We start from the raw sequence: 72,089 nt of genomic DNA, 5'->3' as shown, positions 1-72,089 counted from the left end.
GTACTAACAGTAGTCTAGGCCAACCGTTAACACCAAGATGGAATGCATTTGAAGTGATGGTGCGCCGCCAAGAACAGCTAGCATGTCCTGCAAAGTACATTACCATTGGCACGCGCACACTAATTTGTGCAGATCTGCAGCTCCACAATGACGTGATCGACTATCTACAAGGTGGGGGCTTCTTGTGGTAGCCAGACGAGACAATCGAAGGAGGATGCGATGAGCAAAGTTACTGGGCTCAAATTTAGTCGAGCTTGCTCTATATAGATTGATGCTTCTAATTGTGCATGTCAAGAACAATTTTTTTTATTTTGATGATGATAGGCTATACTCTATGGCTGGATGTATGTATTTTTTCCAATTCCACATGAATTTGCCAGACCTAACTTGATTGATCTTTCTACCAGGCCTAGTCTGAGAGGCCTAGTCATATTTGTAGGCTATCGATATGCATTCAGGTAATGAACTCAATATACAGTGCCTTGCGAAAGTATTCGGCCCCCTTGAACTTTGCGACCTTTTGCCACATTTCAGGCTTCAAACATAAAGATATAAAACTGTATTTTTTTGTGAAGAATCAACAACAAGTGGGACACAATCATGAAGTGGAACAACATTTATTGGATATTTCAAACCTTTTTAACAAATCAAAAACTGAAAAATTGGGCGTGCAAAATTATTCAGCCCCTTTACTTTCAGTGCAGCAAACTCTCTCCAGAAGTTCAGTGAGGATCTCTGAATGATCCAATGTTGACCTAAACGACTAATCATGATAAATACAATCCACCTGTGTGTAATCAAGTCTCCGTATAAATGCACCTGCACTGTGATAGTCTCAGAGGTCCGTTAAAAGCGCAGAGAGCATCATGAAGAACAAGGAACACACCAGGCAGGTCCGAGATACTGTTGTGAAGAAGTTTAAAGCCGGATTTGGATACAAAAAGATTTCCTAAGCTTTAAACATCCCAAGGAGCACTGTGCAAGCGATAATATTGAAATGGAAGGAGTATCAGACCACTGCAAATCTACCAAGACCTGGCCGTCCCTCTAAACTTTCAGCTCATACAGGGAGAAGACTGATCAGAGATGCAGCCAAGAGGCCCATGATCACTCTGGATGAACTGCAGAGATCTACAGCTGAGGTGGGAGACTCTGTCCATAGGACAACAATCAGTCGTATATTGCACAAATCTGGCCTTTATGGAAGAGTGGCAAGAAGAAAGCCATTTCTTAAAGATATCCATAAAAAGTGTTGTTTAAAGTTTGCCACAAGCCACCTGGGAGACACACCAAACATGTGGAAGAAGGTGCTCTGGTCAGATGAAACCAAAATTGAACTTTTTGGCAACAATGCAAAACGTTATGTTTGGCGTAAAAGCAACACAGCTCATCACCCTGAACACACCATCCCCACTGTCAAACATGGTAGTGGCAGCATCATGGTTTGGGCCTGATTTTCTTCAGCAGGGACAGGGAAGATGGTTAAAATTGATGGGAAGATGGATGGAGCCAAATACAGGACCATTCTGGAAGAAAACCTGATGGAGTCTGCAAAAGACCTGAGACTGGGACGGAGATTTGTCTTCCAACAAGACAATGATCCAAAACATAATCTACAATGGAATGGTTCAAAAATAAACATATCCAGGTGTTAGAATGGCCAAGTCAAAGTCCAGACCTGAATCCAATCGAGAATCTGTGGAAAGAACTGAAAACTGCTGTTCACAAATGCTCTCCATCCAACCTCACTGAGCTCGAGCTGTTTTGCAAGGAGGAATGGGAAAAAAATGTCAGTCTCTCGATGTGCAAAACTGATAGAGACATACCCCAAGCGACTTACAGCTGTAATCGCAGCAAAAGGTGGCGCTACAAAGTATTAACTTAAGGGGGCTGAATAATTTTGCACGCCCAATTTTTCAGTTTTTGATTTGTTAAAAAAGTTTGAAATATCCAATAAATGTCATTCCACTTCATGATTGTGTCCCACTTGTTGTTGATTCTTCACAAAATAATACAGTTTTATATCTTTATGTTTGAAGCCTGAAATGTGGCAAAAGGTCGCAAAGTTCAAGGGGGCCGAATACTTTCGCAAGGCACTGTATATCAACATTTTAATTTAATTACAATTATTTATTGTCAATCATTCTAGGAAATATATATATATTTTAAATCGTCTACTCCATTACCCTATACATCACATTAGATGGCGTAGCAGTAAGTCGTCCTGTCCTGTCGTGTCCCTGTATTTATCGTTTCTTTTTCGTTTTTTTACATATTTTCTCCACATATCTCTTTGAAAACATTTTGCTAAACCCTAAGCCTCCAAATACTCTCCTGCAACCCGACTCACCCAATGTAGCTATTTTTCCTAAAGTATTTATATTTACTTCGGAACCCCTCAACTGAAGCTAGCCAGCTAACCAGCGGGTATGCTAGCGGTCTTCAGCTAACCGGTCATCAGCTAACCTGTAGTTCGGAAAGCTCTCGCCTGTTCGTACAACGCGACTCTAACCAGAGCATAACGGACCTATTTATTTTTCATCCCCGGATTCATCCCCGGATTCCCACCGCAAACGGAACATCTTTCAGCTGGATTTTTCAGCAACTAGCTATCTAGCTAAACCGCAACCCCGGATTACTCCTGGCTAGCGTTTCCACCCACTTAGCTTGAAGCTAGCCCGGCCGTAGCACCTGTGCTACCACCGTAGCATACTCCTGAGCTACAATACCCGGGCCCACGACCGGTCTATCGATGTCATCGCATGAAGAGGAATAAACAGACTCACCCCATCGCGACGTCCCCCAAAGGCTAACTCTCTAGCCCTCACTATCTCCCTGCTTGCTAATTCGGCCTGCTAACTGCTAGCTTGTCCAGCTCCGGTCCGCTAACTGCTACCTTGTCTAGCCCGGGCCTACAAACTGTTAGCTTGTTAGCACAGGCCTGCTAACCACCTGAATCGCCGCGTCCCAAACGCTCACCGGACCCATATTTACTTTCTATCTCTTTTGACTTTTAATTTGTTTATACCTTCCGGAAACCTGCCTCACCCAATGTGATACGGAATCGCTATTATTTTTTTATTTTTAGAACACACTCAAGGACCTCCAGAAGCTAACCAGCTAACTAGCTACAAGCTATTTAGTCATTGTTAGTTTTTTTTTTACCTGGATAACACTCGCCAGTCCAGCTTCCCTGCCCCATCCACCGCTGCCCCCTGGACACTGATCTCTTGGCTACATAGCTGATGCACGCTGGACTGTCCATTAATCACGGTACTCCATTCTGCTTGTTTGTTTTATCTGTTGGCCCCGTTGCCTAGTCTACGCCATTTTACCTGCTGTTGTTGTGCTAGCTGATTAGCTGTTGTCTCACCTACTGTTTTAGCTAGCTTTCCCAATTCAACACCTGTGATTACTGTATGCCTCGCTGCATGTCTCTCTCAAATGTCAATATGCCTTGTATACTGTTGTTCAGGTTAGTTATCATTGTTTTAGTTCACAATGGAGCCCCTAGTTCCACTCTTCATGCCCCTGATAACTCCTTTGTTCCACCTCCCACACATGCGGTGACCTCACCCATTACTACCAGCATGTCCAGAGATACAACCTCTCTCATCATCACCCAGTGCCTGGGCTTACCTCCGCTGTACCCGCACCCCACCATACCCCTGTCTGCGCATTATGCCCTGAATATATTCTACCATGCCCAGAAACCTGCTCCTCTTATTCTCTGTCCCCAACGCTCTAGGCGACCAGTTTTGATAGCCTTTAGCCGCACCCTCATACTACTCCTTCTCTGTTCCGCAGGTGATGTGGAGGTAAACCCAGGCCCTGCATGTCCCCAGGCACCCTCATTTGTTGACTTCTGTGATCGAAAAAGCCTTGGTTTCATGCATGTCAACATCAGAAGCCTCCTCCCTAAGTTTGTTTTACTCACTGCTTTAGCACACTCTGCTAACCCTGATGTCCTTGCTGTGTCTGAATCCTGGCTCAGGAAGGCCACCAAAAATTCAGAGATTTCCATACCCAACTATAACATCTTCCGTCAAGATAGAACTGCCAAAGGGGGAGGAGTTGCAGTTTACTGCAGAGATAGCCTGCAAAGTAATGTCATACTTTCCAGGTCCATACCCAAACAGTTCGAACTACTAATTTTGAAAATTACTCTCTCCAGAAATAAGTCTCTCACGGTTGCCGCCTGCTACCGACCCCCCTCAGCTCCCAGCTGTGCCCTGGACACCATTTGTGAATTGATCGCCCCCCATCTAGCTTCAGAGTTTGTTCTGTTAGGTGACCTAAACTGGGATATGCTTAACACCCCGCCAGTCCTACAATCTAAGCTAGATGCCCTCAATCTCACACAAATCATCAAGGAACCCACCAGGTACAACCCTAACTCTGTAAACAAGGGCACCCTCATAGACGTCATCCTGACCAACTGGCCCTCCAAATACACCTCCGCTGTCTTCAACCAGGATCTCAGCGATCACTGCCTCATTGCCTGTATCCGCTACGGAGCCGCAGTCAAACGACCACCCCTCATCACTGTCAAACACTCCCTAAAACACTTCTGTGAGCAGGCCTTTCTAATCGACCTGGCCCGGGTATCCTGGAAGGACATTGACCTCATCCCGTCAGTTGAGGATGCCTGGTCATTCTTTAAAAGTAACTTCCTCACCATTTTAGATAAGCATGCTCCGTTCAAAAAATGCAGAACTAAGAACAGATACAGCCCTTGGTTCACCCCAGACCTGACTGCCCTCGACCAGCACAAAAACATCCTGTGGCGGACTGCAATAGCATCGAATAGTCCCCGTGATATGCAACTGTTCAGGGAAGTCCGGAACCAATACACGCAGTCAGTCAGGAAAGCTAAGGCCAGCTTCTTCAGGCAGAAGTTTGCATCCTGTAGCTCCAACTCCAAAAAGTTCTGGGACACCGTGAAGTCCATGGAGAACAAGAGCACCTCCTCCCAGCTGCCCACTGCACTGAGGCTAGGTAACACGGTCACCACTGATAAATCCATGATTATCGAAAACTTCAATAAGCATTTCTCAACGGCTGGCCATGCCTTCCGCCTGGCTACTTCAACCTCGGCCAACAGCTCCGCCCCCCCCGCAGCTCCTCGCCCAAGCCTCTCCAGGTTCTCCTTTAACCAAATCCAGATAGCAGATGTTCTGAAAGAGCTGCAAAACCTGGACCCGTACAAATCAGCTGGGCTTGACAATCTGGACCCTCTATTTCTGAAACTATCTGCCACCATTGTCGCAACCCCTATTACCAGCCTGTTCAACCTCTCTTTCATATCATCTGAGATCCCCAAGGATTGGAAAGCTGCCACAGTCATCCCCCTCTTCAAAGGGGGAGACACCCTGGACCCAAACTGTTACAGACCTATATCCATCCTGCCCTGCCTATCTAAGGTCTTCGAAAGCCAAGTCAACAAACAGGTCACTGACCATCTCGAATCCCACCGTACCTTCTCCGCTGTGCAATCTGGTTTCCGAGCCGGTCATGGGTGCACCTCAGCCACACTCAAGGTACTCAACGATATCATAACCGCCATCGATAAAAGACAGTACTGTGCAGCCGTCTTCATCGACCTTGCCAAGGCTTTCGACTCTGTCAATCACCATATTCTTATCGGCAGACTCAGGAGCCTCGGTTTTTCGGATGACTGCCTTGCCTGGTTCACCAATTACTTTGCAGACAGAGTTCAGTGCGTCAAATCGGAGGGCATGCTGTCTGGTCCTCTGGCAGTCTCTATGGGGGTGCCACAGGGTTCAATTCTCGGGCCGACTCTTTTCTCTGTGTATATCAATAATGTTGCTCTTGCTGCGGGCGATTCCCTGATCCACCTCTACGCAGACGACACCATTCTATATACTTTCGGCCCGTCTTTGGACACTGTGCTATCTAACCTCCAAACAAGCTTCAATGCCATACAACACTCCTTCCGTGGCCTCCAACTGCTCTTAAACGCTAGTAAAACCAAATGCATGCTTTTCAACCGGTCGCTGCCTGCACCCGCATGCCCGACTAGCATCACCACCCTGGATGGTTCCGACCTAGAATATGTGGACGTCTATAAGTACCTAGGTGTCTGGCTAGACTGCAAACTCTCCTTCCAGACTCATATCAAACATCTCCAATCGAAAATCAAATCAAGAGTCGGCTTTCTATTCCGCAACAAAGCCTCCTTCACTCACGCCGCCAAGCTTACCCTAGTAAAACTGACTATCCTACCGATCCTCGACTTCGGCGATGTCATCTACAAAATGGCTTCCAACACTCTACTCAGCAAACTGGATGCAGTTTATCACAGTGCCATCCGTTTTGTCACTAAAGCACCTTATACCACCCACCACTGCGACTTGTATGCTCTAGTCGGCTGGCCCTCGCTACATATTCGTCGCCAGACCCACTGGCTCCAGGTCATCTACAAGTCCATGCTAGGTAAAGCTCCGCCTTATCTCAGCTCACTGGTCACGATGGCAACACCCATCCGTAGCACGCGCTCCAGCAGGTGTATCTCACTGATCATCCCTAAAGCCAACACCTCATTTGGCCGCCTTTCGTTCCAGTACTCTGCTGCCTGTAACTGGAACGAATTGCAAAAATCGCTGAAGTTGGAGACTTTTATCTCCCTCACCAACTTCAAACATCAGCTATCTGAGCAGCTAACCGATCGCTGCAGCTGTACATAGTCTATTGGTAAATAGCCCACCCTTTTTCACCTACCTCATCCCCATACTGTTTTTATTTATTTACTTTTCTGCTCTTTTGCACACCAATATCTCTACCTGTACATGACCATCTGATCATTCATCACTCCAGTGTTAATCTGCAAAATTGTAATTATTTGCCTACCTTTTGCACACATTGTATATAGACTCCCCCTTTGTTTTCTACTGTGTTATTGACTTGTTAATTGTTTACTCCATGTGTAACTCTTTGTTGTCTGCTCACACTGCTATGCTTTATCTTGGCCAGGTCGCAGTTGCAAATGAGAACTTGTTCTCAACTAGCCTACCTGGTTAAATAAAGGTGAAATTAAAAAATAAAAAAAATAAAATTAAAAATGATGAGATTGGATTGCACTTTTTCTTTTCCTTTGGGGGGGGGGGGGGGGGGGTACTGTCACGCCCTGACCTGAGAGAGCCGTTTTATTTATCTATTTAGTTAGGCCAGGGTGGGATTAGGGTGGGCATACTATGTTTCCTATTTCACCTGTGTTTTGTGGGTAGTTATTTTCTGCTTAGTGTCTGCACCTGACAGAACTGTTTTGTTTTTTTGCTTTGTTATTTTGTTCGAGTGATTTTGAGTAATAAAGAATCATGAACACTTACGACGCTGCGTTTTGTCCATGCCTTCCAACATGAGATGTTACAGAACTCCCACCACCAAAGGACCAAGCAGCGTGGTAAAAAGGACGAGTGGACATGGGAGGAGATCCTGGACGGAAAAGGACCCTGGGCGCAGGCTGGAGAGTATCGCTGTCCAAGGGAGGAGATAGAAGCAGCAAGAGCGGAACGACGAAGATATGAGGAATTAGAGGAACGGTGACGAGACCAGGAGTCACGACAACAACGGGAGCCCGAGAGGCAGCCCCAAAAAAATGTTTTTGGGGGGACACGGGGTGATTGGTGGTGTCAGGATTTAGACCTGAGCCAACTCCCCGTGCTTACCGTGGGGAGCGTGTGACTGGTCAGGCACCGTGATGCGCAAGGTGTCTCCAGTGAGCATTCACAGGCCGGTGCGCTCTGTGCTAGAGCCCCTCATTTGCCGGGTGGAAGTGGGCAGAAGGGGGCGTCCAGCCAGTCCTGTGAGACCTGTTCCGGCTCCACATACGAAGCCTCCAGTGATAATCCATGGCCCGGAGCCTGTAGTGATGATCCATGGCACCAAGCCTCCAGTGATGATCCATGGCCCGGAGCTTGTAGTTATGATCCATGGCACGAAGCCTCCAGTGATAATCCATGGCACGAAGCCTCCAGTGATGATCCATGGCCCGGAGCCTGCAGTGAAAATCCAGGGCAAGGAGCCTCCAGCGACGGTCCCCAGTCCGGAGCCTCCAGCGACGGTCCGCAGTCCGGAGCCTCCAGCGATGGTCCGCAGTCTTCAGCAATGAGCTGCAGTCCAGAGCCTCCAGCGGGGTCTCCCAGTCCAGAGCCACCGGCGACGATCTGCAGTCCGGAGCCTCCAGCGGTGGTTCCCACCTTTTGGGGAGGGGGGTACTGTCACGCCCTGACCACAATCCTCATTCCAGCCCCTTTGGAAGGAAGTACAGAAGTATTTTAACGAATTCCCAGCTCAGGTCAACAATCGCAGACATGGGGAGTACTTGTACTTACCTTTTTTGCTATATCAGTTGAGGATTTGCTTGACGCAGTGGAAAAGCGGCTTCCACAAGAAACTAAAATCCCATCAATAGAGTGGATAAGACAGCAGTTTACACCCAAGCATTGCTCCTGTGAGTGGGCCAGTTCTAGCAGCTGCCGACCATGGTTACCACATCAGTAGACTTGTACCATCTATTATGTTGATCCCAGCATCTCCATCTAGTTCATTCTATGATGGGAACGTTCATGTCACTGTCAAGGACAAGGTTTTCCAGCCATCCAGCCACCTTCAACACACAATGGAAAATCTCAGCATCCTCAGAGGAGAGAACTACAGTGAAGATGTGTCTCTCAACAAGTCAATCTTGATCATTCAATCTGATGGTGGGCCAGACCACAGGACTTATGCCTCTGTTCAAGCATTCCACACACTCCTGTTTGTTCAACTGGATCTTGACATGCTTATCACTTGTAGAACAGCATCAGGTGACAGCTGGGCCAACTCTGCCAAGATAATTAATTCCCTTCTAAACTTGGGGTTTCAGGGAACAGTCCTGGCTAGTTAGAAGATGGAAGAATCAAATGAGAAGCGTGTGAAGAAGTGAGGCACAATGACAAGCCTACATGAAACAGCCACCAAACAACCAGACATGAAAGAGGCTTTTGAAAAGCGTATGCATCCTGTTGCAGCTCTTGTGATTGGTCGGTTTGAGCGCCTGGAAAGGAACACACGTAGGAGTACATCAGCCCACAACACAGGAAGAAATTGCCAATATTTCACAACAATTCAACATCATTGATACAAAAGTTTACATGATGCATGACCTCAGCAGAAAAGACCTTCACAAGGAACAGTACAAGCAATTCCAGGAAAGACATTTCAAAATGTCACTATACATGGTACAGATCAATAAATGCGAGGGAGAAGATCCATGCTGGTACTGTTTAAGGAATCCTTCATGCTTGCCAGAAGAACAATTTAAGAAATGAAGGTTTGTGCCTGATCAAACATTGACTTCAGACAGACGTGAGTACCAGACATTTGATTATCTGTACAGCTTGGACACCACTGACAAGGATAGGCCTTCTCTGATGAGAAATATAGAACATGTAAAAAGGAGTGCTGCCATGATCAGTGGAAAGGTGAAAGCTACCATCAACTGTGTTGAATGTGAGAAACCAAGGTGCTTGTATGCCAAAATAAAGCTGTTTAAAGAAGAACAGAAAGCGGTCCCAACGCATTCGCATTCTGAGCACACACCTTTGAGGGGCCTCTGTGTTGAGGGTCAGCGAAGTGGAGGTATTGTTTACTAACTTCACCACCTGGAGCGGCCCGTCAGGAAGTCCAGGACACAGTTGCACAGGGCGGGGCTAAGACCCAAGGCCCCGAGCTTAATGATGAGCTTGGAGGGTACTAGGGTGTTGAAGGCTGAGCTATAGTCAATGAACAGCATTCTTACATAGGTATTCCTCTTGTCCAGATGTGACTGGACAGTGTGCAGTGCAATGGCGATTGCATCGTCTGTGGATTTATTCGGCCGCTATGCAAATTGAAGTTGGTCTAAGGTGTCAGGTAAGGCAGAAGTGATATGATCCTTAACTAGCCTCTCAAATCACTTCATGATGATAGAAGTGAGTGCTACGGGGCGAAAGTAATTTAGTTCAGTTACGTTTGCTTTCTTTGGTACAGGAACAATGGTGGGCATCTTGAAGCAAGTGGGGCAGCAGACTGGGATAGGGAGAGATTGAATATGTCCATAAACACTCCAGCCAACTGGTCTGCGCAAACTCTGAGGACGAGGCTAGGGATGGCGTTTGGGCCGGCAGCCTTGCGAGGGTTAACACGTTTAAATGTCTTACTCACGTCGACCACGGAGAACGAGAGCCGACAGTCTTTGGGAGCGGGCCGCCTCGGTGGCACTGTGTTATCCTCAAAGCGAGCGAAGAAGGTGTTTAGCTTGTCCGGGAGCAAGACGTCGGTGTCCACGACGTGGCTGGTTTTCCCTTTGTAATCTGTGATTGTCTGTAGACCCTGCCATATACGTCTCGTGCCTGAGCCGTTGAATTGAGACTCCACATTGTCTCTGTACTGACATCTTATGGAGGGAATAACTACACTGTTTGTATTCAACCATATTCCCAGTCACCTAGCCATGGTTAAATGCAGTGGGTCGCGCTTTCAGTTTTGTGCAAATGCTGCCATCTATCCACGGTTTCTGGGTAGTCACAGTGGGAACAACATCCGCTATACACTTCCTGATGAACTCAGTCACCGTGTCAGTGTATACGTCGATGTTATTCCCAGAGGCTACCTGGAACATATCCCAGTCCGCGGGATCAAAACAATCTTGAAGCATGGATTCTGATTGGTCAGACCAGCTTTGAATAGACCTTAGCACGGGTACTTCCTGTTTGAGTTTCTGCCTATAGGAAGGGATGAGCAAAATGGAGTCATGATCTGATTTGTCAAAGGGAGGGCCTTGTGGGCATTGCGGAAGTTGAAGTAGCGGTGGTCGAGTATTTTAGCAGCACGAGTACTACAGTCAATGTGTTGATAGAACTCTGGTTGCGTTTTCCTCAAATTTGCTTTGTTAAAATCCCCAGCTACAATAAAATGCGGCCTCAGAATATGTGGTTTCCAGTTTGCACAAAGTCCAGTGTAGTTCCTTCATGGCCGTCGTGGTATCGGCTTGAGGGGGAATATACACGGCTGTGACTATAACCGAAGAGAATTCTCTTGGGAGGTAATATGGTCGGCATTTGATTGTGAGGTACTCTAGGTTGGGTGAACAAAAGGACTTCAGTTTCTGTACGTTACCACAATCACACCATGAGTAGTTAATCATGAAACATGCACCTCGCCATTCTTCTTCCTGGAGAGTTCTTTATTCCTGTCTGCGCAATGTACTGAGAACCCAGCTGGCTGTATGGACGGGAAAGGTCTATCCGGAGAGAGCCATAAATTCCGTGAAACAGAGTATGTTACTGTCCCTGATGTCGTTCTGGAAGGAGATCCTCGCCCTGAGCATATCTACTTTATATCTACAGAGACTGAACATTAGCAAGTAATATACTCGGAAGCGGTGGATGGTGTGCACGTCTCCTGAGTCGGACTAGAAGTCCACTCCGAATACCTCTTCTCAGCCGCTGGCATCTTGGAGCAGCCCCTGGGTTAAAATAAATTGCCCTGGGGGGTACGAACAAAGGATCCAATTCAGGAAAGTAGTATTCCTGATCGTAATGCTGGTGAGTTATCACCGCTTTGATATATAAAAGTTATTTCCGGCTGCATTTAATAACACAAAAACAATTCTGGGCTAATAATGTAAGAAATAACACGCAAAAAATGTTTGAGCATAGAGTGAGATTATATTGGAGTGAAGTAGGGAACTTTAAAAAAGTTACTTAAAAAAAAATGTATGTTTAAAAATGTATGAATTCCAGAAAGTCAGAACAGCCAGGCATCCTGTCAAGGCAGGCATCCTGTGAAAGCAAACATCCTGTCTAGGCGAGGAAAGGTGGGTGCTGAGAAAGCACATTCTGAGCGATGGCTGCATAAGGTGTTAACCACTGAATGCGTCATCGGAGCAGGTGTTAGTTAGCCTCAATGAGTTAGCAGAAAGAGACATGGAGGGTTTAAAAGAGCCATGAATTTTGGGAGAGGTAAAACTCTTTGAGCTTGCTAGAAGAACCTGTCAAATGCTGGAAGATTTTTCTATAGCTTTTTAAGAATTAAATTAATTTAGATTTTTCTACATTTTGTTACATTACAGTCTTATTCTAAAATGGATTAAATACAATCAATTCCTCAGAAATCTACACACAATATCCCATAATGATACCCCATAAGTAACTTATTTACATTAGTATTCAGGCACTTTGCTATGAGATTTGAAATTGAGCTCAGGTGCATCCTGTTTCCATTGAACATCCTTGAGATGTTTCTACAACTTGATTGGAGTCTACCTGTGGTAAATTCAATTGATTGGACATGATTTGGAAAGGCAAACACTTGTCTATATACGGTCCCACACTTGACAGTGCATGTCAGAGCAAAAACCAAGCCATTGGATCAAAAGAATTGTCAGAAGAGCTCCGAGACAGGATTGTGTCGAGTCACAGATCTGGGGAAGGGTATCAAAACATTTCTGCAGCATTGAAAGTCCCCAAGAACACAGTGTTCTCCATCATTCCTAAATGGAAGAAGTTTGGACCACCAAGACTCTTCCTAGAGCTGGCTGCCCATCCAAACTGAGCAATTGGGGGAGAAGGACCTTGGTCAGGGAGGTGACCAAGAACCCAATGGTCACTCTGCCAGAGCTCTAGAGTTCCTCTGTGGAGATAGAAAAACCTTCCAGAAGGAAAACCATCTTTGCAACACTCCACCAATCAGGCCTTTATGGTAGAGCGGCCAGACGGAAGCCACTCCTCAGTAAAAGGCACATGACAGCCTGCTTGGAGTTTGCCAAAAGGCACCTCAAGACTCTCAGACCATGAAAAACAAGATTCTCTGGTCGGATGAAACCAAGATTGAACTCTTTGGCCTGAATACCAAGCGTCACATCTGGAGGAAACCTGGCACCATCCCTACGGTAAAGCATGGTGGTGACAGAATTATGCTGTGGGGATGTTTTTCAGAAGCAGGGAATGGGAGACTAATCAAGATCGAGGGAAAGATGAACGGAGCACAGTACAGAGAGATCCTTGATGAAAACCTGCTCCAGAGTTCTCAGGACTTCAGACTGGGGTGAAGGTTCACCTTCCAACAGGACAACGACCCTAGGCACACAGCCAAGTCTTTGAATGTCCTTGAGTGGCCCAGCCAGAGCCCGGACATGAACCTGATCAAACATCTCTGGAGAGACCTGAAAAAAGCTGTGCAGCAATGCTCCGCATCCAACCTGACAGAGGTTGAGAGGATCTGCGGAGAAGAATGGGAGAAACTCCACAGATACAGGTGTGCCAAGCTTGTAGTGTCATACCCAAGAAGATTTGAGGCTGTAATCACTGCCATAGTTGCTTCAACAAAGTACTGAGTAACGGGTCTGAATACTTTTTCAATGGGAAAAGTGGGCCATTTTGAGTCTGTAATCGAACCCACAAATGCTGATGCTCCAGATACTCAACTAGTCTAAAGAAGGCCAGTTTTATTACTTCTTTAAACAGCACAACAGTTTTCAGCTGTGCTAACATAATTGCAAAGGGTTTTCTAATGATCAACTAGCCTTTTAAAATTATAAACTTGGATTAGCTAACAAAACATGCCATTGGAACACAGGAGTGATGGTTGCTGATAATGGGCCTCTGTACACCTATGTAGATATTCCATTAAAAATCTACACTATATTTCTCATCAATTTGATGTTATTTTAATGGACAAAAAAATGTGCTTTTCTTTCAAAAACAAGGACATTTCTAAGTGACCCCAAACTTTTGAATGGTAGTGTATATTTTTGTTATTGTACATCACCTCATTGATGGAAGTGTGCTGAAGTAGCTTAGCTGAGTTTTTAGATGCCATCTTAAGTGACTTTATACAGTTGTAGAACGTAGTAGACGTTTTTTCTTGTTATTAAATATTGTGCTTCTCATAAAATTATAAAAGACAAAGAATATTTTATTGGCACACCCCGATAAGGGTTTAGTTAAGGGCACTGAAGGGGTCTATCAATTTAATTTACTGTTGATGTTTGCCTGTCATTGATTGGTGATATTGATTGATTGATTGATTGATCGTGGATTTTTTTGTTTCTGGAATTTTGAATAAACCTGCTTTATTGTTCTGTCACCATGTATGTGCATGTCGATTTACTCTAGGTTTCTGAAATAGACCTGATTAATTGAGGATTTTTTTGCATCTGGTTAATTAGTCTGTCGGGGGCCCGAGTGGCTGGTATAAAGGAACCTAACCTGAGACCCAACTATAGGTACTGAGTGCATTGGTAGGAGTTGTAAGGAGGGGTGTCTCTGGGCTAAGGCCAACCCAGAGGAGGGCGACCTGCTTATAGTGTGCTGAAGCGGAAGCTCTGGCCAGGACGATCCTGAGAAGGTGGCGAGTTTATAGGTTCAGGGTGAGGGAGCGTAGGCACTCGACTCCGGAGATAGGCAACTTTACTGTAAGGCCCTTGCTGTTGAGTATGAAGAACTGTCCCTAGCTGTATGCTAGCTCAGTGGTAAGGCAGAGCGGCATCTATCAGATCTGTAGGTATTAATGAGGGTAATAACTGACCTGCTATTGAGTAGGCAGGGGCGAGTTTAATTGTTCATCCTGCAGAGGTGGTATTTCAGCTTCGACAATACCCATAAAACCTAGCGATCAAACAGGGAAATCATTTCCCCACCATCCTCTTTTCCCTTAAATAAGGGTGGTGTTTCATGTAGGCTTACCCTGGCGTGATGTTTTGATAGCAATGTAAATCTGTGATTTATCAACATATTCGGCTATATTTACTTTCAGATTCGAAAATGCTAATTAGCATCAAAGTAGATATCATGAAAGACTACAAATCCCTGCAAGCTCCTGCACGTTCTCTCCGGCTGACACCTTTGTTAACAGGTATCAATGTCAATTAATGTATTAATGTCAATTTAAACCTTGCACAAGACATTTCACAGAATTGTCCATTTAAATTTAAATGTAGCTAACTTATTCATTACTAAAATTAGCTAACATTAGATAGTTAATCCAGAGATTCTTACCGTTGCCTCGATTCGTCAATCTTGCCCAGATTATTATGGTATTTGGGGGCTCCCGAGCAGTGCAGCAGTCTAAGGCACTGCATCTCAGTGCTAGAGGCGTCACTACAGACCCTGGTTTGATTCTAGGCTGTATCACAACCGGCTGTGATTGGGAGTCCCATAAGGCGGCGCACAATTGTCCCAGCGTCGTTAGGGTTTGGCCAGGGTAGGCAGTCAATGTAAATAATAATTTGTTTTTAACTGACTTGCCTAGTTAAATAAAGGTTAAATACAAATTGGTAGTTCTTTATGATAGCCACATTAGCAGCTAATTAGCATTTCATTTTCCGGGGGTCAATACAGGTGAATATATTGACCAGGGTAAGCCTACACAAAACACAGCCCTTATTTTAAGTGTTTCTAAAATCCGCTACTGGAAAAATGAATGGTGGAAAACCATTTTCTTGTTTCTTGTTTGACTGCTAAGTTTTATGGGTATTATTACTCATAATGTGGTACTTTATAATAGCAATGTGGTAAAAACTGTGGTAATGTGGTAAAAACTACAAACGTGTAACTTTTTGCTGCGTACGTCCTAAAGCCACACGCATTATGGGCAATTAGTGGTCAGTTGCTATTTAATTTGCCACAAGACAACAAGTCCCACAATGCATTGCTTTTGTGCCTTCATAAATTCAGGTGGCCACCGTGTTTACTAAAATGAGACTAGATAAAATACGATACCGCTGTCAAAGTAAATATAGCATGATGTCATGTTGTTGAGCTAGCTAGCGTGCCCTTGATCTCCTTTTGCGATTTGTGAGTTGCTGAAATTGTCCGCTAGCAAATATCTGTTTATACTCGTCAGCGGCATTAACGAGATATACAGCTATAAAAGTTAGCATTAGCAAGCTACTGTAGTTAGCCAAGTATTTATGCCTTGATTGGCGCATTAGTTATATTTTACTTTAGTGTTTGGTGTCAAGTCAGCTAGCTAGTATCGATTACGAACTAGTAACGTTAGCTAACGTGCTTGCTTCAAACCACAGGTAACGTTAGCTAGCTAAACAGCTAGTCAGGTAACAGTTAGCTAATTCGACTTGCTAACTCTGGCTAGCCTCACAGCTGGATCTTTCCACGATGTGAGTTGGTGCTCGCCTTGCGCATCAGCTAGTGTTTGTTTACAATCCTAAGATGTACACCTTATTATCTGGTCTGTACAAATACGTGTTCCAGAAGGACGAATACTGCATCTTGATCCTAGGACTGGACAATGCAGGAAAAACGGTTAGTCTATTAGTTAGAAGAGCAGGTTGATATTACTGTTTCTTTGTCTCTTTGTTGGAGAAAGTGCTGCTGCTTGTTTGATTAGGCATGTCTTTCCTACACACACAGACCTTTCTGGAACAGACTAAGACCAAGTTCAGTAAGAACTACAAGGGAATGAATTTGTCCAAAATCACCACTACAGTTGGGCTTAACAGTAAGTAGCCAACCAGCAAGACCGACATTGTTGTGTTGCATTCAATTGTAGTACATTGCTTTCCATGAGTTCATGCAATTGTAATATGTTCTGCTACTCTCTCCTCACAAGTCGGCACAATTGATGTGGGCAAGGCTCGTCTAATGTTCTGGGACCTTGGTGGTCAAGAGGAGCTTCAGTCGTTGTGGGACAAAGTGAACACCACTATCAAATTACACACACTCAAAATAAATTATATCTAGCATGATGTAATATGCTTCATTATCTGTCAACTGATTACATTGATTTGAGGTTGATTGCTGAAACATGGCTTTGTGAACTTTGAATTCACAGTACTATGCTGAGTCCCACGGAGTGATCTATGTGATAGACTCCACCGATGAGGAGCGCCTATCAGAATCAAAAGAGGCCTTTGGTGAGTTTCTAACTAGGTTGTCCAAGGCATTTGGTGAAAAATGTCAACAAGGCTTATGGACTTATCTTTGTCATGGGCTACAGTCCGATTCACTTCCTGAAGTGTACACTTGTTCACTCCATATCATAGCTGTCAAAGGAATGGACTGGTGTGAGAATATGGTAGAAACTCCTTAGGCACTGCTTACACCAATCAAATGACTTTAAAGGGATAGTTCACTCAAACTGTCAATTAGTATTTTGTTCATTAGTTTACTCTTAATACAATCCCAACGCAATGACCTTTTCAAGATAGAGCACTTTCAGTACAGAGCAGAAACTGTTGAGAGGCTGTCAGCAGATCCACTCATAAGAGAAGGGTAGAGAATTTAACCTTAGCTTGGACTGACAGTTCTGTTTTCTTTTTCCAGAGAAAATGATCAGCAGTGAGGTTTTGGAAGGTGTGCCTCTCCTGGTGCTCGCCAACAAGCAGGATGTGGAGGTATTACAGTCCTGTCTGGTTGTTTTGAAATCACGAGTAGCCCTGTCTAAACTGACCACGTCTTGTATAAACAAAATATAACGAGGCCTGTTAAAGAAATTGTTTTGCCTCTATGATCCATCCCTCATGCACACCTTGGTAGATGACAAAAACAGTGTTTAACATACTATATGTTGCCAAGCTCAGCATAATGCATAATTTTTTTAACTCTTTGAAATTCAGCCTGGCAGTTAGACGCAAGCCAGCAACAGGAGAGTTAACAGTTTGAAACCCGGGTCTGACAGGAAAAATCTGTGGGAAGTGAGCCGGCAACCAGAGGGTTGCTGGTTTCAAATCCTAGATGCCATTTGCCTGCTGTTGTACCCTAGAGCATGGCACTTAACCCCCCACTACAACAGCTCCCAGGGCGCCCAGTATGGTAGCCCCCTGCACCTCTCCAAAAACCTATGTGTATGTATGCTTGTCTTTCAGAGGGTTTGGATTAGAAGTGGAAGTCATATTTCAGCTGGACTGTGTGTGTCTTTGACCAATAAAGTGATCTTAATCTAAATCCATGTGATTAGGGTACAGATGGGTGAATTCTCTCTTAGAAGATCCTCTAGGATTGTATTCCTTTAGGCTTATGTTTTTGTTTCTCCCCTAGAACTGCATGTCTGTGCCAGACATCAAAACTGCTTTTAGCGACTGTGCTCCAAAGATTGGGAAAAGAGATTGCCTGGTGCAGCCTTGCACAGCCCTAACAGGGTAAGAACAGAGTCCGCATTACTCTGTTGTATATTGGGTCTGATTTGAGAACTCCATTAGGTGTGTGTGTGTGTCTGGCCATAGGAGTGGTTAAGTTACTTTCTGAATGTAATCCGTTAGTTACAAGTTACCTGTCCAAAATTGTAATCAGTAATGTAATTTTGGATAATCCAAACTCCGTATCATCATTGTATTACTTTGAGTTATTTCTGGATTACTTTCCCCTGAAGACAGAAAGCATCCCCACAAACATCCTTTCAGAGTTTAAAAGTTCTCCAAGAAGTCATCTAGTTTTTCATCTCTGTAATCTGATTACAATATTTTAGCTGGTAACGTAACTGATTAATTTGTTTAAAAAAAAAATTGGTTTCTGTCTCTGTGCACAAATTAATTGTATATCATCATTGCTCAAAGAACAGCTGTACTCTTTGCTGATAATGAATTATTTATCAGACGGGGTTAATGAAGGGATTAATTCTCTCTTAGGCAGGGGGTTAACGAAGGCATTGAGTGGATGGTGAAGTGCGTCATCAGAAATATTCACCGGACACCGAGACAGAAGGACATCACATAGAACAAGCCATGACCTTCCCAACTCCAGAGTTCCCACAACCAGGATGTATTCATTTGGCACCAAATGGTAGAAAACAGACTGAAACAGGGAGGGACTATATGGACTTACTGTCTAATATGAACCGTTTGATTGAAATGCAACCTTAATGAATATGAATGACCCAGGTGTCCCTTTTACTACAATGTGACTTCCAGAAACCGTGATGAACTCTACCCAAGCCCCAGCTCCATGTCCTCTTATTTGGGTGCTCTGAACTCATTTAGTTTTCAGATGCAGCTTAGCGTCAAGGGGATACAATTGGGGAAACAATTGATTATTGTGTATTATTTGGATATGTACCTTGAGGTGTAAAGCTTTTGAAGGCTTTTTCCTTTTGGCCTCTGCTAATGTGTGTCTTTCTGATCAAACTATTATAGTGTCATCGTGTCGTTAGTTTCTCCCTGGCTCTAAGTACCTCCCTTCAGTAATATAATTCCAGGACCTCTGTTCATAAAGCATCTCTGAATAGGAGTACTGATCTAAGATCAGTTTAGCCTTTTAGATCATAAAGAATCAGATTTTATATGGATTATATTACTCTCAACCCAATTAGGCTTAGTAGTCTCATTTAACGGTCAAGAGGATGAAACATGACAACTTTATGATTCATATTATGCAAAGACACTACATGTAATGGAATTGTACATTGTAACAGAGGGTCAACAATATATTCATAGACGGGAAATAGTAGTTTTCGAGTTTGCAATGCTGTGTATGGTTGAGTACCAAATGGCACCCCATAGTGCTCTGGTCAATAGTGCACTGTATAGGGAATAGGATGCCATTTGCGACTCGCCTTCTCTTTTTACTCGGTCAGTCTAACCTGGTGACATATGTAAAGTAATGCCGATGATCAGGCTGAAAACGTATTTTAATTACAGTATGAAGAAGATTATGTAATAAACATTTCAGAACAGTTAACTGTTGTTTGACTTGACCTTTGGTTCTTAGATTTCCGTTGGTGTGAGGAATCATGTATAGAATGTCAGCAGTTTTTATTTTTATGGAGATCGGAAATTCCGGTTCCTTTATTATATTCTTTCTGAGACAGACCACTAGGAAGGTAGAGTGGGATACACATGAAGAGGGGAAAACCGACATGATGGGATTCAAAGCCTAGTCACCAGGGTAATGGTAATACTTTATCAGTTGAAGTTAGTTGATTTTTCATCAGAATGTTCTTACTCACCTGCATGTAATACCCACTGGAAAATCTATTAAGTTATTACGTTATTGAGAAAAAGTTATTACGTTCTGTTCAACATGTTTATTATGCTATCTGGTTATTTATTACATTAAATAAGAAAACGTATTCCATTAGGGCAAGTTATGCAGTGTTACTGCGATATCTGTTGTTCCAGGGTGTAAACTTGTTTGAATACATTTGACCACCAATCTCTTATTATAGACCTTACTTATACAAATGCTTGCATTCCTAAATATTGGACTGAGGTAGTGGTGGTCTCCCATCGCTTTATTCAAACATATTGCTTCCACTTCACAAGTTCCCTGGATCTATCTATTTGACTTAGTGCCTTCAGAAAATATTCATACCCCTTGATTTATACCACATTTTGTTCAACATGGATTAAATGTGTTTTTTCTCATCCATATCTTATAAATTTAACTAAGCAAGTCGGTTAAGAACAAATTCTTATTTACAATGACGGATCACCATGATGACGAAGTGAAAACATGTTTTTAGAAATGTTGGCAAATTTATTGAAAATGAAATACAGAAATATCTCTTAATGTACACAAGTATTCACACCCAAGTCAAAAATGTTAATCACATTTGGCAGCGATTACAGCTGTCAAATTTGGTTGTTGATCGTGGATAGAAAACCATTTTCAGGCCGTGCCATAGATTTTCAAGCAGGTTTAAGTCAAAACTATAATTTGGCCTCCCCGGAACGTTGACAGTCTTCTTGGCAAGCAACTCCAGTGTAGATTTGGCCCTCGTGTTTTAGGTTATTGTCCTGCTGAAAGGTGAATTCATCTCCCTGTGTCTGGTGGAAAGCAGACAAACAGGTTTTCCTCTAGGATTTTGCCTGTGTTCAGCTCCATTCTCCATTCTGACGATGGGTTTCCTGGATGAACTGTTGAGATACTGCAGTGTCCACCACAGCTGGAGGATGGCTTTGCAAGGAAATCTGGTTTTGTTTATCAGGAAGAGATTCACACACCAAAGTCATTATGCTTACATGCAAAACTGGCACAATAATAAAACCATAAAATATAAGAAATCGTGCCAATTTAACCAGTCTTTGTATTTAATGTATCCTCTGAAAAATGTAATTACTTTTAACCCCCTAGAGTCGATGTCCTCACCCCCCGTGATAATCTAATTATCATAATAATAAAATAAAATCCTTAAATCTGTCAGTTCAAGCCAGAGATATGTTTTGTGCATTGGATGCGTCTCAATCCACCACATCATCTGCGATGAAAGGTGACAGCTAGAGCAGTGTTTGTCAGACCAAGAGAAATTCTGAAAATCGTCTTTAGCGTCTGAATGGTTTGGCCTACAAACTATATATTATGACACCTCTATGGACAGGTGAGACTCTCACAAACTTTTTTGTGTTCTACGTTTTGCCCTGTGAGCCAGTATGTTATTTTACTGGGTTTATACTTTGATGCAGGTTGGACTGAATCAAAACGCAGGTATTTCAGATGTATTTGCAGTATACCTTCATTCACCTTCATATAGGTTAAATAGTAATATTTACTTAAAGGATCACTCAGTAATTGCTACATACATTGCTACATTTGGACAAATAAATGAATATGTACCTATTATGAGCCCGTCCTCCTATACCTCCTCCCACCAGCTTCCTCTGGTATATACACGTATTCATGTTATTGTATGCTTATGTTCCGACTGGGTTGATGAAGTTGTACTGAATTGAAGGCACAACCTATTTTAGTTCCCATAGGAATAGTCATCAGAATCCCACATTTCGGGGCCTCCCGGGTGGCGCAGTTGTTAAGGGCGCTGTACTGCAGCTGTGCAGCTGCTGTGCAGCTGCTGTGCAGCTGTGCCACCAGAGACTCTGGGTTCGCGCCCAGGCTCTGTCGTAACCGGCCGTGACCGGGAGGTCCATGGGGCGACGCACAATTGGCCTAGCGTCGTCTGGGTTAGGGATGGTTTGGCCGGTAGGGATATCCTTGTCTCATCGCGCACCAGCGACTCCCTCTGGTCCAATTGGATTCCATTTCATCCATCCAGTTATGAGTGATGACATGCCAGAACATGAGCACCTTGACTCACTGTAGTCATTATTAATCAGTAGTGGACCAATTCTCAGTGTGCTGGCCAAGGTCCAATCAGACTAATACCATGCCTAGTCTACAATGCATACAATCACAATCTTCCCTCTAGCATACTATTTGTATATGACTGGTTAGATTTGCATAAGTGTGGGGATTACTCAGATGACTATATATTAGTCTGTCAGTCAGTGATTCTTTGATATGGATATAATAAATGTATATAAGGTTAGTTTTAGACATGGCAAACAATATTCAGGTAAAGTCCTGTGAACAGAAAAAAAAAACTGCTTTATTACAAAAAGAACAAAGCCATTTTTATGATCAGCTATTACTTTATTAAATGATTTAGATCAAAAAGAATCCAATCTTTACCATACTACATCTAATATAATCTATATCTAGTCTACACACTGGAATACACCTACAGCAGTCAGACTAGGATTAACTAATGCATAGTTCTTTTACTATGAAACCTATTTTATAGTCCCAGATTTAAGCTTCATTTGGGAAAATACGATAATTTATAAATGGAATGTGATACCTTGAAAAATTTGACCAAAAAGGTCTGCAGTAAAAAACAGTGTAGAAGAACACAGTTGAAATTAAATTGTAAAATACAAATAGTAAAAGAGAATACAGCCATACGAATGTACAGTTGATTTAAAAATGTACACTATCGAGTACAGTTGATTTTAAAGATCACAGTATTTGATTCAACAAAAATATAAAACATTTCTCAAAAAATATAATTTGAACATCAATGTAAATAATTGCAGAATAACATCTCACAGTTTAAACACCAAAACCAGACATTAAGAGCATAGGTAGTCATTAAAAAAGGAGACCATTGAATGACATTGAAAGGTCACATTAAAAATGACAGTGAGTGCAGTATTTAACTCATTTGACTCAACATTGAAACTGAAGCAACATCATAAATGTATCCTGAAAAAGTGATTTTTACTGTTCATTGTGCACCGAACTGGTGCCGAGACCACGTCGCTCAATGTAGACAGTGCTTACAGGCTATTTTGCTACTTTGCGCACAGAGATCTTTTTAGCTTCTGTGACAAAGTTCCTTGCCGTATAATGTTTGAGGAGTTGTCTCCAAGCGCCACTGCGGCTCAACAACTCCTGGTTACCTTTGAGAAGAGAAGAAAATAAATGAGTACAATGACACTGTAATGTCAGTGTTTCCCAACCCTGGTCCTCCAGTACCCCCAATAGTACTCATCTTTATTATAAGCACACCTGATTCAACTTGTCAACTAATCATCAAGCCCTCAATGAGTTGAATGAGATGTGTTTGTCCAGGGCTACAATGAAAAGGTGTTCTGTTGGGGGTACTGGAGGACCAGGGTTGGGAAACATTGGTTTAGATCATACTCGTTCCAGTGATCTTTAACATTTATCCCTTGAGGAAACATCTCTCTCACCGATAATGCACAGTCCCTCTTTGGCCCTGGTAATGCCCACGTTTATCTGGTTGGGGTCACGAACAAAGCCCACATGTTTGGACAGCCAGGCCCAGTCCGGCTCTGTCTCGATCTCCTTGCTGGGTAAGGAGCGCACAGTGGACAGGATGACATAGCGCCATTCACTTCCTGCATGGGAGACGAAGCAGCGTTGGTTATACCCAGGGCTAACCTAACCAGTTCAAAGTTCAAAAGGACAGCGGGGGACAACCATAGAATCACAATCAAGATGGAACTGAAGGTAAAGTAAGAAAGATTAAAACAATCACCTTGACTTTTTGTGATGGTGGTGACCGTGATTTCGTCCAGTTTCATTTTTCTCAGTTCTTTCTTAATTTCGGCCACCTGGGCATTGTAGGGAGATAGGATCGCAATACTCTGTTGTTTTACTTTGGATTCTGTCACCAGCTGCTTGGCGAGCCGAACCTGTAATAAACAAAAACTTCATTTTGGAATCTCGGTGTACCAGTGGCATGGCAAGATTTGAGTGTTGGAGTTGAGAAAACCAAGAGGTTCCTTACCACTATGTCTCTCTCCTCCATATTCGCTTTGGAGTTTTCATTTCCTTTTTCTGTGCTCACAACCAGGCTGACCTCTTCTCCACTGACGTTGCCGAAAACAATGTGCGTCTGCTTGCCGTCAACCTGAAGGACACTATTTGGGCGATCCACGTCAGTCTTCAGTTTGCCTTCATAATACTCCTCTGATGGGAACTTGCATATATCTTCATGCTACAAAAATATAGAAGGATTTGTATTTTCTCATTGGATATCAATCCATCTCTATCCGTATCTGTATAGTCAAAGGCACCGTAGCATTTTACCCTTCATCAACAATCTTGAGATTTTATGATGTGAATTAAGAGTACCATTTTGAATGAATTCATGAAAGACTAAATATGACCCCCCTCTTAAATCAAATCACATTTCATTGGTCACATACACAAATTTAGCAGATGTTATTGCGGGTGTAGCGAAATGCTTGTGTTCCTAGCTCCAAGAGTGCAGTAGTATCTAACAATTCACCACAATACACAAATCTAAAAGTAAAAGAATGTCATTAATAAATATAAATATGAAGACGATATTACCATTCTGTACTGGGTATCCAGCATCACTGTCTGGGACCGGCGTTCAAAGTAGCGCTCAAACATAGACTTTGACATCCCCAACTTCCTCACAAGTTCATTCTTGATGATGGGACGTAGTTGTTTGTGGTCACCAAGCAACACAATCTTGGAAGTGGAAAGAGGTTATGTCGCCATCAATCCTCGTGACTTGCAAAAACGATGACTTACATTGGCCTTGGCATGCAGTTGATAAAACAGGGTTGCTGTTAAAGCTTAGTTTAAAATAAGATCTACTTTATTAGTCCATATGAGATGGAATTTTGTCTTCTGCCTTTTTCCAACCAATCTGATATACATATACACTGAGAGTACAAAATATTAAGAACACCTTCCTAATATTGAGTTGCACCCCACCTTTGCCCTTAGAACAGCCTCAATTTGTCAGGGCATGGACTCTACAAGGTATCAAAAGCGTTCCACAGAGATGCTGGCCCATGTTTACTCCAGTGCTTCCCACAGTTGTGTCAAATTGGCTAGATGTCCTTTAGGTGATGAACCATTCTTGATACACACAAAAAACTGTTAAGCTTGAACAAAAAAAACCACAGCTCACAGTTCTTGCCTCAAACCGTTGCGACTGGCACCTACTACCATACCCGTTCAAAGGCACTTAAATATTTAGTCTTGCCCAGTCACCCTCTGAATGGCACACATACACAATCCATGTCTCAATTGTCTCGAGGCTTAAAAATCCTTCTTTAACCTGTCTCCTCCACTTCATCTACATCTAAGTGGATTTAACAGGTGACATCAATAAGGGATCATGGCTTTCACCTGGACTCACCTGGTCAGTCTTTGTCATGGAAAGAGCAGGTATTCTTAATGTTTTGTCCACTCAGTTTACACACACACACACACACACACATTAGGTTTGAGAAGCTGGAGCAGAGAGCAGCTGCAGTGCAGTGCCCAGTGAGCAGATAAGGGGGTTAAATTCCTTGCTCAAGGGAACATAGGGAGTAGGTAGCACCTGAGAAATTGATGCCAGCAACCCTCCAGTTGGGTTTACACTAGAATCTATAGCCACAGTCAAAATGTGCTTTTTGGTCTTTATTTAAGGTTAGGCATAAGGTTAGCAGTGTGATTCTATAACAATGCACTGTTTCCATGTCCAAAATCAAGGGTTAGACAACATGCCAAAAAAATTGATTTTTTTTACCGAACATTTTTACACAAATGAAAATCTTACTGAGGAGCCCCACTGGGATGAACATTGTATGGCCCAGGCCTAAACAGTTGCTGCTGGGTTGAACACCGATGGAAGACAAAGTCATTCTACTACATAATGAACAAGCAGCATCACAAACATAGGCCTATACATGTTTTACCTTTATTTTAAACATGTACACACCATTCTATAAGAAAAGGTAACTAAATATTTATGGTATATATTTAAGCAATTGGCCATATAAAAAAAAAGAGGTGTCTTATTGCTATTATAAACAGGTTACCAATGATATTAGAACAGTAAACAAGTAGTTTTGTGTCATACCGTTGGTACACTATATATACACAAGAGTATGTGGACATCCCTTCAAATGAGTGGATTAGGCTATTTCAGCCGCACCTGTTGCTTACCGGTGTATAAAATTGAGCACATCGCCATGCAATCTCCATAGACAAACATTGGCAGTAGAAAAGCCTTACTGAAGAGCTAAGTGACTTTCAACGTGGCAACGTCACAGGATGCCACCTTTCCAACAAGTCAGTTCATAAAATGTATACCATGCTAGAGCTGCCCCGGTCAACTGTAAGTGCTCTTATTGTGAAGTGGAACCGTCTAGAAGCAACAACGGCTCAGATGCGAAGTGGTAGGCCACAAGCTCACAGAACGGAACGTCCCGTTCTGTGAGCTTGTGGCCTACCACTTCGCATCTGAGCCGTTGTTGCTTCTAGACGGTTCCACTTCACAATAAGAGCACTTACCATCGAGTGCTGAAGTGAGTAAATGTCGTCGGCCCTTAGTTGCAACATTCACTATCGAGTTCCAAACTGCCTCGGGAAGCAATGTCAGCACAATAACTGTTAGTCGGGAGCTTTGTGAAATATGTTTACATGGCCGAGCAGCCGAACACAAGCCTAAGATCAAATCAAATTCTATGGGTCACATACACATATTTAGCAGATGTTATTGTGGGTGTTGCGCAATGCCAACCATTGGCTGGAGTGGTGTAAAGCTCGCCGCCATTGGACTCTGGAGCAGTGGAAACACGTTCTCTGGAGTGATGAATCACACTTCACCATTTGGCAGTCCGATGGATGAATTTGGGTTTGGCGGATGCCTGGAGAACTATCTGCCCCAATGCATAGTGCCAGCTGTAAAGTTTGGTGGAGGAGGAATAATGGTCTGGGGTTGTTGTTCATGGTTTGGGCTAGGCCCCTCAGTTCCAGACTGGAGGCTTTTATAGCAGCAAAGGGTGGACCAACTTATTAATGCCCATGATTTTGGAATGAGATGTTTGACAAGCAGGTGTCCACATACTTTTGGTCATGTAGTGTATATTGTCTCTCATAAACTGGGTGGTTCGAGACATGAATGCTGATTGGCTGAAAGCTGTATACCTCGGGTAAGACAAAGCATAGATTTGTACTGTTCTAATTACGTTGGTAACCAGTTTATAATAGCAACAAGGTACCTCTGAGGTTTGTGCTATACGGCCATATTGCTGAATTATATTACCTTATATTAACTTACCTTTTCTGGTTTGTTGCTGACCAATGGGATGAGGGCCTGAGGTTCCGTTGCCATAGCACATTCATCAATAAGGATCTGGCGTGCACTGACTGTTTTAATCAGGTTAGGGGTGGAGGCTGCTGTGCAGGTGCACAGAATGACATCGTGTCTCTGCAGCTCATACACACGAGCTTTATTCAGAAGCTTTTTGTAGCTAAAAAGAAAAACAAAAAAACAATGTATATACAGTGAATTCGTAAAGTATTCAGACTTCTTGACTTTTTTTCACATTTTGTTACGTTACAGCATTATTCTAAAATGTATTCAATTGTTTTTTTCCCCTCATCAATCTACACACAACACCCCATAATGACGAAGCAAAAACAGTTTTTAGAAATGTTTGCTAATTTATAAAAAACTGATATCACGTTTACATAAGAATTCAGACCCTTTACTCATTACTTAGTTGAAGCACCTTTGGCCTAGAGCATTCTTGGGTATGATGCTACAAGCTTGGCACACCTGTATCTGTGGAGTTTCTCCCATTCTTCTCTGCAGATCCTCTCAAGCTCTGTCAGGTTGGATGGGGAGCGTTGCTGCATAGCTATTTTCAGGTCTCTCCAGAGATGTTAGATTGGGTTCATGTCCGGGCTCTGGCTAGGCCACTCAAGGACATTCAGAGACTTGTCCCGCAACCACTCCTGCGTTGTCTTGGCTGTGTGCTTAGGGTCATTGTCATGTTGTTTTCCCCCCCCTACTATGTTATTGACTTGTTAATTGTTTACTCCATGTGTAACTCTGTGTTGTTGTCTGTTCACACTGCTATGCTTTATCTTGGCCAGTTGCAAATGAGAACTTGTTCTCAACCAGCCTACCTTGTTAAATAAAGGTGAAATAAAAAATTAAATGTTGGAAGGTGAACCTTTACCCCAGTCTGAGGTGCTGAGCTCTCTGGGGAAGGTTTTCATCAAGGATCTCTTTGTACTTTGCTCCGTTCATCTTTCCCTCGATCTTGACTAGTCTCCCAGTCCGTCACTGAAACACATCCCCGCAGCAGAATGTTCCACCACCGTGCTTTATTGTAGTTATGGTGCCTGGTTTCCTCCAGATGTGACGCTGGGCATTCAGGCCAAAGAGTTCATTCTGGGTTTCATCAGACCACATGGTCATGGTCTGTGATTCCTTTAGGTGCCTTTCAGCAAACTACAAGCGGGCCTTTTACTGAAGAGTGGCTTCCGCCTTGCCACTCTATCATAAAGGCCTGATTAGTGGAGTTCTGCAGAGATGGTTGTCCTTATGGAAGGTTCTCCCATCCTGACAGAGGAACTCTGGAGCTCTGTCAGAGTGACCATCGGGTTCTTGTTCACCTCCCTGACCAAGGCCCTTCTCCCCCGATTCCTCAGTTTGGCAGGGCGGCCAGCTATAGGGAGAGACTTGGTGATTCCAAACTTCTTCCGTTTAAGAATGGAGGCCACTTTGTTCTTGGGGACCTCCAATGCTGCAGAAATGTTTTGGTACCCTTCCCCAGATCTGTGCCTCGACACAATCCTGTCTCGGAGCTCTACGGACAGTTCCTTCGACCTCATCGTTTTGTTTTTGCTCTGACATGCACTGTCAACTGTGGAACCTTATTTAGACTGCTGTGTGCCTTACCAAATCATGTCCAATCAATTTAATTTACTACAGGTGGACTCCAATCAAGTTGTAGAAACATCTCAAGGATGATCAATGGAAACAGGATGCACCCGAGCTCAATTTCAAGTCTCATAACAAAAGGTCTGAATAGTTATGTAAACAAGGTATTTCATTTAAAAAAAAAAATAATAGTTACAGTTGCTAAAAATAAAAAATAAACCGTTTTCACTTTTTCATTATGGGGTATTTATTGTGTGTAGATTGATGAGGGGAAAAAACAATTAACATTCTTTTTCAGAATAAGGCTGTAACGTAACAAAATGTGGAAAAAGTAATGGGGTCTGAATACTTTCCGAATGCACTGACTAATTTATTAGACTAATTCTATCAGGTTTCAAAGAAATTAGAATGTACTGTATATTACAAGGGAATACTGTAGTACATATTACCAATTCTATCAGATGTAGGTTATAAGAATGTACTGTACATTACAAGAGAATACATTTGACCTACATAATACATATTACCAATTCTATCAGATGTAGGTTTCACAGAAAATTCAATAAGAGTGTACTGTATATTACAAGGGAATACTGTGATACATCTTTACTCACTCCTCAACTTCTTCGTCTGTCAGCTCCTCTCCCTCCTCTCTTGCTAGGTTTATTCTGCGGTCAAACTCTTGTATTTCCCGGGAATGCGGATTTTGTTCTTCCCGTATGCGATGATGCAAGGTAATAGCTCTGAAAATGGTACATAGTGTGAGATCCAAATTCATTAACAATTGCAGGAAACATTTGACAAAAAACATGTTGACACCGGTCAGACAAATGATGAAGCCAGCACTACGACCAGGTTATCAAAGACAGGTGAGATGGTTTCCCTGAAAAAGTGGCCAAAAAAACATTTAATTTGTTTTAATAAAAAACATGTAAACAATTTCAATTTTTTTTCAGTTGAGTCGATATTGGAAAATGACCCGAAACAACTAAAAAGCTGAATGACTTTTTACCGTGCACAACTGCAGAGTGATTTGATGTGTTTTATACCTGAGATTTGGCTTGGACCGCTCTTGGCGAAGTGACCTGGGAGACAGCTGAAGGATACTGCCTGGGTATGGGTACTCCAGCATCTCCATTTGTCGGCTGTACAACCGGAGGGGCTTCAGCTTGTCTCCAAACCTCAACAGGTACTCTACAGAATGTTCACAATTCATAGAATGATAGAATGTTCCCTACAGATCTTTACTCATGTCTAGGCTGTGAATGTATTATACATTATTTTGTAATGACAATTTAAATTTATGCATTAAGAAACTTGCCAGCAACCACATCGACAGACTTGTTGGAAGGACCACAGTAGAGAATAACTTCTTTCTTGTCCTTGTCCTTGGGATCTTCAAATATCCTGGGGTTGTGGGAGTTTAGCACATGGTACCAGTACACAATGTACACTCCTACAACGGTCTTTCCAGTCCCTATGAAACAGGTTTTTATTCCAGTAAACATAGCAAAGAGCCATATAACAGCTTCATGTACTCTGGTAGTACAATTTAATCATTTACCAGGTGGTCCTTGTATGAGTGTGAAGTTGTTATTCAGAGCTTTCTCCACTGCATCATATTGACTCTTATTCAGCTCTGGGAGACCTTCTGGTGCCTTTTCTCTCATGAGTAGGTGTCGTGGTACAACAGATTGCGAAGCTACAATCCCCAAAAAGACAACAAAACAATACTTTCAAACATATAGTTTAACAATGACATTGTGAACTGTAAACCTCAGATGTAAAATGGGATTACTTGAGACATTTTTGTCTATTTATGTTATTGTCCAGCACTTACCTCCTTTTGGAATAGGATGTCCTAGGGCTATTTTCTGCACAAGCTCATTTGCATGCACAACATTGTTCACAGCCATTTCTTTACGTCTAGATAGTAGAAAATGTTAAACACCATTAATTATAATATACTGAATTAATATAGGAACATTATGCCCATCCAATACAAATATGGGATAGTACTTTTACATTAGGACCTTATTTTAAACAGAATGCAACGTTGGTAACAATGTATTTTATGGTGCAGAAATTACCAGGTATTTTCTAAAACATTACATGTTTAAATGGTAATTACATTTTAAGCAACATTTTGTTGACTTAGTTTTAAATAAGTACCGGAACTGTAATATAAAGTGTTACTGAAATGTCTTTACATTTGAAATGACAATTGATAAATTCATGGCTCTCTCTTCTTTCTCTTACTAATTAATGTAATACTTACACGTCTGGTAGAAGCTTTGGGATTATCTCAACTGTATATGTTGTCTTTCTCTGGGAGACACACTCTGGAATGGTATCCATTGGCAAATGGTTGATGTAGAAGTGCACTTTTCTGGCTTGATTTGGAGAGTTCTTCTTTGGTTCGTCGAACTTGGTTGTCACACCATGGGCCACCCATGTGTAGTTTTGAGGGTCAACTACTTCATCTGATTGGTCAGGGGTTGAGGCCAGTTTCAACCCTCTTTTTCGGATACACAGTAAGCACTTGTTAAGGTTGCATTCAATGGCCCATTCTTTAATGTATTCGAGAGGAAGGTCAAAACTTCCTTCTCGTTTGCTACCTTGCAAGTTCAGCTCCAGGTCCTCAATGATTATGATGTCACTTTCATCCACAGCATTGGCTGCAGACTCCATCTCACAAAGTGGTTTCCAGATCCTCACATACTCTTCAGCGTTTCTATATTCACTCTTGGATGGACGGTCTGCACATTTGGAGAAGCATGTGATAGGGCTGTGGGCATGGTCTACACACACCTCAAATGTTGGTTTGATGCACACCAACTGAAGAGTGGGTGTCCAATAACCTCGCTTTCTTTCAGATGTAATTTGGACCGGAAGTGTGTCTCCTGGCTTCAACTGGAGAGTAAGATCAACATAGTGCTCCATTTCAATTTTTTCATCTTGTCCATGTGCAGTTCTATGAGAGTCATTCCCAGTGTCAAGCAAATCCATTGTGGTATGTTTTGGCACACTCTTCAAATGTTCCATTTGCTTTGTTGTGGCGCTTAGTATGAGAGATCTTGCTATCTTCCATTTTTCCTGGTCAATTGCATCAACAATGTCTCGCCAAGTCTTTTGTGAAAGCTCGGTGCATGCAGAAGAATTTTGCACCCTTTTTAGCTCTTGGTGAGTTTTGGCAGTGTCAACTGAGTACACTCGTCTTCTCCATGTTAGAGTCATGTGATTCTCGTTTGAGTCGTACAGTGGTTGATCCTCCAGTTGCAAATCTCTGTACATAACAGGCAAACTGTCTGGAAATGAGTGACTGTCAAATGGAAATGACAGCTTGAAACTGTCTCCTACCTCAACACCAACAACAAATGCTATCTTCAAAACATTTTGTTTCTTCACGTCTATGGCAAAGGAAATCATCTCAGCCCTCTTTTCATACTCATTGGCCTTCTTGTATCTTTCTTCATTCTTCTGACCCAGAATGTCAATGTCTTGTGGCGAATATTGGACTGGAGTGCCGCTTAGAATTGAATGCAAAAGCCTTTGCAGGATAACATCCATGTAGCGACGTATGGGCGAGGATGCTTGTGTATAGGACTTCAGATGCAAGGAATAGTGCCCAACAGTTGCCTTAGGGGATGAATTGGAACGGATGACATACGCTTTGCCAAGACACTTCCTAAACTTATATATCACTGGAAGGAGCTGGGGATAGATGTCATCTGTAGCTATCAGATCAATCATTCTGTCAGTGTCAACTTCCCCGTTCCCAGCAGCTGATAGGATCTCATTCCACACTGATGTTAGCACTGGGAAGCTTTTGCTCTCCAAGACCTCTTGGTCATGGTCGTGGTCAAGGTTGTGCCTTAGGTGTGAGGACAGTGATATGATGTCTTTGCACTGCGCTTTCAAGTCTTTGACCATGTTAGGGTCAGGTCTTGCTTGACATCGGAGAGGAGTGCAGTGCATGGTTTCTTTTGCGTTGCTCAAAAATTCAGACACAGAATTGTTGAACAGTACACTAAGCTCCTCAATCATCTGATGGGATCTCCTCTTCCCTGGCATCTGGTGATCATCCAGTCGTTTATAGTTCCAATCCTTGCCCAGCCTGGCCTTCCTTTGGACTTTGGCAAAACGATATGCCACAGCAACACAGTCTTCTACAGTATCAAACTTGGCCTCTTCTCTTGACTGCTTACTGATGATGTCCTCCGCCTCTTCATAAGAGAACTTTCTATCAGAATTGATCTGAGAAAGATTGAAGTTCTTGTCAATGATTTTGTCTGTTGCCTTGTCTACTTGTACCACTAATGAAATCACCATACGATCTTGACCAGGCAGGAGACTCAAGTGGTTGAGGCTAAATGGTTTTGGGAACATGTAAACTGGTTCTTCAGGACTGTAATATGTAGCACCCTGTTTTTGTGCATAATCATCCAACGAATCACCAATCTTCACGAAACTTGCCACATCTGCTATGTGGACTCCAACCTCATAGTAGCTGTCCTTGTCAATGACACTAATTGCATCATCCAAGTCTTGGGACTTCTTTGGGTCAACAGTGAAAGTAGTCAACATTCGGAGGTCCTCTCTGTTACCAATGTGGGTGTCTTCCCAGGAACACACTTCATCTAAAACATGTCTGGGAGGCGATGGTTCGACTTGAAATTCTGCGTCCAAAATCTTTAAGCCCCGTTCCAAAGATAATCCTATGGGAACAATATCTATCACGTTCCCTAACGGAAAGGGATAGATTTCATTGCTTTCTTTTTTCGTTTTCCAGTCAAAGACCTCCACCACAAAGACATGATTGCGTTTGATGTCTTCATCAAGGTGTTGACGTCTGACAATCTCCCATTCTCCGTCATCGTGCTTCCATATTGTAATAAAATTGCGACTCTTCTTATTGACCAAGGTGCAAATTTTGGTAGTGTTCTTATTGAGGGGTACCATTATCTTTCTGAGATGTTGATATTCAGACGTTTTGCGTTTATGGTAATCTTCATCTTCGAGGGTACAAACAAACACACGAGAGGATGCAGCTGGCTTGATGGTGCCTATCACCTTTCCCTGTGAATGGCCCTCACGATGAAATTCTTCTACCACCACTTCGTCACCAGCGAAGGACTTGCCGAGATTAGCTCTACCTTTGATGATAATGTGCTTAGTTGGGTTGTCAAATGGTATGATATAACCTGCGTTATATTTCTCCATGACCAATTCACCTTGCTTGTACACATTTGGCTGCTCTCTCAACAACCGCAACAACTCAACTCTTTCATCTTTGGTACTATCGTATGGTCTTTTTTGGTCTACATTTTTAGATTCCGATTTGTCTCCATCAGATGAATTGTAGATTGCCATGTTTTGCTCCTCTTGCAGCTGTTGGAGAATCGCATCCACGTTGTTCCCTGTGCCGAACATAACTGACTGAGCGCTGGTCTCATCCAGGTCTTCTGACCGTTGGAATCTTGACATTTCCTTGATATCACTATCAATTATGTCTTGTGTAAGGTGTTTCGGTTCAGCACTTCCCTTTGTTATACACTGTTCAATGTAGTTCCTCCAGATTCTTGAGCACTTTCCAAAGTAGCAGAGAGCAGCAGCATCTCCAACCACAACAACCTGGGATTGAGCCCTAGTCATGGCCGTGTTCAGCACGCGAGCATCGTTGAAAAACTCCACACAATGTGAGTCAGAAGGGTGAATGCTGTCACGGGTTTGAACGGCTGTCAATACTATTGCTCTAAACTGTTTGCCTGTCAAGAAATAATGAAAAAATGGTATGGTTAAGGACTCATTATTTAGACAGATAAAAAGGTTTCTATACAAAGATCAAAATTACATACCAGTAGTTAAATCTACAAAATAGTGTTATTTAATGTACATGTCTAGGAAACAATGACAAATTATTGGAACCAATGTTTGCAAATGAATCAAATCATATAACATTTTATTGGTCGCATACACATATTTGGCAGACGTTAGTGCGGGTGTAGCGAAATGCTTATGTTCCTACAATACAGTAGCTCCAAAAGTGTAGTAATATCTAACATCTAATGATAAATACCTTGAACATTGGCAATATTTTCCACAGTCACTCGACTCAGGGATATTTTCCGAAGCTCTTTCCTGATCATTGGAACCTACGAAAAAAGACAAACGATGACACAAAAAAGTCCCGTAATTTTTTTGGGGTGTTCCCCTATTTACTCAAGAAATTGATTAGATTTCCGAAACTAAGTTCAAATGACAAATAACCATTTTTACCTGGCATCCTTCAGAGAGAACACAGACTGAGCGTTGATCCTTATTCCCCCATGCGGGTGGCCAATCTCTGAGTAGATTTTGCACTATTTTAACCACGCATGTAACCTCTTCAAGATTAAACCACGACATGGATGTGTTGTCCAAGTGAGATTCTCCTCTGACATGGTGGAACCTCAGGGGGTGGCAGTTCGGATGAGCTGGGACATTACCTACAGCCTTGATGGCATCAGACTTGCCAACATAGAAGTTAGTGGACACGAATTCTACTATCTCTTTGGTGGAGCGATAGTTCTCGTTGAAAATGATTCTGCTTTTCAAAGCTGCACTACTCTCTTGGGCTTGATAGTAGTGGAACAGACGGTTCAGCAAGGTGTGATTGGAGCGTTGGTCATCGTCCACTGAAAAGAGCTTTGGTCCCATCTGCATGTGATCTCCAGCTAGAACCACTCGAGTTACTGGCCCAGCCAGACCAAGGGCCATCAGAGCTTCACATTCAAGCATCTGGGACGCTTCGTCAATCAGGATGTGGGTGAAGTAGCCGCCAGGGAGCTTCAGGTCCTGGAAGTGCCTTGCCATTGCAGTAGTTGTGATGACTATTCGATGGCAATCTAAATCACATTTGGCAGGAGGTAGGAAAAACTGTCCGTTTTCTGATAGAAGGCAGTACTTCTGTGTGATCTCATCTGTGGCACTCACTGGAACCCCTAGTTTATTTGCTTTTATCCTCACTGGCTTCATCTCAGGGTGTCCAGAGTTAATGTATGAGTGGAAGTGGTCTTTGACATACAAATCTGCAGAGCTGACAAGAGAGAGTTTAGTCGTGCTTAACTTTTAACAGTGATTGTCCTTAAACCCAGAACTGAAAATTGCTTGCCCTATTTTTTTAAATGAAATTGATGCTTTACAAGTAATTAATAAGCAGGTACACTGTAACTACGAGTGGAATTCAAATATGTATTAACATTGGGATTAATACATGGCATACAGATGTGCCATCTTAATTTGATCATTCTGTTGTCGCAGAAAATGCCAATTTAAGAGTATATACAGTTTGTAATTTCCACTTTAACATTTCAGACTTGATTTGTCCTAATGAAAAATGTATCAACAAAATGTCAATTTATTATAATCCACATAATTCAAATTTCCTGTTGCTGCAGGATTATTAACCACAGTGTATTTTCACAATTTGTTAAATAATACTTAAATGTCAGTGTATACTGTAACTGTCAAACTGATATGAGGCTTACACAATACAAATGATTGATGGACACACTCATAATAGTGCAACAGCCTCACTGTGTTCTTTTAAGTAATCATTACAAAGATGTCAAATAAACTTCCTTTGTTACTAATCTAATGTTTACAAAAAGCTCGCATAAGTAGGAATACTTGCACAAACAAGTTTTTACCAGTCTTAAGCACTATGTATTATGTAAAAATGAGTATCTGTGCCAGTCAATGAATTGCATTAGGTAAGACTGAAAATATATGAAGGGACTAGAAAGTTGAACTCGGTGTAAGTGAGTTGGGGTCAATAGAACATTGGGGTCATTACCTGTTTGTAAGAGTGCAGATCAGTACTCTGGTGTGAGGCTGCCGTACCAGCTCTTTGGCTGCTGTAGCGAGCGTGAAGGTTTTCCCAGTTCCAAACGGTCCATAAATGAGGAGGGGGGCCACACTTTCTCTTCCATCGGAGTCCCCTATGATGAAATCAATGGCTGCCTGCTGCTTTGCATTGAGTTTGGGGTATTGTATTTTGTTAACAGGGACACTGCAGTTCCTGAAGTCTGGTAACACTCTCTCTGTGTCTGGAAGGAGATCTATGGCTTTGTGCATCTCACAAAACTTCAGACGATTCAGCTGGAACTGAACTTCCATTTCACATGTTTCATTTTTTTGGAGCTTCAGGTCAGAGCAGCATCTTTTAGACAGCTGCAAGTGTATTTTATACTCACTGGTGGCGTCTCTGAGAATGATGGCTTCGTAGACCTTGTGACTTTGATTATCTGAAGATACTGGTGCTATGAGAGCTGATTGGATGCCTCGTCTCAGCATCAAACCCTCAGGGGTGTCTGGGGTGAGATTATAAGGAACTGAGACGGCACAGAATAGTTCCCCCAGAGGAGCTATCTTCATCCCGAACAGAAGGTTGTCTAGGGTGGCCGACAAGGTGATGGTCCCTCGAACATTGAGTCTAAAACACAAAAGAAAATGGAGGGACTTTGAGGTTGTTGTCCTTTTAACCGAAGATAATTTATAATAGGGTCGTTCCCCCAATTCGTTGTCTTTTGAGATGTGTAACTTGGTGAGAAGAAAAACGTTTGATTTCACATAAATGTAACATTCTGTCATAAAGAGCACACATTCAACCTAATAAAACATACGTTTTCCCATCTCAAGAGGTTAAATAAAAATAATATATACTATAGTATAAGTGCCAAATAAAGTCACAAGGTTGACTGTAACCGGGTTGACGATTTAATCTTAAATCAGCCATAAATCCCTTGTGTAAGAGGAAATGGAAGCTTGTCTGCAACAGGGAGGGGCAATTGAATGCAAGCTTCACCAAAACAAATGTATTGTTGAAAAAATGTCTAGCCTACCTATCTATAGGTAACAGGGTTGGAGTGTTATGCGTGATCCACTCAGTTTTCTAACACAAAACACCAGAAAATGGCCAAATAGAGTAGAACCAGCTCACCTGCTTTTACACTATGATTTGACTATTACAATAAAATAAAATAAAAGGTATTTAAAAATAGTCTCACCATATTAAAACGAGAGTTCAGTTCACGTAACAGGGTTGAACTTACATTTTTTTATGAATCACTAGGGGCGGAAGGTAGCCTAGTGATTAAGAGTGTTGGGCCAGTAAACGAAAGGTCTCTGGTTTGAATCCCAGAGCTGACTAGGTGAAAAATCTGCCAATGTGCCCTTGAGCAAGGCACTTAACCATAATTGCTCCATGGTCGCCATTAATAATGGCTGATCCCTGGCCGCGACACCACTCACATTTCTATCTCACACTCGTGCAGGTTATCCCCTATTTGACCTTTGAACTTAAACACATGAAATAAATAAAAATCTAATAATAGTTAATTACTTTGTCAAAGCAACAAAATAACTAGGTGAAATGTTAGGGTGAAGTGGGTTCAAATCTTCCTGGAACTCACAGAAGGACATTTTGGGACTTTAGAATATCTTTATAGATCATCATAAATCTCTACTGGGGCCACAGGGCAGAGCCTACTGGAGTATAGTGTCATGAACAGACTACAATTTGATTTGTTGAATTCTCCATGTGGTCTATAATAATGGGCACTTCATTGAATAAAACAAGCTTTTAAGATTTAATATTAGTGAACAACTTCTATTTAAATATTTAGATATTAAAATGTGTGGAACGACACAATACTATTAAAGATGATCAGCTAGGAAATAAAACCATGAAAAAGTTACCTTGAAACCACCTGATCTTCTGCCTGCTCCTCTGTGTACAGGAAGCTGTGCATTCTCTCTTTGTAATTCTGGTGATTCATGGGCGTGTTGCGGTCGTCAAGTGGTTTATACCGCAAACTAATCTGAGGAGGCTTGTACTCCTTCAGAAGCTCTTCCTGTACTTCTGTCTTTTCCAAGCAGGGGATGAAGACCCTGTTCCCCCGATGCCAGCGTTCCAGATTCTGGGAAGGGAGCCCAACGTCCTCAGGTGGCTCCTCGAGCTTAGGGGATAGCTGCTGTCCGACTTTAACCTTCAGTTTCTGCAGGAGCACTGGCCTCATGTCAAAGTCGAACACCAACCACTGTTCGTAAAGACCCGGGTTGTTGGACTTGAAGGACACGGTGATGTCATAGGTCATGTCTGAGTTACAGAACGATTCACCCGTGGAGTAAGTGCAGGGCTCAGGACTGTTTTCATCCAGGGAGAAAGAGGCTCCAGGTTCCTGTTTCAGTAATGCTACATGTGCAAGTAGTCTCTGTGAAGACACAGGCAAAATATACAGGTGACCAATGACACTTAAACACAATACAATATGAATTATGTTTGCAAAATGCTAAATTCGCTAGAGTCACCTCATCCTTGCTAGTTCGCTAACTTGGCTAGCTGAGGGGCGAAAATAATTCATTTATTGTTTTGTACGACAAAATTAATTATTAGTAGCCCAGTTTGTTTCCACCCCAGCCAGTTGATAAAAATCACGAATATGAGAATCATTCCACTTGAAATTAGAGGTTGGACATAGAAACTTTAGTGGAGAGAATGTACTCTTGTTTCTCAGAGCCCAAAGAGATAGCAATGAAGGACAAAAAAGTGGAAACAGTTGTGAGAAAGAGCCCTGGCCTTGAATCTTTTACTGCCAACAGTAAACTTAGATGGAGTAGACACAAAGAAGAAAATGTAAAAGCACAGCGTATTATATTCACAGACACTGAGCAGAGAAATGTTCTCACAGTGTATTGACTGTATTCAAGAGCCCTATATATTGACGTAATGGGCAGTTAGGAATAACCATCAAAACAACAGAATGTCATACTTCTGGCCAACTGTTACCTCTGTTTTGATCTGGAACTTCCATTGGAATTCTGCTTCAGTCTCCACACACTCCACACACAAATCCTCTTCAAAAGTGACAGTCACATCATCAACTTGCTCTGACATCTGTAACATTTAGTCACACTGTTAGTTGTTTGGGGACAATGAGCATTTTATAGTAAACAAATGTAGATAATATGTAGTAGGTAGAATATCTAAAAGTTATATCAGTGTGCTGGAGGGCAGTAACAAAACGGTATAACAGTGTCATATTAAATGTATTGGAAACAGTTATGACCGGTGTTATTATGGCATATGTTGACAGATGTAATAGTTCATGTCACTTGCCCACTTGAATAAATCAACCATTTGTTCTTTACATTGAAACATAACTGACACTCATTGTCAGATTCAGTCCAATCCACAATGCAGGAAACCTGTGTTGCTGACTAATCACTCTGTTCCTGGAAAAATGCACCACTTTGTCAACATTTAATATTGATTTGTTCATTTCACATGTGAGGCATCATCTAATTATTTGCCTCAGTGGAAATGTGCAGGAGCATTATTATTATTAAGCAGTACAGGTTTATCAAGTACATTTTTGATTGAATCTCAATTGCATGGAGACATTTGTTCCTGATCTGAACTATGATTACTTACAATGTGCACTTCATTGCTGCTGTGTCTGTACTCCTCCAAAAGACGATCCCTGTAAGACATGAGGCCTTGAGCCTCTATGTTGCGCCTTATCTCCTTATCTTCTTTGGCTCGCATTACCCACTCTTCAAGCTCCTCCTCAGAGTGAGCTTTCACACAGTTGGTGCCATATTCACAGGTGTCAGGTCTGAGAAGAAATGTCAGTACAAACTATAATAAGACGCTAAAGGCACAATCAGTAAGATTTATTGCTGCTTATTGATCATTTCAACAAAATACATTTCCTGTATATCCCATGATTTGTTAAGAAAATGGCTTATTGATGACAATATAATATAGACAATAAGGGCTATTTACATATGCATCTATCATACAGATTGCACTTTTAGGCTTTGCAGTGTTCGCAGTCACTCACGTGTATTCAAAAACGTTCTGGAATGTGCATTGTGTGTGGAGGTTGTCTCCTTGAGTTTACAAAAACATGTTTACCTCTCGCACAGCCAAAACTCTGCTTTGCGGTCGTGGGGCGGGGGACGATGTTTCCAATCTGTGGTCGTGTCCCCGGAGATCATCTGGGCATGCTCCAATGAGGCACAGTGCTTGAAAAAGCTCTCCCGGGAGGAGAGGGTTACGAGGCAAGCCTTGCAGTAGGTCGCAACCTGCAGGTTAGGGGCGGGCACTACGTCTTGAGCCGACTGTGGCTTCTGACGTTGCCTCTCCTGGGAGAGCTGCAGGAGTTCCTGGCGACTCCCCCCATGTGCCTCTGCTCGCCAGACAGCCATCTCCACCTCGCTGTGGGCAAACTGGCACTGTCTGGGCCCATGCCAACAGGGCATACCTTGCATGACATGGTTGCAGTACTGGAAAGGGCAGACTGGGGGCAGAGGCCTTATCTGATTGTAGACTTCCTTCCCCTGACTTTCTGCCAGGTGATGAACCAAGACTGGGCTCCAGACATGAGCTGCATCCACTGAGCAAGTGTTGTTCCACCGTTTACCTGTAATTGTTGGTGGAGTGCCGAGGAAGCAGTCTTTACAAAGCTCTTGAAATGTCCCTGAGAACTCAGTGAGGATGTTTTCAGCCATGTTTTGCAGTTGGACGGCACTTCTATCCGACTCGGTTATCAGTCTAATTAACGTGCTGTGATCTATCCTCTGGTGCTTTACAAAGTTCCATACTGTGGCCTCCTCGTGACTCCTTGCGAAGGTGCAGCGGTTCCTGTGCTTCATACACCCAGAGCCCTCCTTGAAGAACCAACAAACTTCATACTGGCTTGGGTTTGGAAATTCAGGGCGACGGGAAACAAGCCTCCATTTGTTAGTACCTTTGCCTTTAGCCAATAGAAGTTCTCTGCTGCATTGGTGGTCGACTGCTTTAAGGGTGTACGAGATTTCGTTTTCTTTTACAGAGCATGCAGAACACACAACTTTAAAGTTATATGTCAACAAGAGATCAGTCAGGTTGGACCTACTTGTCCCTTTGGCTGGCATTGTTGAATCTTCATAGAATCCGATATAAAGACAGTGGGATTTACGTTATGGAGGGAACACAACGATGGTGTTCAAGATTTGCAAATGTCAAGAATGTGGCAATTATTCAAAGACAATGTCATCTATGTCCATGGCCTCCTTTCGCCAGTTGATTCTAGAGGAGATGAAAACACCAGGCAAGTTAGTTAAGAACAAATTCTTATTTACAATGACAGCCTACCCTGGCCATACCCTAACCCTGACGACACTGGGCCAATTGTGCACCGCCCTATGTCGACTCCCAATCACGGCCGGTTATGATACAGCCTGGAATTGAACCAGGGTCTGTAGTGATACCTCTAGCACACAGATGCAGTGCCTTAGACCGCTGCGCCACTTGGGAGCTCCAACACAGTGAAGTCAAAATTGACTACAAAAGGATACTTTTGGTCATAAGGTCAGTCTCATTAAAAACAGAGTTTTGCAAGTGATAACTTCCTTAAGGGTTTGGTGTTGATTCGACAATGCTCACTTGCCCACTAATACAGATACACAGCTGCGGTGATTGCGCTCTATCCAATCATATGGCAGAACACACGGACAGTGAAACATCTGCCCAGCGCAGCAGATCATTACATTTCTAGTTCAGAACAAGTTCTCATTTGCAACTGTGACCTGGCCAAGATAAAGCATAGCAGTTCGACACATACAACAACACAGATTTACACATGGAATGAACAAAACATCCAGTCAAAAATACAGTAGAAAACAAAGTCTATATACAGTGAGTGCAAATAAGGGAGTTAAGGCAATAAATAGGCCCTGGTGGCGAAGTAATTACAATATGGCAATTAAACACTGGAATGGTAGATGTGCAAAAGATGGATGTGCAAGTAGAGATTCTGGGGTGCAAAAGGAGCAAAAATAAATGAATACAGTATGGGGATGAGGTAGATGGATGGGCTATATACAGGTGGGCTATGAACAGGTGCAGTGATCTGTGAGCTGCTCTGACAGCTGGTTCTTAAAGCTAGTGAGGTAGATGGGAATCTCCAGCTTCAGTGATTTTTGCGGTTCGTTCCAGGAAGTGGCAGCAGAGAACTAGAAGGAAAGGCGACCAAAGGAGGAATTGGCTTTGGGGGTGGCCAGCGAGATATACCTGCTGGAGCGTGTGCTACGAGTGGGTGCTGCTATGGTGACCAGCGAGCTGAGATAGGGTGGGGCTTCGCCAAAGTCAAGGATCGGTAGGATGCTCTGTTTTACGAGGGTATGTTTGGCAGCATGAGTGAAGGAAGCTTTGTTGCGAAATAGGAAGCCGATTCTATATTTAAGTTTTGATTGGAGATGCTTAATGTGAGTCTGGAAGGAGAGTTTACAGTCTAGCCAGACACCTAGGTATTTGTAGTTATCCACTTATTCTAAGTCAGAGCCGTCCAGAGTAGTGATGCTGGATGGGCGGGCAGGTGCGGGCAATGATCGGTTGAAGAGCATGCATTTAGTTTTATTTGCGTTTAAGAGCAGTTCGATGCCACGGAAGGAGAGTTGTATGGCATTGAAGCTCGTCTGGAGGTTAGTTAACACAGTGTCCAAAGAAGGGCCAGAAGTATACAGAATGGTGTCGTCTGCATAGAGGTGGATTAGAGATTCACCAGCAGCAAGAGAGACATCATTGATGTATATAGAGAAGAGAGTCAGCCCGAGAATTGAACCCTGTGGCACCCCCATAGAGACTGCCAGAGGTCCGGACAACAGGCTCTCCGATTTCACACACTGAGCCCTATCAGAAAAGTAGTTGGTGAACCAGGTGAGGCAATCATTTGAGAAACTAAGGCTGTTGAGTCTGCCAATAAGATTGACAGAGTGGTGGTGATTGACAGAGTCGAAAGCCTTGGCCAGGTCGATGAATACAGCTGCACAGTAATGTCTCTTATCGATGGCGGTTATGATATCGTTAAGGACCTTGAGCGTGGCTGAGGTGCACCCATGACCAGCTCGGAAACCAGATTGCATAGCGGAGAAGGTACGATGTGATTCAAAATGGTCAGTAATCTGTTTGTTAACTTGGCGTAAGACAAGACAACATGATGCACATTTTTTTTACCTGAGAAATACTGCACCAAACACCTTAGCTAGATGTAAAATTGAGTAACTAAAACCTCCTCGGCAATAACGTCAAAATTAATTCAAGATTTCTTGAGTTATCTTAGGTTCATTCTGGCTGTATTGCATTAGTGGAAACCAAGACTGTTCTCAGGGCAGGTGCCCATCTTCAGAAAACGTCCGAAACCCAACTTCGAAGAGTATCTTTAAAATAAACAGAACTTGTCTTTCCCACTAGCACAAACTTTGCTGATAAATACTTTGTTGATGGAAAATGTACTTGATACAATTGTAAGTCGCTCTGGATAAGAGCATCTGCTAACTGACTAAAATGTAAAAATGTAGCTACAACCAGGCCTGCCCTAAGAACAGTCTTGGTTTCCACTTTTTTATTTTATTTTACCTTTATTTTACTAGGCAAGTCAGTTAAGAACAAATTCTTATTTTCAATGACGGCCTAGGAACAGTGGGTTAACTGCCTGTTCAGGAGCAGAACTAATGCGATGTTGCTTCATTCTGACTATTTTGGGTTATTAAACAATTACTTGAATTCCATTTAGTTTGTTTCTTTGTGAGCCCAACGCGCCGTTTCTCGAATGAGAAATCAAATCCTTCCCTATTTCATTTTTTAACTGGATGAAGATAGTGCCAACGGAGAAGGGTGACATCTTACGAGTTCCAACCCAACTTTGCTATTTAGTTAGTTTTATCGTATGTATCTTTACTTTTTTTATACAGCATGTTCATACTATTATCCAGTAGAGGTGCGTGGGTAAAATAGCTGGGGAAGCCAAGCCAGAAAAAAATACCATATTACAACGTATGTGTTGTGATAATTGCATTGTTTGTTCTATAGTTCATATGCCTTGCGACCGTGATATATAGACCGAGAGAACACAGTGGCAGAATGAATTCAACCACACCTTTGTTTCATCACAAAACCAGAGAGCAACATCTATCCTGTGAAGTCCACAAAGCATACTTAGCATGTAACAAACAGTTACATGACCTACAGCATGGTCAAGCAAGTTAATGTTTCAGACATTTTCGGACTACTAAATTCATTTCGAACCACGGAGAGATACCACAAGTCACAAAGAAAACAGGAGCTGCCTCCACTATTCCAGCACCATTTCAACATTGTTAAATCACCTATGCTTAGTCGAATACAGTGACAACTGAAAGATACCAAAAATAGTATATTTTCAATCACTGTAAGCTAAATATGATGTGGCTGTCAATGGTTCTGATTTGTGTGTGCATGCGTGCATTCGTGCAAGTAGAAGAAACATGTTGACTCACCCTACTTGTAGAGAAACGCAAATGTCATTCTTTTAGTTTTTGATGTCCTAGGTTATCTTTTTAAAATTCTTGCTCACTAGCCTAAATTCCATTTATTGCCAATAATGTTAGCTAGTTAACATTAGCCTTCTAAATCTAGCTACATATTTAACTTCCATCTAGGGATGCACGATATATCGGTGAACATATCGGAAACGGACGATATTAGCTAAAAATGCCAACATTGGTTTCGGCCCAATGTGAAGTTAAACGCCGATATGCAAAACCGATGTCAAAGCTGACATGCATACCTATATAACGTAGGTACACGACATAATAACGCCACGTAAAATGTTGCGCTACAGGTGCAGCACAGCATTCCTAACCTAGCCCACAATGTCTGCTGTGTGGATCGAGCAGTCAACAAGTCAAGCAGTCGCTTGAAAGAGTAAGAACATTTCAGCGAGACAACTCAAAGGCAAAATTAATTAATGCCAAGATAATGGAATTGACAATGACAATCAACTGTTCTCTGTCGTGGGTGATGTTGACTTTTGCGACTGGTCGAGCACCGGTACACACTACCAAGTGCGCTATTTTTCAGATGTTGCCCTACCGGAGTTACACAGTAATAGCGTCACTGTTATTAGCTTCACGACATACTATAGAACGCCGTTTGGGTCTTTGCGTGTCAAAAAAGATACACGTTAAATAACACTATTTGACAATAACACTATTTGACGCATTAAATAACACAGTTCTAGTGTAGAATGTTGAGTTCTGAATTTGCAGGTGCAAGCCAAGCGCCACCACTACTATCAGTAGTACCGTCAAAACTGTACAAAAATGTCTGCAAACAAGCAAACACCGGCCACGAACGATGTGTTTACAATACCGCGTTGGTAATAAAGCATTATTTGTTCGACCGCAACTTCTGGGGTAGCTAGCTAGCTTTGGCTTGGTATCTAGCTAGCACCAATATAACCAGCCTGAAAACAATGACCAGTAGAAACTGCAGTCATTTTCATTATTCTTAGCAATGATACAGGAATCCTTGTGAGTAAGTATTAACTTCAGTTCATGAAAATAAATAGCTAGCCAGCTACTTAACCCTGTTGCCCAAAGCTAATGTTATAAGCAGCCAGCTAGCTTCATCTGGCTAGTGAGGATCAACCGGACCGGGTTATGTGTTGTGAAGCTAGCCACTATAACGATTAGGCTCAATAGTGGATTTGCGGTTTGCCTTCAAAATAAAAGTACCTCTTTGAAAGTTACAATTGGTGGAATCATGCCCTAAATACACTAGATAATGTTAAACAAGGTTGGAATGTGAAACAATGAAATGGGGTTTCAGTCTACTCAGTGACACCCACAGAACACAACTCTGAAGAGTTTACGCAAATATTAGCGTTGTTGCTCTTATCGCGGGACTGTGATTGTGTGAAATCACCTCTCCAGTCAGCCTATTATGTGTATTGACATTAATATTGCACTGTACAGTTTTACCTAAGGATTGGGGATCCATGAAATGAGGTATCAGTCTTCTCAATACCCAATATTTTTTTTTCTAACGTCCTCCTCAGAGTTATCAGACTCCAAAACATCCACGCAGTATTGTTTATCCTCAGGAATAGTGTTCAATACACATAGGTTGACAATAAATGTGGTTCAATTCACAGTTGTTTCAGAGTCCCGCAATAAGAGCTACAAAGCTAATGTTCTCTGGGTGTCACTGAGTAGACTGATAACCCATGTCATTGATCCACAATCCATAAGTAAGGCATTTCTAAAGTATAATACATCCAGTGTGATTTCAACAGATTTTTGTCAAATTAACAAATTATTGTCTTTTGTTGATTTTATATGACAACATTCCAACCTCGTTTAGCATGATCTATTCAATTAAGGCATAATTGTACTATTTTTATTCATTTGCATAAATGTCAATGACATACTTTTATTTTGAAGGCTAACCGCACAATTCACTATTGCGGCTAATGCTTATTGTGGCTAGCTTCACATAGATGGGTCCGACCACCATTAATCAAATAACAACTGTTTTATAAATTAGGGTTATTTTAGATGACACTGAACCAGATTATGTCGTTTTGCTATGTTTTTAGGAAGAACATTGTTTGCATCCATGAGCTAGCTAGCTTTTTTTATGACCAGCACTGTAGGTGCGCGAGACAACTTTACCAGCATCATAGCATACGCATCGATTAATCGTTGTGACATATGAAATACGAGTGATACTGTAATCAATGTGTAATAACTACGTACAAAATGTATTAATGCATTAAATTATTATGTGACATGCAGTCATATTTAGGTCCAGATTGGTCAACAAGCTTATTTGACACGTGAAAGTGTTATTTGACTCTAGTATCTTTTTTGACACGCAAAGACCCAAACGGCGTTCCATAGAAATCCTGGTTGAGAATGAAACGACTGAACAAATCAACAACGAAACAACACAGCAAGTAAGTGAAAGAAATAGGTCTAGATTATGTTTTACTGGTAATGGGGACATACAGTTGAAGTTGGAAGATTAGAGTCATTGAAACTCGTTTTTCAACCACTCCACAAATTTCTTGTTAACAAACTATAGTTTTGGCAAGCCGGTTAGGACAACTACTTTGTGCATGACATTAGTAATTTTTCCAACACTTGTTTAGACAGAATATTTCACTTATAATTCACTGTATCACAATTCCAGTGGGTCAGAAGTTTGCATACACTAAGTTGACTGTGCCTTTAAACAGTTTGGAAAATTCCAGAAAATGATGTCTTGGCTTTAGAAGTTTCTGATAGGCTAATTGACATCATTTGAATCAATTGGAGGTGTACCTGTGGATGTATTTCAAGGCCTACCTTCAAATTCAGCACCTCTTTGCTTGAAATCATGGGAAAATCAAAAGAAATCAGCCAAGACCTCAGAAAAAAAATGGTAGACCTCGAGGTTGGTTAAGATATCGTTTAGGACCTTGAGCGTGGCTGAGGTGCACCCATGATCAGCTCTGAAACCAGATTGCATAGCGGAGAAGGTATGGTGGGATTCAAAATGGTCGGTAGTCTGTTTGTTGACTTGGCTTTCGAAGACCTTAGAATGGCAGGGTAGGATATATTTAGGTCTGTAGCAGTTTGGGTCCAGAGTGTCCCCCCCTTTGAAGAGGGGGATGACCGCAGCTGTCTCAAAGGCGGTTAACATGTAGAAGAATACATCCTAATAGTACTGGTAAAGTTCGTTGAAACATGTCAAACGATGTTTATAATTCATCCGTAGGTTGTCAGTTGTCTAATTAATCGATAATGTTTCAACCGGACAATAGCGTATTCAATAGAAAGGAAAAATAACGAAGGGCTCGCACTCGGTCACGCGCGCAACCCAGCACTGCATGATTCTCCAGTCCACTGACAGAAAGGTCACATTCTTCTTCATTTTTCAGAAAACAAGCCTGAAATTATGTCTAAAGACTGTTGACATCTAGTGGAAGCCATAGGAACTGCAATCTGGGGCCAAACCCATTAGATACTCTATAGGCATTCAATTGAAAACTTCCCACATAAAAAAAATCCCACTTCCTGGATGGATTTTCCTCACCTGCCATATCAGTTCTGTTATATTGACAGACATTAAAGTTTCCAAAACTGTTAAAATAGAGTGTTTTCTATCAAAATCTACCAATTATATGCATATCCTAGCTTCTGGGCCTGAGTAACAGGCAGTTTACTTTGGGCACGCTTCTCATTCAGATGTCGAAAATACTGCCCCCAAGCCATAAGAAGTTAAACAATTTAAAGGCAATGTACCAAATACTAATTGAGTGTTTGTAAACTTCTGACCTACTGGGAATGTGATGGGGGGAAAAAGCTGAACATAAATCATTCTCTCTACTATTATTCTGACATTTCACATTCTTAAAATAAAGTGGTGATCCTAACTGACCTAAAACAGGGAATTTTAACCAGGATTAAATGGTAAAAATTGTGAAAAACTGAGTTTAAATGTATTTAGCTAAGGTGTATGTAAACTTCCAACTTCAGCTGTATTTATTATGGACATTGAAATGTTAGCTACTAAAATCAGATCCAACAATAATATTAAGGGATTCGAAATCCATGGCTTAAAATGACAGCCATGGTATATCAGACCGCATACCAAGGGTATGACAAAACATTTCATTTGTCTGCTCTAATTACATTAGTAACCAGTTTATAATAGCAATAAGGCACCTCGGGGGGTTGTGGCATATGGCCAATATACCACGGCTAAGGGCTGTATCCAGGCACAGTGCAGCAGAGGGAACACCCCCCCATCCACATCGATGGAACAGTAGTGGAGAGGGTAGCAAGTTTTAAGTTCCTCGGCATACACATCACAGACAGACTGAATTGGTCCACTCACACAGACAGCATCGTGAAGAAGGCGCAGCAGCGCCTCTTCAACCTCAGGAGGCTGAAGAAATTCGGCTTGTCACCAAAAGCACTCACAAACTTCTACAGATGCACAATCGAGAGCATCCTGGCGGGCTATATCACCGCCTGGTATGGCAACTGCACCGCCCTCAACCGTAAGGCTCTCCAGAGGGTAGTGAGGTCTGCACAACGCATCACCGGGGGCAAACTACCTGCCCTCCAGGACACCTACACCACCCGATGCTACAGGAAGGCCATAAAGATCATCAAGGACATCAACCACCCGAGCCACTGCCTGTTCACCCCGCTGTCATCCAGAAGGCGAGGTCAGTACAGGTGCATCAAAGCTGGGACCGAGAGACTGAAAAACAGCTTCTATCTCAAGGCCATCAGACTGTTAAACAGCCACCACTAACATTGAGTGGCTACTGCCAACACACTGTCAATGCCACTGACTCTACTCCAGCCACTTTAATCATGGGAATTGATGGGAAATGATGTAAATATATCACTAGCCACTTTAAACAATGCTACCTTATATAATGTTACTTACCCTACATTATTCATCTCATATGCATACGTAGATACTGTACTCTATATCATCGACTGCATCCTTATGTAATACATGTATCACTAGCCACTTTAACTATGCCACTTGGTTTACATACTCATCTCATATGTATATACTGTACTCGATATCATCTACTGTATCTTGCCTATGCTGCTCTGTACCATCACTCATTCATATATCCTTATGTACATATTCTTTATCCCCTTACACTGTGTATAAGACAGTAGTTTTTTTGGAATTGTTAGTTAGATTACTTGTTCGTTATTACTGCATTGTCGGAACTAGAAGCACAAGCATTTCGCTACACTCGCATTAACATCTGCTAACCATGTGTATGTGACAAATAAATTTGATTTGATTTGATTTGATTCGAACAGCCCATAGCCATGGTAAATTGGCCATATACCACTCCCAATCGGGCCTTTATTACTTAATTGGATCACAAAAAAATAAAACTTTTACATTACCAATAAAATGGTCTGACGGTGATGTGGACATACTCGGTATGTAAAATTTGCTATGAGACTCGAAAATGAGCTCAGGTGCATCCTGTTTGCATTGATCATCCTTGAGATGTTTCTACAATTTGATTAGAGTCCATCTGTGGTAAATTCAATTGATTGGACGTGATTTGGAAAGGCACACCTGTCTATATAAGGTCCCACAATTGACAGTGCATGTCAGAGCAAAAACCAAGTCATGAGGTTGAAGGAATTGTCCGTAGAGCTCAGAGACAGGATTGTGTTGAGGCACAGATCTGGGGAAGGGTACCAAAAAAATGTCTGCAGCATTGAAGGTCCCCAAGAAGACAGAGGCCTCCATCATTCTTAAATGGGAGAAGTTTGAACCACTAAGACTCTTCCTAGAGCTGGCCGCCCGGCCAAACTGAGCAAACGGGTGAGAAGGGCCTTGGTCAGGGAGGTGACCAAGAACCTGATGGTCACTCTGACAGAGCTCTAGAGTTCCTCTGTGGAGATGGGAGAACCTTCCAGAAGGACAACCATCTCTGCAGCACTCCACTAATCACGCCTTTATGGTCAAGTGGCCAGACAGAAGCCACTCCTCAGTAAAAGGCGCACGAAAGCCCGCTTGGAGTTTGCCAAAAGGCACCTAAAGACTCTCACACCATGAGAAACAAGATTCTCTAATCTGATGAAACCAAGATTGAACTCTTTGGCCTGATTGCCAAGTTTCAAGTCTGGAGGAAACCTGGCACCATCCCTAAGGTGAGCATGGTTGCGGCAGCATCATGCTTTGGGGATGTTTTTCAGTGGCAGGGACTGGGAGACTAGGATTGAGGCAAAGATGAACAAAGAAAAGTACAGAGAGGTCCTTGATGAAAACCTGCTCCAGAGCACATAGCCAAGACAACGCAGGAGTGGCTTCGGGACGAGTCTCTGAATGTCCTTGAGTGGCCCAGCCAGAACCCGGACTTGAACCCAATCTAACATCTCTGGAGAGACCTGAAATTAGCTGTGCAGCAACGCTCACCATCCAACCGGACAGAGCTTGAGAGGATCTGCAGAGAAGAATGGGAGAAATTCCCCAAATACAGGTGTGCCATGCTTGTAGTGTCATACCCAAGAAGACTCGAGGCTGTAATCGCTGCCAAAGGTGCTTCAACAAAGTACTGAGTAAAGGTTCTGAATACTTATGTAAATGTGATATTTCAGTTTTAAAAAATGAAAATGTGAAAAAATGTATAGAAACCTGTTTTTGCTTTGTCATAATGGTGTTTCCTCATCCTCTCTTCAGTTAATCTGACCATGACTTAATTCTCCTGCTTCCTGTTTACAAACAAAAGCTCAAACAGGAAGTACAAGTGATCCGCTCAATACGGAAGTGGTAAGACAAATTAGAAACTAGTCTACAAGACTGTTTTACTTGTACAAGCCTGGGATATGTCCTGGGATTCATCCGACAACATTGAGGAGTTTACCACAACAGTCACAGGATTCATCAATAGGTGCATAGACAATGTCATCCCCACAGTGACTATAAGAACATATCCCAACCAAATCCATGGATTACAGGCAACATCAGTGCTGTGCTAAAAGCTGTAACTACCACTTACGATGAACAACACACAGACATGAACGTATACAAGAAATCCCGCTACGACCTTTGACGAGACAACAAACATGCAAAAGGACAATATAGGAGGAAGGTGGAATCCTATTTCACCAGCTACGAAGCTCATTGTATGACTGTGTGATCTCGCTCTCCGTCGCCAAACATTTAAACCGGTTAACAGACGGAATAAGCATGTGCAGACTAGTTGGCAGGTGTCTTCACAGACATTTTCAATCTCTCATTGTCCCAGTCTGTAATCCCAACATGTTTCAAGCTGACCACCATTGTCCCTGTTCGCAAGAGCTCCAAAGTACCCTGCCTAAATGACTATCGCCCTGTAGCACTCACATCTGTAATGATGAAGTGCTTTGAAAGGCTGGTCATGACACACATCAACACCATCTTCCTAGACCCACTCTAATTCGCATACCACCCCAACAGATCCGCAGATGACGCAATATCAATTGCACTTCACACTGTCCTCTTCCACCTGAGGAATAGAAATAACTACGTGAGAATGCTGTTCATAGACTACATCTCAGCATTCAACACTATAGTCCACTCCAAGCTCATCCCCAAGATACGCACCCTGGGACTGAACTCGTCCCTCAGCAACTGGATCCTGGACTTCCTGACGGGTCGGCCCCAGGAGGTGAGGGAAGGCAACAAGACCTCCTCCACACTGACCCTCAACACGGTTGGCGGACAGCCCAGTACATCACTGGGGCTGAGCTTCCTGCCATTCAGGACCTCTATATAAGGTGGTGTCAGAAGAAGACACAAAAAATTGCCAAAGACTCCAGCCACCCAAGCCATAGACTGTTCACCCTGCTACCATCCGGCAAACGATTACCGGAGCATCGGCTCTCGGACCAACAGGCTCTGAAACAAATGCTAAATAGCTAATTAATAGTAACCACACTATCTGCACTGATTCTATCTTGCACTGACCCTATGCACACTCACTTAGACTTTATATACACACTTACTCACACACACTCCACTGTCACTTCCACAGAAATCTCTCCAACATTCAAACACTACATACACACACACACGCATACCGACACAACACAAACATACTGTACATACACACACACACACATACAGACACACACACACACACTTTTACACTCATCATTTGCTGCTGGTACTCTGTTCTATATTTTACTCTTATTATTATCTATCTGGATGCCTAGTCACTTTACCCTGGCTTTATGTACATATCTACCTCAAGTACCTAGTACCAATGCACATTGATCTGATACTGGTACTTCCTGTATATAGCTCCATTCTTGTGTATTTTATTTTATTCCTCATGTTAGTTACTATTTTAACTCTGCATCATTGGGAAAGGTTTGTAAGCAAGCATTTCACTGTAAAGTCCACACCAGTTGTATTCGGCGCATGTGATAAATACAATTACATTTTATTTTATTTGATGTAGGATGCTGGGCTGGGGAGAGTTGTAGTTTTCATTCAGCAAATATTCAATCTAGTTCAGCTCAGAAATGTAGTAACTACAATGACAATAATCCATTGCGGCAGTTTTTTTCAAGACGGAGATGAATCATAGAGCAAGAGGTGAAGAGAGAGGTTTCACTATCACCAAAAATCTGTCAAAAATAATCCTAATGCATTTCTATAGTTTTTTTTTGGGACCTAATCTTGTCGCCTGCCTTCCCGCCTTTGGGACAACGACCCCATTGTAAGGGCGGAGACATGAGCATCTCGTCATTATATGCAGATCTCTGGACGAATACACTTTTAAGCCTGCTACGGTAAGCCTTGTTCCTATTACCCATAAGCACTCTGTTACGTTGCGCTGGATGTCATGCATTTCAATGGGGACGTCCACAATAGAGTGGAAACGCAATTTGCGGTTGAAGGACACCGCATACTTTGACATTTTTCTAACTCTACATTGTCTTCAGTCCAGCCGGAGTTCGTCGATGAACAAGAAGTTACTAAACCACAGAAAAATATGAAAATATATGTATATTTTTTTATTTCACCTTTATTTAACCAGGTAGGCCAGTTGAGAACAAGTTCTCATTTACAACTGCGACCTGGCCAAGATAAAGCAAAGAGTTACACATGGGATAAACAAACGTACAGTTAATAACACAATAGAAAAATCTATATAGTGTGTGCAAATGTAGTAAGATTAGGGATTTAAGGCAATAAATAGGCCATAGTGGCGAAATAATTACAATTTAGCAATTAAACACTGGAGTGATAGATGTGGAGAAGATGAATGTGCAAGTACAAATACTGGGGTGCAAAGAGGCAAAAAAAAGAATGGGGATGAGGTAGTTGGGTGGGCTATTTACAGATGGGCTGTGTACAGGTGCAATGATCGGTAAGCTGCTCTGACAGCTGATGCTTAAAGGAGATATAAGACCCCAGCTTCAGTTATTTTTGCATTTCATAGTTAGTCAATTCATGCTAGTCATTGGCAGCAGAGAACTGGAAGGAAAGGCGGCCAAAAGAGGACTTGGCTTTGGGGATGACCAGTGAAATACACCTGCTGGAGCGCTTGCTACGGTGACCAGTGAGCTGAGATAACGTGGGGCTTTACCTAGCAAAGACTTATAGATGACCTGGAGCCAGTGGGTTTGGGGACAAATATGAAGCGAGGACCAGCCAACGAGAGCATACAGGTCACAGTGGTGGGTAGTATATGGGGCTTTGGTGACAAAACGGATGGCTCTGTGATAGACTGCATCCAATTTGCTGAGTAGAGTATTGGAGGCTATTTTGTAAATGACAACGCCGAGGTCAAGGATCAGTAGGATAGTCAGTTTTACGAGGTATGCTTGGCACCATGAGTGAGGGAGGCTTTGTTGCGAATATATGACTCGTTTTAGAAAACTAGGCATATGTCGCGGGCCACTACTTCACAGGAGAGCCATTTGAACATAAACTTTTTGGGGGGCAGAATGTGAGCTTTCATGTGCCTTAATAACAGACTTGTATGCCATCTGTAAATATGAATACAATTGTTAAATTACGAACCTAGGTGGTTTAGCCACAGAAAAAGCCAACAACCTTCCCCCTATCCATGATTGGCTGAGATAATAAGTGTACTGGATATGCCGAGAGATGAGTTCGGATTGGTCTGCCATATAGCAACGTTTCTGTCTATTTGAGCTGGTCTGTATGTGTAGGTAATCCTCTCTAACGCGGCTTTTCTTTTAATGTATCGTGTAGTACAACTGCATAAGTGTTGCTCTCCACTTTCTGGAAGACAGAGTTTTTGAAATCAGTGGAATTAGAGTATGATAGCTAAGGAGATGGAGACAACACCTGTGTCAGGATTACATCTTCAAACTAAGGGCAACCATGGCATCTGTGACAGGGAGAGGCATCCATCTATGATGTATACGGACGGGTAAGATAGCTAGCTACATTTTTAGATCTTACACTTTTTTCAAAATTTTCATTTCAGGTTCAAGTGTACTGTTAGCTCGTTAGCTAACGTTAGCTGGCTGGCTCACTAGCCATTTGCTTTGCTAGTTATAGCCTAATGTTAGCTAGCTAATATTGAACCTGGTTGGTTAGCTACCTGCAGATTCATGCAGGGTAGCAACGTCATGAGTTGGGATAATGGTTCATTGTTTACCTAGCTAGCTAGCTAGATGTCTTAACAAAATACTCCACTATGCAAGTAACCATTTCAATGGTCACTGCGACAACTGTTGATAGACTTAGCTGGTAAATTCGCTCTGGATATCTACTCCAATTTCAGAGCACTCTAGTCTGAGTGTGCCAGAGCGCAGGATAACTGACGAATTTACGAACACTCAACACCCGTTGAATGGCCGGTGTCAGTAAACATGGGCAAAAAAGTGTACATTTATGCCAGCAGCACACAAAATCAGCCTAACCAACTCTGCTAGGGCGAGTGAACAGTTCTCTCACGTTAGCCAGTTAGCTTGATTGTTGCTGTTAGGGAAAGGGGGATACCTAGTCAGTTGTACAACTGAATGCATTCAAATAAAATGTGTCTTCCGCATTTAACCCAACCCTTCTGAATCAGAGAGGTGTAGGGGGCTGCCATAAACGACATCCACGTCTTCGTGGGTTAGCTGCCTTGCTCAGGGGCAGAATGATGGATTTTTACCTTGTCAGCTCAGGGATTCAATCCAGCAACCTTTCGGTTACTGGCCCAACGCTCTAACCACTAGTTAGGACAGAACACTCGGATTAACCCTTAAAGAGATGCTGAATGGGTCTAGACAAAGAAGAGCCATTTTCTCAAAAGTGAAGATACAAGTTGATCAACTTTCAAAGCAGAATTACTTTCCCATTGTTCCTCAAATGCAAATGTAGTAGCTCTGTGTCTCTGCTTTTATCCAATGTAAAAAACACAATTTCAAATTTTGCTTCCTAAGACCGAATCAAGGCGGTCAGTCACATATGTGATAGCTTTATAAGATAGCTGCAACTTGTAAACAACTACGATTCCTATAAAGTACGTACTATTTTAATAGTTAATATTAAATAATACACATTGGCTGTTAAGCCAATTATATTATATGACTGTTGCCTCCTGTTTAAAGCTGAAATACTGAACTTTTTGGGCGACCCAACCAAATGACCATAGAAATGTGTGTTATAGATCTGTCATTCTCATTGAAAGCATGTCTAAGAAGCTGTAGAACTGTTCTATGTGCGACATTTCTATGCTCCTGTTTGTCTTGAACTTTAGGTTTTGTACACCAGCTCCAGACAGATGAATCTACAATATTTTGGGTTATGGAAAATATATTTCACAGTGATTAAGGTGGTACAATGATTCTCTACACCAGTGGTCACCAACCTAGTCAATTACCAAACATTTCTGTTGGCGGTAGATGCACTTCCTTCAGCAGCCTTATCAACAGGAAGGCAAAATGTTCCCATTTTGACCAATTTCATGTGTCTGAAGGTAGAACTCCACTTATCTGGCTGGCCCAGAGAGCAAATCAACTGCACCTATAAACTGGCCCATCAGATAGCTCAGATCACTGTGCCTGCAAAGTTTCCTCGAGACATAGACTGTAAAAAGAAGTATAAGAAGACTGTAAAAAGTTGATACTGTGAGGATTTCAAAACTTTTAAAACCATGACTAGAGAGACACAGCAAATTAAAAATGTTCTCAAAATTGTCTGAGAAGAAAAACATTGGCAGGGCAATTCAAGCATAGCCAATGTGCAGTGATAATGTATTGGGCCTATAGCCTACTGCGCAAATCGTATAGCTACAGAACTGTTTTGAATTGGTCAAAGTTGAATAGGCTTATGTTTTTTTAAGTCTTTTAAAAATAAAAAAAATTCCTGAGCGGTAGATCTTGACTCAGATTTTTGACTCAGAAAGTGATCTTGACTCAGATTTTTGACTCAGAAAGTGATCTTGACTCAGAAAAGGTTGACAACATTAAAACATTAAATGCATTATGAAATAGAGCTTTTTGATGGAAATTACAAGGCCCAAAAGAGTTAGCATTCAACTGCCAAAACATTGCTCTACACTATACTTGCTTGTTTTGTCACATAAACTGAAATTTTAGCAATGGCAGAGCTATTTCTGCATCTAAGTTTATTGTGATTGTAATGACATTTGCTTTTTGATGATAATTATTAGTTATTATCGGTATTTTCGCTAGCTACAATGGTATCTTCAACCTAGCCTAGCTTTTAGTTAGCTAGTTGTTCTGCATTGCAAGTTTGCTTGACTTGCTATACATTTAGAGAAACAAGTTGTGGATAAAGTAGTTAAACAAAACATGTTTAATCTTTTATCACCTGAAATAATATATGTATCCTGTCTTGAATTTTTTTTAAGTCTCTCCTCCATTTTGTACAAACACTAAACTTGTTTGTTCAGTAGCAGGGCAAGACTGAGGAAGACTTACTGCATAATGAAATACTTTAAGATGTAAACGTGTCATTAGTTTAGATACACACAGACCATATAGACCGCATGAGAGAGGAATCTACACAATGACGAGAGGGACAGAGACAGTTCGTGAAAGTATGCCTTTGAAGAAGTAGTACAATTATTTTGTCAGACAGCTCTTTGGCATAGGCTACTTAGGCAAGGTAGCTAAATAGGATGACTAAAGACATACAATACAGTATGGGGAGCACATAGATAACGTTAGGTCTGGCTGGCAGACTGCTACTGCCTGAGCAGAGATCAGATGAAGACTTTATAAAATGAAAAATAATAAAGTCATCAAATAAAAACTAAATAACATACACACCTTAAATATTGTATTATTTCATATTAATTTCCTATTTCCCTACTGATGTCTACCCAATGTGGACTTGACAGAGACAATGGAATATTTACAATGTTTTGGCAGTTGAATGCTAACTCTTTTGGGCCTTGTAATTTCCATCAAAAAGCTCTATTTCATAATGAATTTAATGTTTTAAAAAATTCTCAAAATTGAAATCGAACACCATTATACATGTTTTATAATCGAACCGAAATGACCTCAAAACACTAAATCGCTCAGCACTACTATTTTGAGGAAGTAATAAATACTGGCTTTGTTACTAGGGTGTCTCATGGGAGACAAACATCAGTAACTGCCACATGAACCACAACCCCAAGACTGAAATCTCGTTTTTCTTAACACATCTGTACATTCAGTCGCTCTTTAAAGAAAAAAGACAGTGTATACTTTCCCATCACATTTCACTTCAAGTCCCAACAGTCCAGCAATGTGCTTCCAGTAACAGTAAAATATCTGAAGTTGCTGTCATGTAGGCTACTTCAGAGGAAACCTTTGTCTTTGACTGTTCAATCTTAAGCGTTAATGAGGAAGCGATAGTCCGGCCCCCACCATCCACGGGAGTCGCACAGCCTGAATGCGCACCTCCCCACAATACCCAAGCAACGTGTCTCTTGGTTCCTGTCCTCTATTCATTTCAATGTGTTGACAGTTGGAGAAATTGCTGGAGCTGCGCTGAGAATTAGAAAAGTATGAAAGCCAACGGTCCAATATTCTAGAACTCTGCTGTGCTTATGTGTACAGTTTGGTACTCTGGTAGCACAGGAGGCTGTTGGGGGGGAGAACGGCTCATAATAATGGCCGGAACTGAGCCAATGGAATGGCATCAAACACCTGGAAAACATGTGTTTGATGTATTTGATACCATTCCACTAATTTCACTCCTGTCATTACCACGAGCCTGTTCTGCCCAATGAAGGTGCCACCAACATGCAGAGAAGGAACTGTCAGAAGCGTCAAAACACCCCCGGAACTAGCTGCACTGGGAGCCAAATTTGAAATAAAGTGAATACATGGAGCAGGGTGGGAAAAATCGCATTAGAACACGATTCAGAGGTATTTTGAAGGGCTGTGGTCACCATTCATGTATTAAATTAAATATATTCATCAGACGGTATTGGGGAGCTACAGTGCATTCGAAAAGTATTCAGACCCCTTGACTTTTTCCACATTTTGTTACATTACAGCCTTATTCTAAAATTGATTAAATTATTTTTCCCCCTCAGAAATCTACACACAATACCCCATAATGAAAAAGCAAAAACAGTTTTTTAGAAACTTTAAAGCTAATTTATTAAAATAAAAAACAGATACCTTATTTACATAAGTATTCAGACCCTTTGCTATGTATGACAGGCTGACCACACCGGACACGTACGTATTGCAAAATAAATTTTGAAATCTATGTTATTCAATTATTGCGCGCTCCAACAAGCGTCTGCGTTAACAAGGGCTAAAATATAAATCAGTTCTATTTCTGACGCAGATCACGCTGCAAGTCCTGCCTCTCCCATCTCCTCATTGGTTTATAGAAGCAGGTACCAACGTGCCATCTCCTCATTGGTTATACCCACGTGGGTGACTGAAAGACGAACGAGGTCAGTGGCAGTAATGCATCTAATTTATGAAAGTTGCCAATCGCAATATAAAGTCAAGAGAAGAAAAAGCCTGGAAGGAAGAGAGATGACTAGAAACAATTCGGTTGACCGTTTTATGTGTGGATTAATTGGCGGAGTAGAGGACCTTGTGCATTTCAGGTAAAATAACAACTCAATGTTTATATCCCAGGACAAATTTTCTAGCAACAGCAAGCTAGCTAAATAGGACAAATTAGCTATCAAGTGCAAGCTAACTAGCTAAATTGCCATAAATGTTTAATGGTTTTCGACCTGTCCCCAAATTAATATAATTGGTTGAGAGTTTGTTTTGATATTTTTAACCTGCTTGTCGTGATCACATTTGGTGTGGGGGGACAAAAAATATACATTTATGCACGATGGCGCACGTGCGCAGCCGGTTTGGGTTCCGTGTGAGACTCGAAATTGAGCTCAGATGCATCCTGTCTGCATTGATCATCCTTGAGATGTTTCTACAACTTGATTGGAGTCCACCTGTGGTGAATTCAATTGATTGGACATGATTTGTAAAAGGCACACACCTGTCTATACATGGTCCCACAGTTGACAGTGCATGTCAGAGCAAAAGCCAAGCCATGAGGTCGAAGGAATTGTCCATAGTTCTCCGAGACAGGATTGTGTCGAGGCACAGATCTGGGGAAGGATACTAAAAAATGTATGCAGCATTGAAGGTCCCCAAGAAGACAAGTGGCCTCCATCATTCTTAAATGGGAGAAGTTTGAACCACCAAGGCTCTTCCTAGAGCTGGCCACCCTGCCAAACTGAGCAATCAGGGGAGAATGGCATTGATCGGGGAGGTGACCAAGAACCTGATGGTCACTCTGACAGAGCTCTAGAGTTCCTCTGTGGAGATGGGAAAACCTTCCATAAGGACAACCATCTCTGCAGCACTCCACCAATCAGGCCTTTAATGGTAGTGGCCTGACAGAAGCCTCTCCTCCTAAAAAGCATATGACAGCCCACTTGGAGTTTGCCAAAAGGCACCTAAAGACTCTCACACCATGAGAAACAAGATTCTCTGGTCTGATGAAACCAAGATTGAACTCTTTGGCCTGAGTGCAAAGTGTCACGTCTGGAGGAAACCTGGCACCATCCCTACGGTGAAGCATGGCGGTGGCAGCATAATGCTGGGGAAGGCTAGTCAGGATCGAGGCCAAGATAAACAGAGCAAAGTACAGAGATCCTTGATGAAAACCTGCTCCAGAGTGCTCAGGTGTGCCAAGCTTGAAGCGCTATTGATGAGGAAAGATTTTACCTACATACTCTATTAAAAGATATTCATCGTACAGCATTTCTCCAATGCCAAACCTGTGTGTCTTCTTTGCAAAGAAACTATCGCTGTTTTGTAAAGATTTAAATCTAAGATGTCATTATGAATCTAAGCATTGTACTTTCAGGAGTTAATTTTCCACACCAGACATGAGGCACGAGTCCAATGCAGAAAGGAGGTAGGCCTATTTAAAGACAAACAGTGTACAAAACATTAGGAACACCTGCTCTTTCCATAACAGACTGTCCAGGTGAGTCCAGGTGAAAGCTATGATCCCTTAGTGATATCACTTGTTATATCCAATTCAATCAGTGTAGATGAAGGGGAGTAGACAGGGTAAAGAAGAATGTTTAAACCTTGAGACAATTGAGACATTGATTGTGTATGTGTGTGCCATTCCGAGGGTGAAGGGGAAAGACAAAAGATGTGTGTATCAAGAATGGTCCACAATCCAAAGGACACCCAGACAACTTGACACAACTGTTGGAAGCAATGGAGTCAACTAAGACTGATCCCATTTAGTCGACTGGTCGATTGTTTGGTCGATAGGCTGTTGGCCAACAGAGATTTCTTTAGTAAAGCAGTCTGTGGACTATTGTTTACGCTTAAATCATAGTCCACAGACGCTGAGACACCAGCATCCGATTGCGATAGCCGAGATCCTTTTAACTGTAAATTCAGATAGTCAAGATTTCTTCACCCTCATGTTGGTTATAGCAAGCTAGCAACCAGGCTAGGTAGTGCTAAGTATCAACAGCCAATCCACTAGGGGTTGGAAACTATAGTGAGAGTTGATTGGTCAATAGCAAGTACAAAGTTTTCCCAACTTTGGTCCAGCCCTGTTCAAGCTCCCTCGCCCATTCCAAAGATTATGGATATACTGACAAGATACATTTCTCTCCGCCCTAAACAATGGGAGTCTTTGTCCACAAAGCGCCACTGCTGGCTGTCTAGCTCCCACCTATCCTTTCTTTGGATTGGTGAATACATCTCATTATTTTAATGTTTTAAATATTAGATTAGGTTGTTGACGTCAAACACCAGTATTCAATGGAAAGATATGCTAAGCTACTAGCCTCATGTCATGAATATGCAAAGCCATACTGAGACAACTCTGATATTAAGTTTTTTTTTCTTAGTGACCGGGATGTCACGTGTCCTATTTATATCAGTACATTCTTACAAAACGTCTATTCCATCAAATAATTGTCCATTTGTGTAGCAAATAAGCCATAAATGTTTTTGTTGACCAAACTACTTGCTTGGTGGGCGAAACAACGAAAAAACGCCACCTGCTAGAGGGAGACAGATTTTCTGCCGAGCTGGGCCTCTCTCTTCCTCTTCCTCTCTGGCCATTCTAGCATCGCCCAACGGTCCTCCCGCGCACTTCGCTTCATTCATTGAAAATTAATGTGCTTCTGTTGTTTCATCGCCCCCAACTTGCTATATGGATCTATTGACCACCGTCCACGATGGACGCACAGCTCAAATTCCCAACCAACGCGGCTCCGTACCCGTTCTCTATTCATGTGAATGTGTTTACAGTTTACAGAAATTGTTAAAGCCGAGCTAAGAATGCGAAAAGTATGAAAGACACATATGGTCCAATATTTGTGCGTACACGTTTTGGACGGATCTTATAGGCCGCTTTACCTTGCATACCTTTCACCAGGAAACAATTAGATCATTTGTTTTCATAAATAAAAAAATGCAACATCAAGTAATTCCTGGTTTGATCTAGAAGGAAGTCGCAGGTTCGTCACATTATCAATTATTTACAGAACGTTCGCTTATAACCCACACATGGTTAATTAACTAATTTTAAAATGCTGAACTCACCTCAATAGTTTCAGGAGTTTTAACAGTCAGACATTTCACATTAAATTGAAACTCCAGTTTCTTCCGTTGTATCTGTTATAGTGGATATGGGGACAATAAATCCCTCCCATCGCTGGAATATAATTTAGTAATGGGTTGTTCGCGAATGAACGGCTCTTTTTGAACGGATCTTTTTGGTGAACGTCGGCAACCGAATCGCATCGGTGAAAGAGCCGATCATTTGGCTCCCTGATTTGCATACTGCTAGTACTGCTTTTTCCCTCCTGCTACTGCTTTTTGAGCACAAACTAACTTTTTTTTCTGCAGAGAAGTTACAAAATAATTATCTAAGGAGTGTGAATATTCAGGGCAGAAACAACACATAGGGGGGAGAATGCGTCAATCTAGTCCAGATTTTTTGCAGGCCATCTAATTTGGCCAGGTAAACGTTTATTTGAATGCAATTTAGCTATTTTTGTGGTTGTAGGTCGATTCTTAAGCATTTTCAACGAAGAACCGTTTGGCCTACACCGAAAAGACTCGGAATGCCCATCACTAGTATTGTATGCACAGTTAAGTTTCGTTTCTGTCATTCTGGGCGTCAGCATGAGGGCATCATCATATGATACTCTGCAGAATGACTCTAGTATAAACATACAGTTGATAAATAATACGAATAAGACTAGAGAATTCTTCCATAATCTCTGCTATAGACCCTCGATTATATCCGTTATCACATAACACATTTTACTGGTCAAACGTTATGACAGACAAATCATGCAAACGTTGATAATAGTCCGGGAAATAGCAGATAACTATCACATGATGATTCATCATCCATTTCGTTACCTGTGGGTGATTTGGCACCAGTCCCCTGCTCTTCGGATGAACCAGATAATCACAAATGTTTGAACGTGCCATGAAGGTTTTATTGATCCAGTGAAATTCATTCTGAAGCATCATTTTTTACCAGGCTAGATTTTTCAAAGATGTGTGAAAGCTATATCATCAGATCTCATGTGACATATTTTACTACCATTGTAAACAATACATATGTAAATGATTAAATGTCACGAATGTAAATTAAAAAAATAAGTTATCCCCAACTTTATTATAGTTTATCAGACTTTATATGCAAGCCACAACGGCTGACCTTGTATCAAAGGTGAGCTATTGTTGAGTTATTCACATAGAGTCGTATGTGCAGAGACTGTGTGTATGTAAGCATAATGGACTGGTGGACCCATCTTAGACAAAGATAATTAAAACAGTAGTTGGCACGATGTCAAGGTTACTTAAGGCAAGGCGACAACCAACCAAGTCAAGCACCAGCATAACGGGATTGTATCCTAGCATAACCCCACTGTGTGTCCTAGTGCAACCCCACTGAAGCTTAGCAGCATTATCCCAGCATTATCCCTGTATAATACTGTATAGGGAAACCTGGCACGAGTAACCTAGGCCTGCCTATATGCTGCTAGAAGGGCAAGTGTGTCTGGTAATACATTCAGGCTATGTCAGCATTTGATACCTCTACATCGCATGCCAAACTTCACATCATAAACCTTCTTATTTGCATATGATTTGCATAAAACTAGTTCTGTCACATTGACTCTAACTCACTGCAAACTAACTACGGCATTCTGTCGTGGAGTCATCTTTTTACTCAATGTAGTCCCCTACAGTGGCACTTACTCAACAGTCACAAGTGAGTGACTCTCAGAAATAAACAGACTGTGTGGAAGATTTCAGTAGCTCGGAAATGAAACTGAAGCGAGAACGAAAGCCACTCTTCAAGCAAATTAAACATATGTGTCGTAACCTAATTCATTTCCTGACCTACAGCAACGTGAATACTGAACTTTATTGAACTGAGGCCTAAATGTGACTATGCTCCATTTTATACACTCAATTGATTAACTTTACAAGTTTGATTGAAGACAGCTGCACAAACTGACAATGGGTGTCACTATACATGATGAATGGCCAGGTTAGTGTGTTTGCCTGTAGATTGTGCTGAATATGGTATATTATCCCGTTTCACGAGGTCTGAGCAAGCCTCTAGCACAGGGGCAACTCTTGAGTCCATTTAGCGTGGCTCTGCTCCCATGTCATAAAGTACCTTATGCAATAGAATTAGGGATTGTGTTATGACCTCAAGCTCATTTTTCAAGATAATGACAGTTTGGAAATATGTGGAACAAATTCACTCCCAGTACAGATGCAGTGTAGACATTGACTTCCTGTGAGAATTGAACATTACCTATTGAACTGCTATGTTTTGAATCGACTCACAGCCTTTCTCTCTGACGTAGGCGCACACACACCCTTCTGAAAAGGTGTGCATGAACACACATAAAACTAGCATCTGTACAAAATCCCCAACATCCCCAACACAGAAACAAACAGTAAAGATGTACACACACACACCAGCTCTTCTCGCCTGCCCCATGTGCCAAAACAATCAAATATTTCACCATACGCCACACTTTTACAGTAGCTTTTTAGGTCTGACACACAGACAGATTTTCCAAGCATTTACACTAGTGCAAAAATTAACTGGTCATTTTTCTGGACAGTACCAAACATAATTATTTTTTTTAAAAGGTTAAAAAAAAAAAAAGTCAGAGAAATAACTTTTCAATTGTTTCATGTTGTTCCTTTGTATGAACTCACAGGTGCAGTCTTAACACAGGTACAAAGGTTTAGTAAATCTGACCTTTGACCTACTGTGAATCGCATTTCAAAATGTTTGTCGTTTAAAAAAAAAAATACACACAGAGATGAGAAACAATCTGTGTACATTTTTAGCTTGTGAAACCAGTGTATACTGAACAATGCAAGAGCCTTTGAGACATTGAGATTTTAAAAAGTAGCATTTCCTCCAACCAAAACCCATCAGATGAGAATCTCTTGACAAAACTGTAGAAAATGTTTTCAACCACAGAGGTCAGCTTGGAGCTCTTTGTTTCTACGGACCTCAGCGGCATGGATTTCCTGTGATGAAACAAAGTGAAAATTAGAGAAGATGTGCTATAAAATACTGCAATAGAAAGTAATTTACATAGTCACCACCATTGTTCTCTATTCTCTTTATTTACATATTTTAAACAGAATTTAGTCGCAGGAAGTAGGGGTGTTGAGGGTACTGCAGTAAAAAATATATATATTTAAAAAATCCACAAAATTAGTGAACTAGGCCTTTATTACTCCTGTATGAGTGGAGAGAAATACTCCTCAGCGCCCTTCTTTCCTTTATTCTTCTATTAACACTGGTTAGAGTTTCAACATCAACTGCCATCAAACAAAAGTGAAGAATGTAGGAATCTGATTGTTTCTGCATTCAGCAATGCTAAATTGTTTCCTTGCCAATTTAAGTTACAGACTGGTCATCCATTTACAGACTGGCGTTCAGGCTAATCATTTCATGCTAATGCATATCCTCCTGTTGCCAGAAAGGCGGCTAGGTCATCACACTCCTCCAGTAAGTATTCACAATGCCCATGTCTACGGCCTTAGTTCTCCTTGTTTTTTCATTACAGTAGACCCCTAAACAAAAGATCACCTCCAATCATGTTTAGGATACTCTATTCTCTACCCACAAAACACTTTTTTCTAAGTTAGGCCATAGCTTTGATTGACAGTCTTACCTTCGCCCGGAGCCGCTGCTTCAGCGCATTCAGCTGGGCCTCGCGGTTCTCTTTGTTGACCTCCATCTTGTAGTTAAGCTTCTCTTCGGCCATCTTGCTGAAGTTGTTGTTCTCCTCCACAGCCTTGTGGAGCACCTGTCGCTCGTGCTCCCGCTTCTCAGCTAGCTGCTTCAGCACCAGGGCCTCCTGAGACTGCAGAGAGAGACGAGGGAGAGAGATGGTGAGGGAGAGAAGGAGACAATGATAGCGAAGAGGGAGAAAGAGAGAAGGGCGAGAGGAAACCGGATAGATGATGAGAGAGATTGTGAAGAGTGAGAAGAATCGAAGGGTGAGAAGAGATGCTGACCCATTCTCTGTCATGCTCTCCATTTACCTTCCTCCTCTCCTCCGCAGCTTCCAGCCTCTTCTGGAGCTCGTCCGGGGAGAGGTCCTTCTTGGGAGCAGAAAGCAGGGGCTGGGGCCTGTCCGGAGAAAGGTCAGCGGGGGCCTTCAGGATGATCTCGAAGGCCTGGCCGGATGCCCGCTTGTTCAGGGACTTCACCTCCATGTCTGTGGAGAACAACAGGTATTAGGGCAGTAAGGCTGTGGCGGCCAGGACTCAGAATTACTGGCCTGTTTGTACACCATGCTATGGTACTAACACACAGCAGCTTGAAGAGAGACAGAGAGAGAGACACAGAGAGAGAGAGACAGAGAGAGACAGAGCGGGACGGATGGACGGGCGGGCGGGCGGGCAGACATAGAAGGGCAGACAGACAGACATAGAAGGGCAGACAGACAGAGAAGGGGAGGGAGACAGACAGGCAGACATAGAAGGGGAGACAGACAGACAGACAGAGAAGTGGAGAGATCATATACAGCATTTATATAATCTCTAAGGGACACGGACAAACACAGAGCTCTTCACTACTAACCTCCATATTGGTAGAGGCTGTTGGGGTGTGGTTGTGAGTAGAAGCAGGAGCAGATCAGAGACAGCATGGACATCTCTTTGATCTTGTCGGAGTAGGCTGAAAAACAGGGAGACGAGAAAACACATCCACGGTTATCCTTACATTTAAAATGGCATGTGTAATTTATTGTGAATGCCACAGTAATTTAGCATTTGCTAAACTGGCTGATATCGTCATATGACTAGATAATGTATGCGTCTAATGGTAAAATGGTGAATCAAGGCTGTACTGTACAGTGCATTCGTAAAATATTCAGATCCCTTGACTTTTTCCACATTTGGTTACGACTTATTCAAAAATGTATAAAAAAAAAATTCCCCTCATCAATCTGCACACAATACTCCATAATGACAAAGCAAAACCCCAAAAAATCACATTATTTACATAAGTATTCAGACCCTTTGCTATGAGACTCGAAATTGAGCTCAGGTGCATCCTGTTTCCATTGATCATCCTTGAGATGTTTCTAGAACTTGGAGTCCACCTGTGGTAAATTTAAATTGATTTGACATGATTGGAAAGGCACACACCTGCCTACATAAGGTCCCACAGCATGTCAGAGCAAAAACCAAGCCATGAGGTTGAAGGAATTGTCCGTATAGCTCCGTCACAGGATTGTATCGAGGCACAGACCTGGGGAAGGGTACAAAAAAATGTCTGCAGCATTGAGGGTCCTTAAAAACACAGTGGCCTCCATCATTCTTAAATGGAAGAAGTTTGGAACCATCAAGACTCTTCCTTGAGCTGGCCGCCGGGCCAAACTGAGCAATCGGGGTGAAGGGCCTTGGTCAGGGAGGTGATCAAGAAAACAATGGTCACTCTGACAGAGCTCCAGAGTCCCTCTGTGGAGATGGTAGAACCTTCCAGAAGGAGAAACAAGATTGAACTCATTGGATGCCAAGCATCACGTCTGGAGGAAACCTGGCACCATCCCTACTGTGAAGCATGGTGGTGGCAGCATCATGCTGTGGTGATGTTTTTCAGCGGCAGGGATTGGGAGACTAATCAGGATCGACTGGGAGACTTGCTATATTGTATTTACTTTGCCATCATGGCCTTTTTTGCCTTTACCTCCCTTCTCACCTCATTTGCTCACATTGTATATAGACTTGTTTATACTGCATTATTGACTGTATGTTTGTTTTTACTCCATGTGTAACTCTGTGTCGTTTTATCTGTCGAACTGCTTTGCTTTATCTTGGCCAGGTCGCAATTGTAAATGAGAACTTGTTCTCAACTTGCCTACCTGGTTAAATAAAGGTAAAATAAATAAAATAAATAAAACTAATCAGGATCGAGTGGGAGAATGGGAGAAACTCCTCAAATACAGGTGTGCCAAGCTTGCAGCGTCATACTCAAAAAGACTTGAGGCTGTAATCGCTGCCAAAGGTACTTCAACCAAGTAAAGGGCCTGAATACTTATGTAAATGTGATATTTCCTTTTCTTATTCGTCATAAATAAAAACCTGTTTTTGCTCTGTGATTTTGGGGTATTGTGTGTAGATTGATGAAGAATTGTTTTTAATAAAGTTTAGAATAAGGCTTTAATGTAACAAAATGTGGAAATAGTAAATGGGTCTGAATACTTGCTGTATATGCCAGGAGGTATTTCATATATTTTTTTTTTTTACCCGACTTCCAGTAACGTGAAGTATTCTCAATTATTCATACATATACTTTTATCTCTGGTCTTAACTCCACCCACTGGGACTGTGGTGTGTGTGTGTGTGTGTGTGTGTGTGTGTGTGTGTGTGTGTGTGGTGTGTGTGTGTGTGTGTGTGTGTGTGTGTGTGTGTGTGTGTGTGTGTGTGTGTGTGTGTGTGTGGTGTGTGTGTGTGTGGTGCGTGTGTGTGTGTGTGCGTGTGTGTGTGATTGTGTGTGTGTGTGTGATCGTGTGTGCAGGTGGGTTAGGTTCCCTCCACTCTAAATGGATATGGATGAAGCTTGCCAGAATTTTTTTTCAGCCAAATTACTAGGGAGGCTGTGCAGACAAGTACTAAGGAGGCCGTGCAGACAAGTTACTAAGGAGGCGTGCAGACAAGTTACTAAGGAGGCCGTGCAGACAAGTTTACTAAGGAGGCCGTGCAGACAAGTTACTAAGGAGGCCGTTCAGTCAACTTACTAAGGATGGTTGTTCAGTCAACTTACTAAGGAGGCCGTGCAGTTCAACTTACTAAGGAGGCCGTTCAGTCAAACTTACTTAAGGAGGCCGTTCAGTCAACTTACTAAGGAGGCCGTCAGTCAACTTACTAAGGAGGCCGTGCAGACAAGTTACTGGGAGCACTGCCACAAAAAACAGCCCGAGCTGCCAGTAGCTTCTCCACTTAACCCTGTGCCTCGTGTAAATAATATATAATTATAACAAGTGTTTAACGAGAATTATATTTTGTTTCACCTCTTGACGCCTCTTGCATACACACACACACACACACACACACACAATAACATACACACTATATACACACATACACATGGATTTAGTACTGTAGATACAGTATGTGGTAGTGGTGGAGTAGGGGCCGGAGGGCACACAGTCTGTTGTGAAATCTGCGAATGTAATGTTTTAAAATTGTATAAAACTGCCTTAATGTTGCTGGACCGGAGGAAGGGTAGCTGATGCCGTGGCAACATCTAATGGGGGTCCACAATAAATATAAATATACATCTTGATGTTCAAGTAAACATATTGACTCAGGTTTGGGAATGACGCTAATCATGTTGACATTTGAGTCAGCGGTGGTTCTGCTCCATTGTCGTTGAAAGTAAGTGACAATAGAAATGGTTCATGCTGAAAAATAGTTCCAACCAACTCAACAATGAACATAAAGTAAGTTGTTCAGGCTTTAGTCAACTCCCTTGTCATTTTCATGCCAAATCATGTTTGGGCAGCGATGAAGGAGTTGACTGAGGCAGAAACAAACTGGCACACAGGCTACAAGTTGAATGACTTTAAAGTAATACTTGTATGCCGCAAACCTCCTCCTCCCTCTCGACTCACTGTGCTTTGGCTTATGTAATATTATATAGCGTAGATGAGCAGCAGGGCCCTCACGCAACGCATGTGCCAGGCTTCCCATGTTAGCAAGGATAGCCTCAACACAACTGAACTTGGCTAGGTTCATCAAGTTCATTTGTCTTTGTAGCAGCGACTTTTAGTATCACAAGCTCTTTCAACAGGGGTTTAAGTTACTTCATAGAAATGACACCTGTATCTGTATAAAATCATAAGAGATCTTCACTGATCTATTACTGACCAGCACAACAAAATAAGGTTAGAGGAGTGTCTAAATGTTCAATATGCCACACACAAAAATATTAGGGTTCCTCAATGGTTCTGGGAAGGGTGATGGTTCTATGTGGAACAATAAGGACTCAAGAACCCTTTGAGCTCTTCAACGGTCCGCGACCGTTGAAGAGCTCAAAGGGTTCTTGAGTCCTTATTGTTCCACATAGAACCATCACCCTTCCCAGAACCATTGAGGAACCCTAATATTTTTGTGTGTGGCATATTGAACATTTAGACACTCCTCTAACCTTATTTTGTTGTGCTGGTCAGTAATAGATCAGTGAAGATCTCTTATGATTTTATACAGATACAGGTGTCATTTCTATGAAGTAACTTAAACCCCTGTTGAAAGAGCTTGTGATACTAAAAGTCGCTGCTACAAAGACAAATGAACTTGATGAACCTAGCCAAGTTCAGTTGTGTTGAGGCTATCCTTGCTAACATGGGAAGCCTGGCACATGCGTTGCGTGAGGGCCCTGCTGCTCATCTACGCTATATAAATATTACATAAGCCAAAGCACAGTGAGTCGAGAGGGAGGAGGAGGTTTGCGGCATACAAGTATTACTTTAAAGTCATTCAACTTGTAGCCTGTGTGCCAGTTTGTTTCTGCCTCAGTCAACTCCTTCATCGCTGCCCAAACATGATTTGGCATGAAAATGACAAGGGAGTTGACTAAAGCCTGAACAACTTACTTTATGTTCATTGTTGAGTTGGTTGGAACTATTTTTTCAGCATGAACCAGTTCTATTGTCACTTACTTTCAACGACAATGGAGCAGAACCAACCGCTGACTCCAAATGTCAACATGATTAGCGTCATTCCCAAACCTGAGTCAATATGTTTACTTGAACATCAAG

General features: G+C 42.1%; 3 protein-coding genes across 5 annotated transcripts; 1 reads left to right on the top strand and 2 right to left on the bottom strand.

Moving 5' to 3' along the window:
• The first annotated feature begins 15,684 nt into the window (after positions 1-15,684).
• LOC109891414 (ADP-ribosylation factor-related protein 1) lies at positions 15,685-19,676 on the top strand. Its single transcript, XM_020483924.2, has 7 exons — positions 15,685-16,307; positions 16,416-16,503; positions 16,615-16,697; positions 16,837-16,918; positions 17,328-17,398; positions 18,042-18,142; positions 18,629-19,676. The coding sequence occupies exons 1-7, from the start codon at positions 16,215-16,217 to the stop codon at positions 18,714-18,716; spliced, it is 606 nt and encodes a 201-aa protein (XP_020339513.1). The 5' UTR covers positions 15,685-16,214; the 3' UTR covers positions 18,717-19,676.
• Positions 19,677-22,343: 2,667 nt separating this feature from the next.
• On the bottom strand, positions 22,344-63,492 carry LOC109891412 (helicase with zinc finger domain 2). 3 transcript variants are annotated; one of them, XR_004210106.1, is made up of 21 exons: positions 63,364-63,492; positions 40,907-42,061; positions 40,421-40,604; positions 39,776-39,883; positions 38,686-39,200; positions 36,782-37,420; positions 35,224-36,022; positions 35,024-35,099; positions 31,223-34,712; positions 30,785-30,870; positions 30,509-30,646; positions 30,266-30,421; positions 29,994-30,138; positions 29,559-29,687; positions 27,331-27,523; positions 25,825-25,877; positions 24,597-24,740; positions 24,028-24,237; positions 23,776-23,932; positions 23,468-23,635; positions 22,344-23,173 (listed from the first exon to the last, which is right to left on the bottom strand). XR_004210106.1 is itself a non-coding variant. In XM_020483919.2 (20 exons), exons 2-20 carry the CDS (start codon positions 41,905-41,907, stop codon positions 23,058-23,060), a joined length of 8,454 nt encoding a protein of 2,817 aa, XP_020339508.1. In that variant the 5' UTR covers positions 41,908-42,061; positions 63,364-63,487; the 3' UTR covers positions 22,344-23,057. The 3 variants fall into 3 exon arrangements, 1 of the variants encoding a protein (XP_020339508.1); XR_004210107.1 differs by lacking the exon at positions 25,825-25,877 and having other exon boundaries at positions 30,266-30,351; XM_020483919.2 differs by lacking the exon at positions 25,825-25,877 and having other exon boundaries at positions 63,364-63,487.
• A 2,713-nt stretch (positions 63,493-66,205) lies between these two features.
• On the bottom strand, positions 66,206-68,087 carry LOC116374119 (stathmin-3-like; the record flags this gene model as incomplete). The annotated part of the gene is made up of 4 exons (XM_031823915.1): positions 66,206-66,339; positions 66,993-67,184; positions 67,366-67,541; positions 67,907-68,087. Coding segments are annotated over 4 exons (609 nt in total), but the record flags the coding sequence as incomplete, so codon positions are not given.
• Between the last annotated feature and the right edge of the window lie 4,002 nt (positions 68,088-72,089).

The sequence above is a fragment of the Oncorhynchus kisutch genome, linkage group LG5 (genome assembly GCF_002021735.2).
Source record: "Oncorhynchus kisutch isolate 150728-3 linkage group LG5, Okis_V2, whole genome shotgun sequence".
Lineage (NCBI taxonomy): Eukaryota > Metazoa > Chordata > Actinopteri > Salmoniformes > Salmonidae > Oncorhynchus > Oncorhynchus kisutch.
The sequence above is the reverse complement of the archived record's forward strand: the minus strand, read 5'-3'. Positions and strand labels throughout refer to the sequence as shown.

Excerpts from the sequence above, each read along its gene's own strand:
- LOC109891412 (XM_020483919.2), bottom strand. The coding sequence starts at position 41,907 with ATGCCAGCCAAAGGGACAAGTAGGTCCAACCTGACTGATCTCTTGTTG. Across the intron at positions 23,933-24,027 it reads TGGAGGAGAGAGACATAGTG|GTTCGGCTCGCCAAGCAGCT; the intron begins GTAAGGAACCTC and ends TGTTTATTACAG. Across the intron at positions 23,636-23,775 it reads CACCATCACAAAAAGTCAAG|GAAGTGAATGGCGCTATGTC; the intron begins GTGATTGTTTTA and ends TCTCCCATGCAG.
- LOC109891414 (XM_020483924.2), top strand. The coding sequence starts at position 16,215 with ATGTACACCTTATTATCTGGTCTGTACAAATACGTGTTCCAGAAGGAC. Across the intron at positions 16,504-16,614 it reads CACTACAGTTGGGCTTAACA|TCGGCACAATTGATGTGGGC; the intron begins GTAAGTAGCCAA and ends TCTCCTCACAAG. Across the intron at positions 16,919-17,327 it reads AGAATCAAAAGAGGCCTTTG|AGAAAATGATCAGCAGTGAG; the intron begins GTGAGTTTCTAA and ends TTCTTTTTCCAG.